The following is a 72,089-nucleotide window of genomic DNA, read 5'->3' on the forward strand; positions in this document are numbered from 1 at the left end:
GGTTTTTCCATTGTTTCTCAACAATAAATAGGCCTTCGAGCCTCATTGTAACACAGTTCAGAGGCATGTAGCCATCACATCTCTTCTCAGAGATAAGCTACCATCGCCCTAGCTGGTTTATGTCCATTTCTGGTTGTAAGCATATTTCAGTATTTTCCATTAATGAAATGAAGTATTATTTCCGCTGCATCTTTGTGTATATGGTTATCTATGTAATTTGTTGCGTTCCTGTTTAAATCCGGATCATTACTGGTTGAGCAGGTAGTTGGGGTGGTCGAAAGGGTGCTAGTAAAGGTAATGATGGCATTGATAGACTTTGTTGAGGTAAGGAGGGTAAATATAGTTGTGACATGGGATAAGGTGTATATGTAGTAGGATATGATTTCATAGGTGTAGGATAGAAATAGTGAGAGTGATTTGACCCCCTCAATCCTTGTTTCCAAGGTTGAGGAGGTTGTCCATATGAAAGTGAATCCCATGCTGCCAAGGTTGAGAGTGATTTGCTTTATGATAGGAATATGGTGATGCATTATAACCATAAAAATGTGGTGGAGGTTTAGGAACCATACTTTTACCTACCTAAGGCCAATTTCTTTGTGCTCCCATGGCATGTAATGGCTTAGGTTCATATTTCTCTCCTTCGAATGTTGCTTTCAATCTTGGTATAAAAGTGCATTCCTCGATAGTATGTTTTCCTACACAAATCACACATTTATTAGTATCTTTAACATCAATAGGACATTCTCTTAAAATATGATTTTTCCTGCACTTTTTGGACAATAAATAAACAATGACTCTTGTTCTTCCACCAATTTCTGTTGAAATTTCAAAGATTCTATTTGTTTGCTAACAATATTCATAATTTCAATTTTCATGTTGTCCATTTTATTTTCCAAACCAATGATCATAGCATTTGCAGATCCAATTTTATTATTTCTACTTTTGCCTCCTCTATCGGATCTAGATTGATTTCATGAGAACTTCCTACACAAGTCACAAATTTGATCAAAATCCTCTTGAGCAATATCCTCTTGTCCTAACAAATTCAAATTATGTCTAGAATCTTCAATAAGCCCATGTAAGAACAAGGTTCTAATAGTACTTATGTCAAATTTATGTTTTGACCTTTGGAGGATATATAGAAAACTCTCTAAATAGTCTTCCAAGGTCTCATCATCACCTTGCACAATAGTGAAGATCTCATCATGCATTTCTCTAGTTTTACAATATTCTGATCTTTGGCCAAAAAGACTCTCTCCATTTGATCCCAAGAAATTATAGTATTTCCTCCTAATTCCATGAACCAGCGTAAGGCCGAATCCTTGAGAGTTGCAGGAAATAGTTTTAATTTTTGGGCATCTGAAGAGTAATTATAGCTTCTGCATAATATATCAAATTCAAACATAAAATAATATGGATACTCATGTATCTTACCATGGAAATGAGGGAGAGATGATGGCGGAATATTATTCATTTATGCATCTATTTCTAAATTCATGATTGGAAACCCAAAGGTGGATTGTTCCTAATTTACTTGATTCTCACTAGTCCCTTTAGTGTGGTCATTGTTTTATACCATTTTCATACCTCCAATCGAACCATTCCCAATAAAATCAGAAGGTTGAATATGGTTTAAATTATTCTTTTGATCATCACTAGTTTCCTTCTTCCCCTTTTTGGGTTGTGTCACACCCGAACTACTGTTTCCAGAATCCAAGTGGATAGTTCCTGCATGGTGACTCTGTGTCTGTTTGGATTTTTTGCTTGCAAAAGAAGGCCCAAAATGAGAAAAATATTTGAATTTATTAGTGTTTCTTCGGTCGTTATTGGGCTTTGGACCCCTACCCTTTTTAGACATTCATCTTAAAATAATAAACCAAAAGAATGACAACTTTTTTAAAGTTATAGGAAAGAAAATATAAAATCAAATGATGCGAAACAAAAATATCACCACTAATAAATCCTTCAAGTAATAGAAGCACATTGCAGAAAAAATAATAACAGACTTACCCCTACTGCATAAAAAATCATAAAGTTCTTACTAGATCTTAAATGCCTCCCCGGAAACAACTCCAAAATGTTGGGTGTCGGAGTTGTAATTCAACAAACTCCTTCAACACTTAATTGCCAACCTGGGGCTACATAAGCTTAGAGGCATAACACAAGAAATGGTAAGAATAATTGTATGAATTTTTGCCAAATCCACTTCTATCTCTCCTAACTACGCTTGTAGAATAAAAAAGAATGAAAAGAAAATAACACCACAAGGGTTTTTTTTCGGGAATCATTCAAAAGGAAATACTTGCAAAATCTTGATGAAGTCAACACAAACAATCTTGGTCAATGAAAGAAATGAAAGGAAAAATTTGAGACTGAGTACCAGTGCACTTATGAGATAGAAAAAATAATCAAACTTTTAGGTACATTTGTCTCTATTAAAAATTTCCTTCCTAGATTGAATCTACATTCCTGCACTGCAACAACGTTCTTGCACTGGAACAGAGTTATTGTACTGGAACGATATTCTTACACTAAAATGAAGTTCCAGTACCAGAAGTATATTTGGTTCTTGCACTAAGTAACCTTACTTAATACTAGGATTATAGGTTCCTATACCAGGGTGCAATGTTCCTGTACCAGGGTATCGATTCTTGTACCAGGACAGATATTCATGTACTAGAGAACCCGTATTCCTATACCAAGCTTCCAAACCGCTTGCATGAAATGTAAAGGGTGCCAAATATGAATTGATTGCAAAGTAAATCAGATTAGAGAATAAATCACACATAATCACAAGACTCCTCTATTATTCATTCAAAAGAAAAACCACTTCAGGAATCAAAGGAAATCTCTATTGCAACAAAAAGCTTCTCCATGTAAGCATGAACATCTAATGTAAGAATCATAGCATCCCTTCTCTTTTAGATGACTATCACCATATAAACCATATATGTGCCTTTCTCAAATGGAGGTTTTATTTCAAAGGGTCCCACAAGGGATTCTAGTCCTTAACTAGGCTATTCTTGTGGGGAAGTAGACATAGTTATATATCCTCACAAGGTGAATAGGGTTTCATTCAGATGTCGAGAAATACAACTATTGAATCAATCCTAATTAAAACTTGATGGCTGAGAATACTTGCAAACTTGTACTCAGAAATGAAACACGCTTGCATAAAGGAAATAAATCGCCTTGCAAGAATAAACACTCTTGCTGAAACAACTCACACTTGTAGGATTAAAACCAACTTGAAACACACCTTTGTAGAAAGGAGTTCACGAAATGCATCAAAGGAAAGAAATACTACAATAATCTTAAATAGATGAACACACCCACACTATTAAGCCTCGGATCCAAGTAGCATGTAATTTATGAAGACAACATAGATTTGTTATCTTAATAAAACAAAATACCTCTTTCTCTAAACCTGCATAAAAATATATATATAGCCTACCTTATAGGAAGAGGGATAATGAGTCGGGTTGGTTGCGCCCCAGCCAACCAACTCATTTCCCTTTTTACGAGAGCTGGAAAATCAAATACCCAGATAACTCATCACATAAAATATTGAGACGGGAATAAATCAACTGGCATAGACCCTTGTATTAATTTAGTAGTTGCAAATTTACATCGTGGATTACTGGATCTAGCCCATAATTATGGCGACACAAAATTACAGTGCAAGCAAAAATTCTACACAGTATCACCCCTGTTCTAACCTAGAAACCCTATTAAATATACACCACTCAACTCATGGCCATTAAAAGAAATTAACATGACTACAACTTTAGGCTTTTGACTATTAGCAGAGGCTAAAAATGTGTTGTAGGGAAAAGTATCCGATTCGGATGATCCTATCCCACTCTAAGGGTGATAGTACCTCAGCAACAACTGTAAACAAAACTACTTAAGGTTTACCTCTTTATGAAAGCAAGAGAGAATGAAGAAATGCACTAACCGTTGCCTTGCGCTTAATATTTGCTCCAATCTCTTCTCTTTGCTGCTTGCTCCTAGCTCTTTGCCCTTTTGCTGGCCCAGCTACAATGAGATCCTGCAAAATAACAAAGAAGGAAACTACAAGAAGCATGCATTCATAACTGATTCAAGGATTAGCATAAATCAAATATACAATCATCACAATACATCATTGAAACAAATGCATATAGAAGAACCTCAATATATTTTATTAATAGAAGAAGTAAAGTTCTGAGAAGGTTACTGTTATGAAACCAGCTCACAAAAAGATAGAAAAGAGAGATCCACGCCTTAGAATTCAGCCTCTTCGAGGGGGCAACCTCCTTTACATTACATAAATGAACAATTCTTTGATGATACAAATGAAAATACCTCCTTTCTATATATAGGAGGCTAAGTGGTCCCAATACAATCAAAGCCTACATAACAATAATATTGTAGGGCACAACAGTAACAATAGTGGGCTTCTACGTGGCACAATAGTAACAATATGGGCACTACATGGGTACATCAATATAAGAAGTGGGTTGTACTAATAACAATAAGGGGTTACACTAGTAGTATAGGGGCCTAACATGCCCCTCTCCTTCAAAAAGCATTGTCCTCAACGCTTGAGTAGTTCTTGATGCTTCTATATAAAATTCTTGTCCTCCCATGTGGAATATTCAGCGGGTAAGTTCTTCCACTTGATGAGATACTCTGAAATTGATCGATTTCGTAGCTGTCGAGTTCTTGTTTCTGTGACTGCTCCAGGTTCCAATATGATTTTTCCTTCCTCTTCAATTTCTGGCAATATTGCTTGAATTGGGATCTTTTGCAACTTTTGAATAAGTGGCCATACTTCTTCGTTCTTCTTCCATTCATCCGTTGCTTCGTTTATCCAATTTGGTTGGATAATATAAATAGCACAAAACAATGCTTCCACATCCTCATCCTTGAAGCGTCTTCCCATTCGGTAATGTCGCCATTTTTTAAGTGCATGTAGTATTGCCAACATTTCCTTCTCATAAATAGCTTGCTTGAGATGTAGCAGTAAAAATACCCAATCACGCACATCAAAACATTTTTCACTACGATGTTGATCTACCTGTTGTTTCATTTGATTTTGCACCGAAGTGGCGTTATCCTTTAAAAGTTGGAGAACTTGTTGTTGATGGTCGATATGATCTTTCTCTACTTGAACCTTTTTCTTCTTGATATGTCCTTCTATCTTTTGAGGAGTGGTAATTTCTTCCAGTCCTTTACAAGATATGGTCAGATTCATTTCTTGATGCTCGATGTGATCTTTCACTTCTTGCACCTTTTTCTTCTTGATATGTCCTTCTATCTTGAGAGTTTGAGGAGTGGTAATTCTCGCCAATGCTTTACAAGATATGGTCTGATTCATTTCTTCTTTCTCTGGGGTGGTGTCCTGACGTATATCCTCTTCTTTTGATGTTTCTTGATCCTTTTCTTCCTCCTCTTCATATTCTATGTAAAATAATTTCTTCTCAGCACACCTATGACCTTTAGTGCATTTGCTATCACAATTGTAACAAAGCCCTTTTTCTCTTTTTTCTTCCAATTGTTGTGGTGTAACCCTTGTAGGTTGTGGAAGGCTGGGAGAAACAACACTTCCATCTTTATAGTTGTGAGGGGTATGATTCCTGGTTTCCATAATTTTGCTTTCCATTATGTCACAAAGCCCTTTTACTCTTTCCAATTGTTGTGGTGTTGCTCTAAAGAAGGTGTTGCTATTTATATCCTCATAATGTGCTATCATTTCCTCCGTGAAAATTGACCATGTAACAAGTTTTTTACGAGAACAAAGCCCTTTGTACCATAAAAATTGATCTGGTTCTAAATATGAAGATGCAATACATTCCTTTTGTAACAGTTGTACACCATGTATATCAAAATATTGCTCCATCTGAAGTATCCAATTTACCGGATCCTTGCCATCAAACTTCCTCATCTTGCTTTTTCTTGATTTTAGGAGCTCTACCTTTAAACGACTGTAACTCTGTACTTTCGAATCTTTAAGTTCTGAACTTGTGACCTGTAGTAGCCCTCTGTGTTCTATTTCCAATACCACAAGTCTGATCCAAATTGGATTCGCCAAGAAAAAGTTATGCACAATCTCCGGCAGTGACCTGATTATAGACTAGTTCTGTAGAGCGAAATTGTATGAAGTGCCACATGTCACTATTTCAACCTTTGACTCTGAAAAATATATAATAAAAAAATACAGTCCGTCCTCTTTCTGCAACTTCTTACGAAATTTCAATGCGATGCTCAGAAAGAAAGTTATGACGATTTTCCCCAGGTCACCTGTTTTGAGTGTAATTCAGGAGTCTGCAAAAAGACCAAATTCCGCAGATCATATCTCTGAAATTATCGCGCACAAAGATCGGAAATTCGGACCCAAGGTTCAGCGCCAATTCTTCTCAAATGGGTTTTTTTTGTGACTTCTGAAACGTCACAGAAAAAACGTTATAGCGAAAATTCCACGATGACCTGTTTGGAGCAGCGAAACCCTAGAATCCAAAGCTCTGATACCAAATGTTATGAAACCAGCTCACAAAAAGATAGAAAAGAGAGATCCACGCCTTAGAATTCAGCCTCTTCGAGGGGGCAACCTCCTTTACATTACATAAATGAACAATTCTTTGATGATACAAATGAAAATACCTCCTTTCTATATATAGGAGGCTAAGTGGTCCCAATACAATCAAAGCCTACATAACAATAATATTGTAGGGCACAACAGTAACAATAGTGGGCTTCTACGTGGCACAATAGTAACAATATGGGCACTACATGGGTACATCAATATAAGAAGTGGGTTGTACTAATAACAATAAGGGGTTACACTAGTAGTATAGGGGCCTAACAGTTACAACCATTGAAGGCCCCAATCCAGCAACACCTCCCAGCAGAAAGAATTTCTCCTCTTCACCTCCTTCAAGCAATCACCCAATAGTTCTATAGTGAAACCAACAGCATATCATTACTTTGCACAAAATTCCAGCCTCCTGAGCTCATAGGAGAGAGCTCAATATATAGATGAATTGAGAAAGGATGAGTCAGCTTGCAACTGATGTGTAGCTGCCTTGTGTCCTCTCTCTCTTCAGTTGATCTTCAGTTCTTGAGTCCACTTGGAGAACCTTGCTTCCACTTGGAGAAACAGAGCCTCTGACTCATCACAAGGCGAAATCCCTGATCCAAGTGTAATTTTTGGAAGATTCCAGAGCAATGACTCAGTGTGCCACTTGTCCCATCTCGCTCAGCGCAGGTGGCCTTTGTTCTACCTGCTTTGCAACGCAGGTACACCATGGAGGAGTTGAGTTTCAGCGCAGAAGCCTAGTGGAGCACCTGCTTTGATTTCAGGATTGCTTGTTTTTGAGTGTTTTCAGGTGTAGAACTGATCTGAGAGCTGTTGGTTTGCTGACCTTGTTCCTCTAGGGGTAGGAACATCATGTTTAGGGACTTTGGATCCCTTGGATTATTGACAATTCATGCCTGATGCTGCAAGGCACAAAATTGTCTATAACAAACTGGTCAAAAAAACAGCTTCCATATTCTACGTTTTCCTCAACGCTTCAAGCCTAATCTAGAGTGAAACTAATCTTTGACAAGGAATGCATGCAGATTACAGACTGGAATAATATTTGGCGGTGAACTATGATAACGCTGTCAGCTCTCCCATGAGTATATGTTAAAATCGGCAACCAGGTAAAAACTTCATGTGGGTCATCTTATTCATGGCTAATAATATTTTTATTAGATTCCTCTCGTCGAGAGGTGTAGGATTGATATAAAGATCATCCAATTCCGATAAGTATTCATGGAGATATGAATTTATTTTGATTATGGAATTATTATCAAGCTGACCTACAACTCATGTAGGCTCAGAAGCCCAACAGTCGCATCTATTCACCCACCAACGTTGTGTATAAATATAAGAGGAATTTTCCTCATTTAGAGTCATCTCATCACATCTCTCTCTCTCTCTACTGCGCAGATATGAGTCTCTTCTCTACTGCGCTGAAATGGGTCTCTCTCTCTCACACATGTGAAGCCGGAAGCTGTTGAATTTGAAGCTGCAACTGCAGAAGTAAAGATTGACTTGCGTGGCCTAGAATATCTCCTCATCTGAACTGTGCTATAGGTTCATCTAAACCTCCTCTGAAAGCTGCAATGTTTGGTGGTGGAATTAAGTCAATCCGACGAACGGTTTGCAAGATATCGACTGCCCTAGTTTGAAGCTGGAAACTGCTGAATTTGAAGCTGCAACTGCAGAAGTAAATATTGACTTGTGGCCTAGAAGATCTCCTCATCTGAACTGCGTTGTAGGTTCATCTGAACCTCCTCTGAAATCCACAACTTTTGGTGGTGGAATGAAGTCAATCCGACGAACGGTTTGTAAGATATCGACTGCCCTAGTTTGAAGCCGGAAACTGCTGAAGCTGCAACTGCAGAAGCAAAGATTGACTTGCGTGGCCTAGAATATCTCCTCATCTCAACTACGCTGTAGGTTCATCTGAACCTCCTCTGGAAGCCGAAACTTTTGGTGGTGGAATGAATTCAATCCGACTGTCGGTTTGTGAGATATGGTCTGCCCTAGTTTGATAATGAAGCCACTAATGCTGATGCTACTGATCTAGGGTTTGCTACTGCTGATATGAATCAGATTTATTGTACTATTTCTCTCTGCTGAATTATTGAAGATAAAAGAATATTTGATCAAAGGGTTTCCCCACACATTGTGGGGTTTGTCCCTGGCTAGCCGCCACATCTTGTGTCTCTTGTCTTGGCTTGTTTTCTATCGATCGTTTAATGTTCTATCTACACTTTACTTTATGTACATGTGATTGCTAATCGGTGGAATATAATAAGAAAAAGAAGTAAACTGTTATAAGCATAGAACATACCATAACTTAACATGGTATCGGAGCTGAGGTGAAGACAAAGCCCGAGCAAGAGCAAGAGCAATCATTGAAGAGAAGATTGGCAAGGCTATCCTAAAAGAACTATGGGGTCCTCAACACTCTTTCCTACCGAAGACAAGCTCTGTGAGAAAGATGACTATCACGGATGGAAGATGTCTATCGATCTAACCCTTGAAGATCAAGGAGTGCTAGACCATGTAAGAGGCAATATTGTTGAGCCTTCATCAAATGCATCTGCTGCTACCTGGAACAAATGGAAAAATGGAGAAGTCAAATCAAAGAAGATCATCCAGGACTCTATCGACAAGCGCTTGGTGGCCTACATCTCTGATCTAGACACCTCCAAGGAAATCTACGACAGACTGGTGAGTTTATTTAAAGTTAATGATGCAAATCAAGTTTTGTTTCTTAGAAATAAGTTGAGGGAAATCAAGAAGGGTAAAGATGAAAGTATGCAAGCATACTTCTTAAGAACCACTGAGATCAAGAACGATCTCCTATCTATTGGGAAAACTATTATTGACAAAGAAATGGCACTCACAACTCTTGAAGGATTACCATCTGAATGGTATGTGTTCAGGACTACTCTTATGAACTATAATGTAATTCTTGGTTTCGAGGAATTAATGGCTAGATGAATTCAAGAAGAAACAAGGGAAGAAGTGTAAGAAATGCCCATGCCTAAAGGTCCTCCTGCTGCCTTTTCTTTTCATGCAAAGAAAAGAAATAATTCCGGGACTAAATCAAAAGGAAAGGCTCGACCTAAGGCTAGAAGAAAATGACGATGTTACATTTGCGATAAAGCAAGTCACTATGCAAGGGAGTGCCCTGATAGAAAGGACTCACTCTAGGACGATGATCAAAATCCCTCTGATGGCAATCAAAGGAATGACAAATTCAACAGCAAAGGTAAGAGGAGAGCTGGGAATCAAGGAAGAGGACTAGCATTCAAGAAGGCCAAAAATTCCAGGATGTATTAAATGCACCTGACCTCAAAAAGAACCTAGTGTCCATCTCGGGAACAGAAGACAAAGGCTACAAGGTAACCTTCAGCGGTGGCAAGGTATGTATATGGAAAAATAATGTTAAAGATGCCTTTACTCTTGGGTTTAGTGATTCATTATATCAGGTCGATGGAAGTCTGCTAGGTGTCATGTCTTATGACACATCTCTTCAATCCGAACTTTAGCATTAGAGGTTTTCCCCCCTTCATTATAAAGCTATACTCGGTGTAAGACAAATGGTGATAGGGATGCCCGAATTCTGAATAGAGAATGAAGGTGTATGTCCAGGATGTGCTGAAGGAAAGCTCAAAAGGGGACCATTCCCCTCAAGCCAAAGCAAGACCTCTGATATATTACAATTGGTTCACTCAGGCATACCTGAGGTTGGCATTAAGAGGGAGACTACTACACCACATACTCCTGAGCAGAATGGTGTGGTGGGAAGGAAGAACCGCACGATGATGGAAGCTGTCTGGGCCATGCTACATGATCAAGGACTTCTGATGTTTCTATGGGCTGAAACTACAATCACCATCGTATATGTACAAAATTGATGCCCTCATCAAACATTGGGTTCCAAGGCTCCTAAAGAAAATTTCACCGCAAGGTGAACAATCTTTCGACTTTGAGGAGCTCTCAAGAAGCCAACACCAGGGAGCCGAAAGAAAAGGATGATGAATCAATGCCTGATGTAGAAGAACCCATGGATCTGATAGATTCTCATCCACATGAGCCTTCCTCTTCTAGGAAGAGGCTTTCATGACTTAGGGGGATATTTGATGATGCTAAAGGACATGTTGCACCCTGAGGAACCTTCCGTCAAAGTAAGAAACTTAATAGGTATCAAGGATACCTGACCATCATGAGCTCGATCATACAAAATGAACCTTCGTCATTCTCAGATGCCGTCAAGCATCAAGTATGGAAGGATGCTATGACCGTAGAATATGAGTCTATTATGGAGAATGATGTCTGGGAAGTAGTTCCCAGACCCTGGACAAGACAATTGTTACTTCAAAATGGCTTTACAAGATAAAGCATGCAGCAGATGGAAGCACGGAAAAGTATAAGGCTCGTTTTGTTGCTCGAGGTTTCTCCCAAAAGGAAGGTATAGACTATGATGAGATATTTGCACCTGTTGCCAGATATATGACCATCCGCTCGATCATAGCCCTTGCCGCTTCACAAGGATGGAACCTACATCAGATGGATGTCAAGACTACATTCTTGCATGGCTCGATCAAAGAAGAGTTCTACGTGGAGCAACCCGAAGGATTTGAGATTTATGATCGAAAATCTCATGTATGCAGGTTGAAGAAAGCTCTCTATGGGCTGAAGCAAGCACCCCGAGCATGGTATGAGAGGATCGATAGCTACTTGATGAAGCTGGGATTCACTAGGAGTGAAGCCGATCCTAACCTTTACTTTAAGGTTGAAGATGAAAAGCCTCTCATACTGGTATTGTATGTGGATGACCTCTTTCTAACAGGTGCAGACCCTCTCATTCACAAATGTAAGAGGGAGCTGGCCTCTGAATTTGGAATGAAAGACCTAGGACTGATGCACTACTTCCTAGGACTTGAAGTATGGCAGAAGCCAAGGGAAATTTTCCTATCTCAAGGGAAATATGTGGTAAAGATATTGGAAAGATTTGGTATGATGGACTGCAAGCCTGTGACTACCTCGAGGATCTTAAATTTTAGAAGTTATATGGTAGTGATGTCGGACCAGATTTGGGAAATGCCTCTGAGTTTCATAAACTCATTCGCATTGATGTTCTTGGTGAACCTCCATCCGAACATATTTTTTGCAGTTAGCATTGTGAGCTCATATTTGGTTGAGCCTCACTGGATTGATGCCAAGAATCTTTTGAGATGTCTTCAAGACACAATCTCTCATGGATTAAGATACACTGCCGGAGATGTGAGACTACTTGGATATACTGATGTTGATTGGGCAGGCAGTGTGGTGGACCGTAAGATCACTTTCGAGTGTTGTTTCACCTTGGGATCTGCTTCGATATCCTGGATGAGCAGGAAGCAGAAGTCGGTGGCTTTGAGCACCGCCGAAGCAGGATATATTGTTGCTAGCATAACCTCGTGTGAGGTAGTCTAGTTGTGAAAGCTCTTCAATGAGTTGTTTGGATTTACATTGGATACCACTGTGATTCTCTATAACAACCAGAGGTGGGATTTGATTATTGAGGAATCCCGTATTCGTCGATTGCTCCAGCAGATAGACATCATCTTGGATATGGTAAGTTGATGAGCAAGGAGGCTCCATCGCATTAATATGATGTACAGGTTGATACACCTTGTCAAAGCCCCGAGGAAATATCTAATCTGTGATTTTCCCAAACGACTTGGAGTCGGTAAGAAACCCTTGTACAAGGGTCCTGCATGTTGCATACATTGAGCTCTGGGAGCTCTGAGGGCTTGCGGTTATTACTGGAGTAACATATGACCACAGGGTGACTCACCCTCCCCTGGTGGTGCACACTGGAACAAGATGATTCGCTCTCTTGTGGGACAAGATGATTTGCTCTCTTGTGGAACAAGATGATTCGCTCTCCTGTGTAGCAGGATGATTAGTTCTCCTGTGAGGTCTGTATTGATGTGTTCTCCATGGTGATTGTAGCAGGATTGATATGTTCTCCTGTGAGGCCTGGATTGATGTGTTCTCCTGTGAGGCCTGGATTGATGTGTTCTCCATGGCGGTCTGGATTGATGTGTTCTCCATGGCAATTGTAGCAGGATTGATGTGTTCTCCTGTGAGGACAGGATTGATTAGTTCTCCTATCGAGGCATCCTACCCATGCAGTCTGGGACTCATGGGAAGTACCTCTCATCTGATCAATGAGCAGGGAAATGAAGTTAGGGACCATAGTAGTACCGATGGACGCATCGTTGTAACTACCGTAATCCCTACGCTAGGATGACCTCCATTGATTTGGGATCAATGATACTGGTCTGGGACCAGTGGTAGGAGTTGTACCATACTATGACGCTGACTTCGGGTCGGTTGAGACTGGTCTGGGATTAGTGGTACATACTCTGAGACTAACTTTGAGTCAGTGGAGGATGATATTGGTCTGGGACCATTGGAGTTGTACTCACTATGATGCTGACTTTGGGTTGGTTGAGACTAGTCTGGGACCAGTGGCACATACTCTGAGACTGACTTTGAGTCAGTATGATACATCCTCGATCATTTCTTCTTCTTCATAATTCAGACAAAAGCAGAGTAGAACAGAACAATGCAAGAGCAGAGCAGAACAGACCAAAACAGTACAGATCAGTGCAGGGCAGAACAAGACAAAGCAGAACAGGCAAAATAGAGTAGAGCAGGGCAAGGGTCAGGCTGTACAAGGCAGTACATTTGATGGATGAATAGTAACGACCGATAGACAGATTGCAGATGAAGTTCTCCATGGTTGAGAGGGAGTGTTAAAATTGGCAACCAGGGAAAAACTTCATGTGGGTCATCTTATTCATGGCTAATAATATTTTTATTAGATTCCTCTCATCGAGAGGTGTAGGATTGATATAAAGATCATCCAATTCCGATAAGTATTCATGGAGATATGAATTTATTTTGATTATGGAATTATTATCAAGCCGACCTACAACTCATGTAGGCTCAGAAGCCCAACAGTTGCATCTATTCACCCACCAACGTTGTGTATAAATATAAGAGGACTTTTCCTCATTTATACTCATCTCATCACATCTCTCTCTCTCTACTGCGCAGATATGATTCTCTTCTCTACTGCACTGAAATGGGTCTCTCTCTCTCACACATGTGAAGCCGAAAGCTGTTGAATTTGAAGCTGCAACTGCAGAAGTAAAGATTGACTTGCGTGGCCTAGAAGATCTCCTCATCTGAACTGCGTTGTAGGTTCATCTGAACTGCGCTATAGGTTCATCTGAACCTCCTCTGAAAGCTACAACTTTTGGTGGTGGAATGAAGTCAATCCGACGAATGGTTTGCAAGATATCGACTGCCCTAGTTTGAAGCCGGAAACTACTGAATTTGAAGCTGCAACTGCAGAAGTAAAGATTGACTTGCGTGGCCTAGAAGATATCCTCATCTGAACTGCACTGTAGGTTCATATGAACCTCCTCTGAAAGCCGCAACTTTTGCTGGTGGAATGAAGTCAATCTGACGAACGGTTTGCAAGATATCGACTGCCCTAGTTTGAAGCCGGAAATTGCTGAAACTGAAGCTGCAACTACAGAAGCAAAGATTGACTTACGTGGCCTAGAAGATCTCCTCATCTCAACTGCGTTGTAGGTTCATCTGAACCTCCTCTGGAAGCAGAAACTTTTGGTGGTGGAATGAAGTCAATCCGACTGTCGGTTTGTGAGATATGGTCTTCCCTAGTTTGATAATGAAGCCGCTAATGCTGATGCTACTGATCTAGGGTTTGCTACTGCTAATATGAATCAGATTTATTGTACTATTTCTCTCTACTGAATTATTGAAGATAAAAGAAGATTTGATCAAAGGGTTTCCCCACACATTGTGGGGTTTGTCCCTGGCTAGCCGCCACATCTTGTGTCTCTTGTCTTGGCTTGTTTTTTGTCAATCGTTTAATGTTCTATCTGCACTTTACTTTATGTACATGTGATTGTTAATCGGTGGAATATAATAAGAAAAAGAAGTAAACTGTTATAAGCATAGAACATACCATAACTTAACAGTATAGGAATGGTGTTTGGTACAAGAATGTTCTTGCACCCATCATCTTCTATAACGATTAATAATTTCACTATTGTGCCTCCTTAGGAAAGAAAATATATAAGTTTCAAAGACAAAATAAACCATTTTAACATTTCTAGATAATGATTAAGTTCATATAACCCACAATATCAAAATTCATGAAGGAGTATAGGAATAGGTGCAAGGGTTAGGTTCCATGGGTAAAGCAGAGGGCTTGGATGGCTTAATAGGGTGAAATTGAGGTTAAAAGTAGAAAACTTTTGGTGACCAACATAACCTAAAATAGAAGTGCTAACCAACTCTCCTACAACCCATGCTACCAGGTTGACATCAATACCAATCAACAACACATCAGAAACATTGCAACACACATCAATGCCAACAATACCCCCCTTTGGCATTTATGACAACCTCGGCTGATCCAACCATCTGAACTATCCTATGAAAATGGGTCTCCATCCTCACATTCTCCCCATTTGATATCAATGGAAAAGGGATAAAAATGTCAAGTACAAACACTATATGCTCCTACCCATGCATTGGGATCCATAAAAGAAAAATAGAAACTCCACTCAATATCATATTCAAGTGATGGAAAATGAAATGCAGGACTGAAATATGAGAATAACAACAACACTCCTCCACATAACATAAAAAATATGTGCAATAAACTCCCCCTGGAAACAAGCTATGCCTGATTAACAATACACTAGAGTAGCAACATACATATCCTATCAACAACAATAATAAACTCTCTCCCAAGGTAACATTACAATAAGAAGTAACAACAATAATTGAAACACATGCTCTCTCTCCCAAATCAGTAGCAACATAATGTTTTTCATAATAGTAGTAGCAGATCAAATCACCAAGATATAAAATAAAAAACATAATGTGTCCAACTAGTAGTAGCAACTATGATCAAATGTATAGTAGCAACAACATATATCCAACCAACTCTAAAGAAACAATAGAAAATACATCCTCTCCACAATGTACTATCCAACAATAGAAAACTCATATATCAACAACAACAATGACTATATGGAAACAAAACCTCTCACTTCTATGAGAAACTATATCATCCTCTGAGAAACAAGGTCACGATAACATGACCAACCATACTCCATTGAATGCAAACATCTACATGACTGAATGTAAATTGATTTTCCAATGCCTCCTTTCCATATGCAAGAGGCTACTCCACATGGACCAATGGCTATGACTAAATGATATGTAATAGAGTATAGGGATTCACATAATTATTACATGGATAAAAAGATGAGACATGATTGTATGATGAAATTAATAATCCTATACATATGACTGAACCATGACTCACATGACTCATTATACAACACATCTCATTCATGGCTCATGACTCTATGACCAAGACCAAATGATTTACAATAATAGTATATGTATTCATGAGCACAATACAAGGCTTCATCAATAGAATATATCCACTGAATAATGACATCAAAATCTCATACATGGCTGAAATAAACTACAATGCATGCCAACTATCATGACTCACTTCAATGCATTCCTAGTACAATGTCATAACGTAAGTACATAGAGCATATGATCAGAAACATGTCATCTTCATAGCAACAAGATGATGTCAAATATATACCACATAAGAGACATGTGTTAACCTCTCCAAAACAACAACCATAAATCAATATTTCATTAGTAGTATTGCGCAACCCATAAAAATACATAGTGGCCCAACAATAGCATATATTTGTAGCATCATGAATCAACAACATATGGAAACACCATGAATCATAAATATAGCACACCAATCAGCCCAATATGTCAGCTTTCTATATAAAAGCATAGCAACAACAATAACCATCATATGTAGCATGAATTTCTGCAATATAAACTAAACTTGCAGCATAAACAAACATAATGATGTAAAGGCAACAACAATATCACATCAACAACCATACTCATAAATATATCCATCATGATCAACTTCTAGTTTTTCTACATATAAGCTACAAATCTCTAATGCATGAATGCAAGCAACTATAACCATACACCATCATCATACTAATCTCCATGGCATCAACAAATTCATAGCATCGTTAACCCAAAATGCATAATACAATCCATGCATAACTAAGTTTCAAGTTCATGCAACAACCTCATGTCAGATAAGCACATAGCATGGAACATATAGTAAACTCTTCCAAGAAACTATGATGCCATCAAAACAATCAAAATATTGGAAGCATATAAAGTGCTCCCCCTGAACATGTGCCATCACATTTTATCAAACTTCCCTCCTTGATAGATTTGTGCTCAAGCTCACATAACAAATCCTGTATCATAATATCGCCACAACATCTTTGGAAAACACAACATTAGTAGCTAAAATAAAATCCATCATCATGAAATCATAAGCATCATCAACATCACATCCTAACTGTATGCATCAAAACAACTCGTCAACAGATAAATCTGTTTACACACACTTCAATAGATATGGCAACACCATCAATGATTCTACATGCAAAATCAAGATGCACCATAGCTCCCTGTGAGGCCTTGTGAACCTCAATTTTTTCTTGTTGGTCCTTGCTACTCCTTCCTCTAAAATTTGAGTGATTTCTTTCTTGCATGCAAAGATTTTCCTGTTCTCATAGTTGGCCTATTTTGCATATTCTTCATTTTTTGATTAGGTGGCCTTAAGTGTCTTGGAGTCTTGCAATCATTTGCCATATGACCAATATTACCACATATGTAGCATCTAAGATAACCAAGAAATGGAGGAAAATATTCGAATCCCTTGATCTTCTTTTTACTCTTTGTTGCATGCAACTTGAATTCAAAAGCCTTGTGCCAAAATCATTTCATGAGTAGAAATAACCATAAAAATGAGCATTATACCTGATTTTGGTTGAACTCCATGAGGCGGGTTGTCCTCCTTGCTGATTTTATTAATGGGATATTCTATACCATTGTTTCTCTTGATGCAGGTAGTTACAATTTGGCACAATATCTCCTAGCTCCTGGCAATTGAAGCATCTCACAAATGAAAAAGATATCAATTTTTTTTCTTGGTATGACCTTGGGATTATCTTCCTTGAGCTCGATATTTGATTATTGATTGTGTTGATGACTCTCCTTCTTATTATTTTTTCTGTTTTTATCATATTTTATACTTGTGGTTGCAACTAAACTAGTTTCTCCTTTATGCACATTGCAATTTGATTTGCAAGATGAGGAAACTTGGTTATTCTTAAACTGAATGGTTTTCTTCTCCAAATCATTTCTTAGTGAAACCACTTATGCTTCCAATCTCTCACATTCCTACTCCTTTTATATATATTTCTTATTCATTTCATATTCTATCTCATTTGTCTCCTCTAGCTGAATTTTCAATCCATTGATTTCTTCTCTTAGCCCATTTTCCTTCTCATCGGAAATCTGCAAAAGTATTTTCTGATGTTTACATGTAGTGGTTAGTTTTTCTATGTTAGAAAGTAATTATTTTATTAAAAGAATTATTGATTCATATTCATCATTATCAAGACCAATATCCATCGCATCTCAACTATGTATCTCAATAGAATCATTATTATCATAATTAAAAAATTCTTTAAAAATATGACCTCGTGACACAACCATTTTGGCTAAGATTTCTGAATTTACTACTTCATTTGCAATGGAATGAATATTTTATTTCATCAAACCCTTTGTCTTTTGAGACATCCTCTTCTTCCTTCGGGCCATGATCCACAATATACTCTCCAAGCGGTCAAGCTACACTTAGTATCACTGGCTGTGATACTAATTGTTGGAAACTAGATCACTACTAAGATGGGTGGGTGAATCAATAGTGATGACCTTCGTATCAATTTTAAATATTTTTTCCGGACTATCAATTTGAAACACTCATACACAATATTAATTTATCAAAACATGAAAGCACTAATAGACTCAAATCATAATAACCATGAGAAACATCAGCACAAGCATGCACACATAAGAACACAAGTATTTCTAGTGGAAACCCTTTCAGGAGAAAACCACACTATTGTTGTTGCACTACTCAATTATTTTATTATTCTGCTGAAAAAATTGTACATGAAATAGATCACTACCCTAATCTGGAAGACTCAAGTTCCTTCAGAGTATGTTGGCACGTATCAGACATGAAATTTGTTTCCCTCATGGATCTACGGAAATATATCCACTAGAAGCTCCCACTACCAATGATCCTCGCCCAACTACCATTGGAATAACCAACTCCTATTGGATGGAGAAAATTTTTCATTCTACTGAATCTATCGAGTCATTATTTATTCGGAAGCATCCACGCCTTCAATTCCTCCTTGCAAACCACATTTCACAATATTTGATATTGGGTTCTTAATATCCTCAACATGAGCAACCCAACAACACCATTGTTTTGCAAAGAAAATATGAACAAAAAAATATCACCTAGAGGAGGGAAATTATTCAGTTCTTCTCACACCAAAACACTACTCTCAAACACGCCACAAGCTATCAATTTTCTTCCACAAATAACACATAAATTTTGAAACTTCTTCTCAACTATATCTCTGATTCATGCATACAATACTATGATAAAACATTGCAAAAATATGTGAGAAACTGATGCAATATCTACTCACACTCTCAATGGAACTAACCAAATAGACTCATAGCCTTCCTCTATTTATCATTTCTCTCTGATGATTAACTCATTAAACTACATGTTATGGACCATTCAAACAATTATTTTCACGCAACTGAATTTGTTTGGATCCAGCTCCTTGACTTGATCAACTTCCACTCTCTCCAATAAATGATGGATATTTTGAAGTTTAACCATCTTCTAGAAGTTCCTCGACATTTTTCGACCTTTACATGGAAAATCCTGAAAAAAACCACCATAAAAACAAATAAAATACTTGATATGCATGAGTAATATGGAGAAAAACACTTCCAAGATGTATATGCAAGTTTCCTTCACAATATCTGTGTATATACTTGAGTTTCCTTCATAAAGTTAGTGTATACCCTCAAAAATCCAAGTTTCCAAATTGTTTTGGCCACCATTCGGAGCATAGTTTCAGGAGGGTGTGAAGGAAACCATGAAAAATCTCTAGCACCTGTAAAACTACTCAAGCATCCTCCAACACTTTTAGATCCTCTCCAAACCCTATGTATCATATCAACAACAATAAGACCTAATCTAGGAGATGGAGACCTAATCAACAAATCTCCTCAACTCTAATCAACATGATCAAGAAGATAATCGCATCTCCAATACAACTCCTCCTCTACACAATTGATCATCATGGGAAGGCCTCCAAACTAGTGTAACGTACCACCATCCAACTCCATGCAAAAATCATGACCATGAGTAACATGACATCCTCTACTCACACTCTGTATGCAACACTTGCAAATCACATCTACATCTCCATGCTAGTAGACATGCCAAAACCAATGCAACACATCAACCATGTACAAGCCACCTGTAATCAAACATACAAGTGCTAATCAACTCTCTTGCAACCCATGCTACTAGTTTGACATTAATTCCAACCAACAGCACATCTCAAACATTGCAACACAAATCAATGCCAACATTGACTTTCTAACAAGTCCCAAAACTTTCAAGGATTGTAAAATCACATTCTGAAGATTGAATTAGATCATGCATGGTATGAGGATAGTTGCTTTCACTTATTTCAATGAGGCCACTACTAACTGGATGATAACCATCTCTATCACTAATTTGATCGGATTTTACAACTTCAACAACCAGATTACTCAAGTCAAAAGATTCTTCTGATCACAATATAGAGATGTATGAATCGGAGAAATTTCATGAGAAATATTTGAAGAGTTGTCTTCATTCAAAACAAGAGATGATATGGGAGGTAAAGGATACTCAATGATCTAATTATTTTCTCTTTCATCATGGAAAACCTCACTACCTTGTGGCAATTGAGAAGTGAAATCATCAGATGAAGAACTTGAAGAGCATGGAGTATCTTCATCGCATGTAGATGCATTATGGATAGTAGAGAACAAGGGATAGGGAGGTGAAAAGGAATAAGTGTTCATAAGAAAATATTCTTTCATCAAAATAGATTTGAAATCTAAATATTTTGAAACAAAGTATTTTCGAGAAACTGACCATTCATCATCATATATATCTACAGTTTCATACTGATCAGGATGATTGTTTCCCATGACTTTAGATTGATTAGGAGAATTTATTATATCTGATTGACAACCAAGATTACTATATTCATTATCGGCCAAGGATGAGGAAATACTATCTTCATGCAGAGGATTTTGAAAAAGAGAAGAAAATTTGAAAGAATCCTCACCTTCCTACTCCTCCACCTGTGAAGTGTGACTACCTTGTATCTGATCACAATTTTAACCAACAACTTGAAAGTCAAAAGAGTGTGAAGAGCTAGTTGGTGGAGAAAATTGATAAAGTGGATCATGATACAAAGAATCATGGTATTTAGATGATAGAGGATGCCATGAATTTGAATAAGATCCAAGACTAGAGTTATGAGTGTCAATACCATCACGAAGAATGGAAATATTATTCTTCACCATAGGCTTTATGAACCACTCCAATATTTCCTCCATGGGATCTTAATCATGAAAAGAGGAAGGAGGTACCCACATCGAACTTGAAAAAGGAGGAGGACAAGGAACAAAAGGAATAATAGGTCCCTCCTATGAAATTAGGGTTGTGTTAGGAGGTGGGAAGAAAAAAGTCAAGTGGCATGGATTCACTGTGCAAAGATATATGAAACAAACACTCAAGATTTTTCTTGAAGAAATCCCAATCCATGTCTTCTTCAGGAAACTCATAACATAAGTGAAGGAATCTATTAAAAAAATCATCAATTGTTTCATTATTTTCCATTCTAAGTTGATTGATTCTTTTATAAACATCTTGGTAATTATGCCTATAAAAGGCTTGATGAGGTGTTCAAGATAATGAATGGAAGCAGGTGGTAGAGTGTGACACCATCGGCTGAATCAAATTTCAAGGGTGAGGTAGAAGAGAATACAAGCCACATATTCATAATCAATTTCATAATATTCACAAAAATTAAGGAAAAGAGATGCATGCTTGAAAATGGATGTATCACCCTCACCATCAAACTTGAATTGAGACAAGTCATGGAGAGACTCATTGGGGATTGAAATTTCACCAGGGGACAGGTTATAAAAATACCCCAGGAGTATAATTTGAGGATGAGCCATTTCAGATAAGAGGTTCAAAACAAACTCAATGGGAACAACTTGTCTTTTTTCCCTCCTTCTAGCGCCATTTTTTTAACGGTGCTGGAAATACATCAACCAAGGGGGTCTCCCCAATGTGATGTCCCAATTAGACCTCACACCATTTCGAGTAGGAGCCTCATATGGAGTATTGGCCCAGATATCATGTATCCTTGTAGATTTTCCTTGGCTACAAAGTTCAACACAAGAGAGTAATACACAGGTATTCTCAGATCAACAAGTGAGTATGCCTTGTGAAATGTTTAGCTGCAGAAAGTATCAAGGTCCTTCTACCAAAAGGGAAGTGAAAATTGGCCCCTTTAAAGAAAAGTAATAATACTAATCTAGAAAAGGAAGATGAGCATATACATATGAATGAAACCATTGATCAACAAGAAAAATAGTTCACATGGAAGCAACGATTATCAAAGAAAATACAACACGCCTTCAAAAAGGTAAGTACCAAAGCTACTGAAATAGTCCAATTTCCTTAGTGCAAATGAAAAAAACATACATCACAAACATTCAAAGAATAGTTTTACAATATTCACAACATATGCAGGAAAGCGTGTTGGCTCAATGAGCTTCTGAATTAAGTAAAAGTTCCAAGATACATCAAGATAGTGAACACCACTAGCTCCAATAGTGGTGCATTAGAGTAGGTACTCACTCCTCCAAAACAATTATCTTCCTCTCTGATGCCTCGTAGGAGGAGACAAGGTGAAAAAGTCCTCTTGCATGTACATTGAGGGTGTATATAAAAAAACGGGGTGATCATTCACCTCCCTTATGACTCTTGGACTACCCTCATAATTATTTGACTTCTTTAAGACCTTTTGACTTCCCACATGACTTTTCACATTACATGGATGACTCTTGGACTTCCACTGTACATTGCATTTCTCTAATATTGAACTTACATAATCCACAAAATGATGTGGCACATGATGACTCATGACATGGAATGACATGACACTGATGACATGGACTGTATGATGACATGGCAATGTCCAGTCACCTGTTGTTGCTAGTTTTTGTCTTCTTGAAATATGGTGCATTCTCTTCTTCTTCCTCCTCCTCATGACTTGGAGATAAGGAGTCTTCAATGTGATATTGATATTTCATCTTCTTTTGTAATGTTGTGTTCCTTCGTACCTTTTCCCATTATTCTCCTTAGTGCATCACTACCAAAGGTGAAATTTCAATATATTTTTTTTCATTTAGAGATGAGATCTTGTTCTTATCTCCGGTCATATGCCTAGAGAAACCACTCTCAACATAACAATGGCTATTTTACTTTTGATCATATAGAACAAGGCCACATTACTGATTTTCTTCTCTTCCTTTTTTCTTTTCCATTACATGGATTTCTCTGTCCTATGCTTACCCTGAGATTGTGGTATGAACTTTCTAAATTAATGTTCATAAGACTTATGTCCAAAATTGTGGCAATAGTAGCATTCAGTGACAGCTAAAAGTGAGGAAAATGGATTGTTGTTCTTGCATTCACAAATATGTTGTTGACATAATTTCCTTTATAATTTTTTATTTCATTCCTTTTGATATATGCTCTATAGTTCACTACTTTGTCACCAAAGATTTTGCACAAATAACACTAACAATTGAATAAATCATTTAGGCAAACCCAAGGATGGTGTGAAGATCTACCCATGATTTTTTGCATGGTTTTGGGCATGATGGTTTTTCCCAGGAAATTTTGTAGATATGATCAAAGGAATTACGGTTATGCTCTAATCTACGGTTAATGGATTGGGGTTTATGAATGATTTGCCATGTATATAATGTATAGTAAAATTGAAAGGAATATAATGAAAATTCAATCTAGTTTTCCCAGTTTTGGGTTCTTGGAGAAAATAAGAGTGTATATTTTTTATTTTCTCGTCACTGTATATTTATTTTTAAGAATTCATTTGCAAATAATTTTGGTACAGGGTTAAAACCTACAATATTTTTATGACATCTCATACCCAACAACACATATAAGCAATTCCCACATCATAAATTAGTAGATTGAATTGGTGGGATATGTGTTTTAGGTGGAGATATGCTAACGCAACAACCTATAATAAGGATGGGTTTAATAATCTATTAAGTTGTGCTACATTTTTGGATGGTTGTGACATTATTGTGATAAAAAAAATCACTAGCGAGTTTGGCTTGATAATCTAACAAAAACATGAGGTGTCACTATATGCTTTAACGAGCAAGGCTCCCTTTTATCATTAATTTCTAATACCCATTCCAGAAGTGTGGGAAAACATAGGATTTCAACATTTATTTGCATAAATGTTTGGACATCAGGGTTTCTTTTCGTTTATGTGTCAAATCTTCCATAAAATGTTCACTTACAGATGACATTCACTACAACAAAATAGATTCCACTGGAAACTAAGCTACCTCATCAAGGAATTTTGATCTATTTAAGTATTAATTTTTTTACATATAATTGCAAGTCAACTAGTTAGGCATAACTAGAATCTCTACAACATTCACTGATCTTAAAGTTTTGGAATTACCTGTGACGAATTACACCAATAACACCACTAGTACCAAAGCGAGTTATTTGACCTTCAATTTAAATATCCATGTGCCATTTCCAATGTCATAACTGTCATGTCAAAGAGGAATGAAGTTTTATTTCCAATAGATGGGTGTGTGCTACAATATTTAGTACAATAAATGGTCTTATTTTTCCATGAAATGCTCAGTTGAATAGTATTTTTTATCAATTTGAGTTAATAAATGGAACAACATTGTGGAGATTCCACAGGAAATTCTCTTCTTCATTGTCATTTATGGAACAATTAGAAATAAGATCCTATGATGGAGCATTAGTAAAACTCATTTGGATTTCAAATTGATGTATTGTAGGGGAGGACAAAATATTTTATTAAAAAAAACATTGTATAAAAATAGTTTTTTTTTTTTTTTTTGGTGGCTCTTCTCATAAACCTGCCCTGGAATATGAAGAACGGAGTATAAGGACCAATTGTGTGCTCTTGTGTACACTACCACATATTTTATTGAAGGTCATCAAGTCAAGTGAGTCATTCATTGTCATAAAAATTCAAGTCATTGTAAAAAAAAAATTGGGAGCATGATTAGTTGTACCCAGCACCCTAAAGTGACATAAAATCAAAGTGAGAGAGTATAAGCAGGCTTGTCAAATGAAAAATAGCAAAAGGAGGAAAACATCTACTAATTGTATCTCAAGAAAAAAATATTTGCAAGAGGGAAACTATGAATTGCATAGTAAAAATAAAGTACTTGAGCGTAAATTACAACAAAATCAAACCATAATTGATCAAATGGAATACACCCTAGCATCTACAAAAGATATTAAAAAAGAAATAAATATGAATGACTAATTACTTGATGCACTTCAGTTTAAACTAAGAGACTAGGAGGGTCATATTGATGATATTATTGATGTAACATATACAGTGAAGGTCAATGTAATTTTTTATATAGAGGATCTAATATAAAAGGTTTATGCATCTTGTTGTTAGCACCAAATTTTGTATCTTTCCTAAAGGTTCACAGGTTATGATGTTCAGTTAATTGTGCAAGGGGTGTAAGGGCCTATCAAAACAAATTAGTGGAAATTTTAATATAAGATTAGGAACATTTCTAAACAACTTATTCCACCTAATCTTAATCATTCCCTAAGTTATTTCAATGAAAGCATCCTATTGCAATCCTACAGCTGGCACTACAAAAATATTTCGTATCGCTCACAGAAAAAATTAAACATATGTTTTTAAGTTTTTATCCATATCATTTCAAATCCCTAAGTGGGTTTTCATGAATTTTTATCCCTTTTTATCTTTTATATGATATTTTGCAGCATTTGGAGGCCCAAGAAAGAAGTTTAAAATTAAACCCTAAAATGCATAGTTTACCCTAAATGATAATTTCCAGCATTTCTAGAATATCATTTGCAGTGCGCAAGAAGGTTGTAGAACGGTTTACAACATCTGACTAGCAAGATTGAAGGTATTAGCAGTTCAAAGCATTTGCAATATCAAAAAATCAAGCCATGTAAAACAATTTGAGTCGGACAGATTGTGGCTTGAGGTTTATCCATAAATGTTCCAAAATGCAAGCTAGGAATCAATATTTCATCATTTCAATAGATATAACCTGAGTTGGTGTCATGATTTTATGCATTCTTTTGATGGAAACACAACACCAATAAGAACCTTTCAATTTCCAGCCACCGAAGAATCCATTGCATAGGCCACAGGTTTTCCTACTAAGGGAGAAACATGGTTTAGAAAGAAAAATCTACAAAACGTGGACCTAAACATCTTCTTGAAGGAGGACTTTCAACACCAAGACTCGAATGTAGGAGTCCCCAAAACATGTTGAAGCCTAAATGGTCTAGTACTTTAAGGACTTTGCAACACCTCTTTACCTGTGAAGGCAGGTACTCTAAATCTTATTTGTATCATATGAGGTCTTTGTGTCATTTAGTAGGTTTCAATAAAATGAATTTTCCTTATTTCCCTCATCAAATTCTGTTGAAAATGTCTACCAAAGCTAGAAATAGAACTAATTTGTTACCTCATGAAATATGTCATAATGGATTGATGAATAGACTATACAGTCATGAGTTGAACAAGAAGGTGGAACAACTGAGACAAAGAAATGTGAGAAATCCTACACCTAAGAGGAAAAAAAGAGGTCAAACTAAAATTTCTGTCAAAACCCTAGCTCAGGAAACAGAGGGAAAACCTAGTCATATCCCTATTGAAGAAAATACAAAAAACATTGTAAAGGAATTAGAGGTGAGGGTTTATGAGAGGAGCCAAAGCATAAAGTAGCAAAAAAGTGAAAAAGGAAAATATAGTATGGAAGTAGGGGATGAAGACACAAAAATTGAGCCTAGGTTTACTGTAGGAAACCTCACACTCCTCCTACAAATAAATTAAGACTAATATTAAAGGAAAAGCTCAACCCTAAGCTGAAGGAGGTGGTGATTGTTGATGAAGAAGACAAAATTGTCAAGGTTTCAAAAATAAGAAAGAATGCTATCAAATAGAGGAAAGCAGAGTATGTAGACAGAAAAGGGAAAGGAAATCTAAAAGATAGCAAAACCATACAGAAAGGTAACATAAGGGTAAAAAGAATCCAGGAAAAGTTAAACATCCTTGCTCAGGATGTGGAATCTATGAAAGAATGATAATCTTACCTCGTTGGCAGAGAAATATCTAGAACCCTAATTTTGTTGAAAAAACACTAGTTTTACATCAACATTTGGTATGCTTCATTTTATCTTTTCAATAGTCAATTTATATTTAGTTTATCATGGAAACATGTCATAAATTTTTTTGAATGAAGAGGAGCAGAGAATATGAGTCAACACATGAGAAAATGGCCTTAAAAGGTGTAATCAGTTACACTTGAAAGTTACATAGCTTTAGAAAATTTCATAGGTTAATGTATCATTTTTTCTACAAGAGAGGAGTGTGATTTATAGTTCCAGATATGAAGCCTACAAAGGTGTGATCAATTCTAGATCCTACGTTACAGTTATGACTTGTCCTTTTGCTAGAAGAATAGAAAAGAATGTGTATAACAGGGTCACAAGAGATTTTGACCAATGTTATGTGTCAAAAAGAGATCCGAATATCTGAAGGATAGAATTTTAATTACATTTTGCAAAGCAAACTATTTAATATTGTAAATATTTTACAATGATGTTACCATACTTTGTGGATCTTAAATTTTATGTATTTTTCCTATATAATACATGAGGAATAAGGAAAAAATGTTGGACTATAAAACAAAGTAGTCTCCTTTTATTATGTGTGATCAAATTATTTATATTTTCAAGTGCCAAGAGGACTAGGATATTATGTTCATGATACAAAGATTCCTGTAATGGTATGCTTAGTCATTTTTTCTTCTGTGATAGTTTATTTTCTATGTGACATCATTTATCTGTTATATTTTGATGTTTAAATGGGATTATGTGACAAAATTCATCAATTAATTCTCCATTTCATATGGTTTAGACATATTCACTCTTTCTCCTAAAACTTGCAGGACTCATGTTTCAAGCCCTGCTATAGTGGGTTGTTTTCTCCTTCTACTACCATTCATACGATGTTTGATATGCCTACAGTTTTCCATCTATCCCACCTCTATCCCTCTTGATTCATACAGTCATGATATTGGTATCTACATCTAAAAACTCTATTTTTTGACTCCATTTCCCAATGGATTAATTGCTTCATCCCAACCAAACCCTATTTCAGCACAACCCTACTGAAGATATGGCCATTGTTTGAAGACATAGCAAGTTGCTAAGCTTAGTGATTAGATTATCAAAGAGATCCCTCTCTAGATTGAAGGGGCTAGCCTTCAATCTACAAGATTGGTTTGAAAAGGTTACATTAGGAAACTTTATGTTACAACCAATAAACTTTCTGAGTGCTAACACTTGTCATACAAATAAATTCATCTAGAAAACTATTGGAAACTATGAAATTACTAAGGGGGTGAATCAATAACTATGCATTTTAGTAGTGACCAATTTCAAATTATTTTAACAACCTTCCAACCTTTTATTTGATAATTAGAAGAGTTATAGAGGTGTTCAACAATTAATTGTGAATTCAAAAGAAAACACACAAGCAACATATGTAACACATGTATACACTAGATGTAAGTGGAAACCCATAAAGGGGGAAAGCCATGAATTTTACATTAAATTTTTTAGGATTCTACCTATAAGAGGGTTCAACCTCACCTTTATTCTACAAGCTACAATTTGTTTTAAGCACTGACTCCCTCTTTTTACAGGCTCCAACTTGTTATTTTCTAGGCTACTACCTGAAAGGAGGTGCCAATTCCCTGATAAAATACAAAATTAACTTTTTGATTTGCTTGGTATTTGAATTCAAAGTTCTTCCTTTCCTTTTCCCATACAATAACTCCATTTGAAAAACATCAGGTTCCTACGATCATTCCATTTTTACAACAAACATACAAGATGTTTAATCTGTGCAGCAATGGGAACTAACACATCAATGCCTTGCCCACTACCATTTGAAAGTACAGCTCCAGAAACAACTCTCATTGAGGCAATGTCATATGTTCTTATAATTTTCATATAATGCCTCTTATATAAATTCTCTTTAGCTTCACTAGCCAATCCACATGGGGTGGTATCGCCTTGGAAACAATAATTCTTAATTATCTTAGAGAAATTAGCTTCAAAAAAAAAAGTGTAGCAGGAGGTGGAAAATGAGGCCCACTTATTAACAACCTTGTACATTTAGGTTATCCTTATTTGTTGCAATATTTCTAGCACAATCAAAACACTACATGAGTACTTGACCAACCTTTTAGCACATCCTCTTACATAGTGGTTTCCATCACTCTGAAATGGTATGAGGAATGTTAACTATGATATGTGACTTATGCATATCATCTACACAACTCAATTCTAAAAATATGGTCATACTATAGCAAATATTTTGTTGAATTGCTCCTCAGCAAAAACTTACATTATTATAGAATTTGTCAACCTCTGAGCTTAGTTAAAATCAAATATCCCCAGTTTGATGTTCTCAGTGCTCATCAATTGCCTTGTAGTTGAGGAAGCTTCTTCTTGAATTGATTTGATAAAAGTTGTAACACTTTCCAACCAAGGGAAATTGTCTTATGAGATCATTCTTATAAAATTGCACAATCCCCTATTTGGTTACCTATTATTTTCACTACATAACTATGCCTTCTTCCACTGTTGTGCCATAATGAAGAAAAATTCTACATAAAATGATGTGATGGAATCCTCTTCATATTCATCAAGCATGGATGGATTATAGATATTCAAGAAAAGGTATAGACTGTTTTGAAATATAAAATATGAAAGATTCAAAATAATTGAATCATTCAGCATTTGCGGGAACTCAAATTGGTTTATTTTTCCACCGAATGACCCATTAAGGAATGGATCATACATTTCAGTAAAATAACCCCCATTAGAATTGGATAATTTTACTCTCCTTTCTATAACATTTTCACCGAGAGATCCATGGATTAGAGCTTTCATTTTTTTTGTTGAAAGGATGATGGATGAAAATTTGTCCCTGATTTAGGTCGTGTGCTAGCAGATGATGTATATATAAATAAGAGATGCATTGCCATGTGCAATCAAGATATTGGAGTTGGACTTGCCAATTGATTAATAAACCTTTGAACACAACCAATATATATACGAACCCCCTTTAATTGCATAAAATATATGATAATATATCATGGAAATTGACCTTGAAATTTCAATTGGTAGATTCCATTATTATTTCAATGTTTTTGTCGAGAGAATGGATTGATTCAATTTGAAATATATTTCCATTCGTCCATATTTCCAGGAAAATGACTTCTCGTATTTAATTTCCGCTCCCATAGGAATGAATACTATAATTTTCATCGCAAACAGGCATATACAGGCTTCATACAACATTCACCAGCTTCCAAAACACTTTCTTGAGAAATGTGGGGATAGCACTATTGATCTTTTCGAGGGGTCTATAGATGAATTCTAATGCATGATTGCAAATCTGACTTGAATGCCTTTCCTCAAATCTGTTGGATTATTCTCTATGGAATATGGACCATATCAAAAAGCTTTATGCTTTCTCTCCTTCTTCTTTAAGATCTGCTTCTGAAGATACATTAATGATTTGTCTCCTACATGTGATGAATGGTCTCATGCCACCAAAGTGCTTGAGTGTAATAATGAAGATTCCACATAGCTTTGAATTGTCTATTTCTAAAGAATTGTAATTGGAAATAAAAGTTGATAAATGAAATATTCAACCCAAATATTTCAAATTTATTGAAGACAATAAGGTTTTTTGTAAAGGTGTTTATAGAGTTGTTACACTTGGTACATAGAAGGAAAAATCAATTGAGCCATAGATTTTACAACAAGTGTGGTCCCCCATGTGCTAGTGCTCAAAGCAGAGCATGATAGCAATAAAAAGGAATTGTTACCCACAATTGTGCCTTCAGAAAAATTGGGGTACATAGGAGGGCTATCCTAGTAAATAAAAAATAATGATTCTAGTTAGGATTTTGCAAACAAGGGGTACCAGTGATAGTGTTTGCAAAAATGATCAGTTAAAAAAAGAATACAACTCTTTCACACTCCATAACTATGGTGTTGAAGGTATGGGGAATTCCTTGAGGATGTTTGATACTCATTTCCTTGTTTATGTAACTTAGTAACAACTACAAGAAATGATAAACATGTTGTAATCATGAGAGCCATTAAGGGATTGATATTCAGGTCAGAAATTTTTCATTAATATGTTGTTTTAAAACCCATGGAATTGGTTTATATGAGATTTGTATCTACTACCAAAAACACTACCATCAAACTTGACTATCTCATAAATAAATGTTTTCCTCCATTTGATTGTCGCTAAAGTGCCTTGATTTCTTGATCCCTATCAGATGGAGCATTGTCTCAACCAAGAAATTCAATGAAACTATATAGCCTTCTTCAAGAGGAGTTCCACTATACAAAATTAAGTTCCAGTTCAGGACCCATTGTCAAATTCCAAGCTTACTTCTTACATACACCTTTGACATCAATTCTAAAATCACCAACAATCTCCCCCTTCAACGTTGATGGCAACTATCAACAATGTTTGTTTATTACCTCCCCCCTTTGACATCAACGGGAAGGGGTCGATTTCTATTGAAATAGTTTGTTACACATTCAAGGCCACTGTTATACATTTATGTATGTGATTTGGATATTCTTAGACTATGTGAATTCTCTCAGATCTAGCATCCGTAGGTCTAGCATTATTTCTCTCAGGTCCAAGATTCTCTGTTATGGCATTCACATACATCGTTGTGGCTATTATAATTTTGTAAATATTATGGTATCCATGTAATTCATACCACAGGTCACACATACCATAGGTCAAGATATGTAACAAATACCACAAGTGACTTGGCTAACTATGTAATCATATATCATAGGTCTGTAATCTATCGCAAGTCCACAGTATACTGATAGGTAACGCATACCTCAATTTTACTTCAGGCTATGTAACAAAAAACATTGTAAGATTGTAAGAGTATGTAACATATATCATAAATATGTTGATCTAAGATATTGTGTTATTGGAGCAAGGGACATACTAGGTGTCATTAATTATATTACAGAGGTTATGAGGAACAGAACATTGTTGAAGATATTGATAAATGTTTTGCTACAGTTGGCCATATCATTGTTGAGCATAATACAATGAGGATATTTTTCCTAAGGTTTGTTGAATTGTTGAGTGTCCTACGATTAGGGTTTAGATTGATATGTTGCTACTACATTAGAGTAGTAGGTAATTTTTGAATAAGCATGTATGTTTCTCCTAGGGTATAAATAATTGAGCTCTTATGAGGAAAGACTCCACAAAGGTATAAATTGATTGGTATGTTGCAACATGTGTTGAGGCAGTAGTGGCAGTGACAATAGTATTGTGAGACTATTATGACATTTGAACATAAGCGAAGATAGTACAGTGGTAGTACGTGGTAGTGACAACAATGACACTAGGGTTTAACAACTTGAGGTGCATGTTGAGCATAGAAACCAATGTGATCTACGTTATTTATTTCATATTCTATCTTCAAGATGGCAGGTCAGTGCTAAGGAAGGTTGGAGCATCCTTTCAGTCAAAGTTGATAAAACCATGGCATTGGAGCATCCTTCCAGCTGGAGCTAGTAAATTGGGGCATTGGAGCATCCTTCTAGTTGGAGTTGGTAAATCAAGGTGTTGGAACGTTCCAGATGCATCTGGTAAATCAAGGTGTTGGAGCATCCTTCCAGTTAAAGTTGGTAAATTAGAGCGTTGGATCATCCTTTTAGTTGGAGTTGATAAATCAATGGGTTGGATCCTTCTTCCAATAGTGTTACTGGAGAACCTTGGAAGTTTGAGGTTCCCGTTGATGTAATATTTAAAGACTTATATTAGAATTCATTCTATGGTTTTTCTCCTGGAAGGGTTTCCACCTAAAAATATCTTCTGCATTGTCTTTGATGTTGTGAATTATTGAATGGTGTTATTAATTGTTCATGTGATGTGATGATAATTTATGTTTTGATCTGATCCTAATGTAATTTAATGCTCTGAAGATTAAAATTATCTAATTGAAGTGAAATATTGATTCACCCCCCTCTCAGTATTTCCAACAATAAATTCCTAGAAATGGAATGAAGAAGTGAAGAAACTACATCAGTCATACCGCCTAATCAAAAGAAAGGTAAAGACACAAGAGTCAAAGACGATACTCTCCACACCTAGAAGTTTGGGAACATGATAAAAGAAACTTCCATTCATCTAACATGGGGAGAGTAAATTAATGAATTGAAGATGTTTAGTGATCATCCAAAAACCACCACATTATTCTAAACAGGCAGGTTAGTGGTAAACCATAAACCACCATTTTTCATGGAATATGGATAGTGGCCAACCTAAAAAGAATCCAAAGCCATATCTTGGATCTTTTTCATAATGAACTATTGAAAATATCCTCACCTTTCACATGATAGGGGGGATGATTCAATGGAAAATTTTAGACATAAAAGTTGTTCACATCCATATATTCAGATATTCACTGTTTTTTCTAGAAAATCTTCATCAAATCTCAGTTCAGTGATTTCATATTGAAGATGACAAAATTTATTGGTATAGGTGTAAATAAATATTCAAACTTGTGATTGAGGGGGGAGGGGGGGGGGGTGTTAGATTGTCAATCCCTATACAATCACAAATTCCAAGACTGAGAATTCTAATCCTTATAATTATGAGGTGTTATCATGATCCACTAATGAATTTTCAGTGAGATTTAGAAGATTTAGAAGGTCAAATGATGTATTATAGATTCATATTCTCGGATCAATACAAAGAAATACAAGGGTTGAATTTTTTTCCTCCACTTTTCTTGTCTTATCTCACTCATGCCAATTATTAACACTAGTTTTCTAATCTAATCATTGGCCATGCCTTTTTAAGGGCTCTTAGGAAAGTATTCAAAAAAAAAATTAGAGTTTCTCCATTTTGGATCATTGACCACAACAAGCCATAGGCCATGTACAACACATAAAATTATGTGAAGAAAAGAGCATTCCATTACAAATATTGAAGAGCAGAAATATTACAATTTTAAATCACCAAACATCAACAAATAAACCATAGTGTTATCACTATTATTGTTATGAGCACACATAAAAGACAACAAAATTTGTTAAGGGTCATCATATCATTGTTAATTACTACCACTAATGCTTCCAGTAATTTCAAAATCATGTCAACAGTCAACGAAATCTTATCCATACAACTCATTAATTTCAATACGATTAATTAAATTCCACACTTGTCCAATTATCATGTCCATCTGACCACGAATGCTAAATTGTATGACATCTACTACCACCACTACCCTTCTACCCCACAATCCTTTGCTACTTATTTGTCAAAATTTTGATCTTATGTGTAGATGCACGCACCATATAAAGATTGTATGACAACATAAACACTATACACCCACCCTACACCTTAATCAATTTAGAGTATGAAATCACTAGTTTAAGATAAATTATTAGCCACCATATGGTTTGCTTCAACCACCATAAAATTGTCAATTTTCTCTACAACCACCTTCTCACAACCATATGCACACATCATATGGAATTCATAACAAAATATTCACCCTCCACCACCCTTCACTATTACAACTTGTACAATTATTTTTGCTAGAACATACCATACCATATATACCTGTTGGTGTATTGATTTTCTATTTTTTCAATCAATACAATTCAATATGATTATCGGCATGTTGTTGCACACATACTTTTTTATATACCATAAATAAATAAATTTGATGCGTATAGTAATCAATATTTTAGTCCATAGAACAATGAATTTTGTTTTCATTCAATTGGATCAGATCCATCTATACAATCACAACTACATCAATCACTTTTGGGTCAAGTATACGAAAGTAGGAAAAAAATTATAAAATTATATGTAAAACAGATTATATAGATATTTATGGAAAATAAAGTATTATTTTATAAAGATAATTATATAAAGTATTAAATGGATTAATTTAAGGTTAAAAAAAAACTTAATCTCAACTCATAAGTGAAAGTGAAAATGGATATAATTATATTATAGTGATGCTATTGTGTTATGTATGCTTAAGTGAAGTGAGTTTGAGAATAAGTGAAATTGTGAATTATAAATTCCAGTTATAAGTCAAGATTTGAATTAAATATCCTTTCTATGAAACAAAATTTAAGTGTCCTTCACTTCTTGAAAATTACAAACATTGTTGTCTGATAAAGTATTATTATATAAAGATAATTATATAAAGTATAAAAAGGATTAATTTAAGGTTAAAAAAAATACTTAATCTCAATTTAGAAGCAAAAAATGGATATAATTATATTATATTGATACTCTTTTGTTCTGTATGCTTAAGTGAAGTGAGTTTGAGAATAAGTGAAATTGTGAATTATAAATTCCAGTTATAACCCAACATTTGGATTAAATATCCTTTCTATGAAACAAACTTTAAGTCTCCTTTACTTCTTGAAAACTACAAACATTGTTGCCCAATATGTGGGGAATTGTTTATTATAAAAGAATATCAAGGTAATACATAGATGTAAATAAACAAGATTGGAGAATGAACTCATATAACTTAAACAAAAAAAGTATTGAAAAAGAATATAAGCATCTTGAAGACATGTTCTACAAAGAAAACATAAATGGATGGGGATTTTTTTCACCTAAGGGACCACAACCAAAAATTACTTGCACAAGTCAAGAAAGCAAAGGATATGAAATAATATAACAAAAAATTAGAACAAGAAAGAAATATTTCGAGAAATTTTTCAAGAAGAGTATTAAAGAAAGAAGAAGAAAATTTGTGCTTAAAAAACCTTAATCAAAGGTTACTTAAACAAATCATAAATTTAAAATATGATAATACAGAAACTAGGAATAAAATCAACTTAAGAAAAAGGAATTCAAACGTCTTGATAATGTTGAGGGACTAAAATATTTTTGAGGGTTTTCACTAATCTAAGGTTCAATTCACTAATAAATACCCCAAATAACATGATTGGAATCAGTTAGATTTCACTTTAAATACTGAAATTATTCTCTAAAAGTTATTGTGGTTAAACCACAATTGATTTAACCATTATGACATATACTCAACAAAATCCTAATTGTTAAAGTTGTATACAAGTGGCACAAAGTCATCTAAAATATTTGAATGTGCATAGAAAGCACACTTTACATTTATATAGCTTGGATTACATCTTGGCTAGAGCTATTATATTGAGATCCTCTAGCATTAGCCTTGAATAATTTGTTCCTTGTGGTTTTTTTTTTACTCACATGGATAATCATTGATAACAAGATTCTTTGTGGTATAGTTTGACATCCACACTCTAAATTGATCAAATAATCTTTCTTAAAACTCGTCATATCACACTTTTGTAGTATCTTTAAAGTAAGAGATTGACATATTTTGTAGTGGTATTAATTGATTTCAGCTAATTTGAACTCCCACTCCTTTCATAACACTTTCACTTGTATTGAGTATAGGAAACCTCCCTGAGACAATATTTTCTATAGCCTAAAGAGTGGAGTAAGGCCATTTAGGTTATAGTGGGTGGTTTGCTTGAACTATTTTTAGAATCTTTCATTAGCATTCGAATTATTCCTTTTAAGTAACAGTTTGAGCAATAACACGTCACTAATTATGCTCATTCTTTTTCTATCTTCCTTAAAACTTGTTCTTCACCAAGGTCCATGTGATTCAATTGCTTTAAAAAAATTTCATTGAGCCAATGTGGACAAACATGTTTTCTAATGTTTTCTTTAGGTGATTTGAGGGGTCTCCAAATTGATTTGGTATATGTTATGAATTTTTGGAAGGATCTTATGTTGGTGGAAAGAAATTTGAAATTTGAACTTTGAATTTTTAGTAAATTGAGTTAAAAGAGTAGTTGTTATTTTAGCTCTCTATGGAGGGTTTCACCTATCCATGAATAGAGGGATTTGAAACTCCATTTTTATGTCCCACTCTTCTTCCGCAGGCCCTCCTCGCTTTACTTCTTTGTATTATTATTGGCTTCACCATTTAGTGGTATTATGAGCTTCATTCGCACAAGTCATCTCCTTCTACCTATTCATGGCTTAGAAGTTGTGTTCGTGTACATGAGCATCAACTAAATTGTTTTTTTTTTCTTAAGGGATAACCTTTTTCTTTCCATCAACAATATTACCAAGTAATTTTAGGATTTCTATCAAAATTTTCTTTGTTATGTACATGATGATAAATGTTGTTTTTGTCTATACACTTGAGTAGATTCTCTCAAGTTAGCCTTGGTATATCCATAATATTTTCCTATGTAATAAATGGCCTCTAGTGGTAATGATATAGAATATATGTAATTTTGGAAGTAATCATGTACTCGTACTTGGTTATACAAAAAACACAATCTAGAAGGTTATATTGATATTTTACCATGTTTATTATGGAATTCCATAAAAGTTAACTTTGTGGAATCATAAATTTCCACAAATTAGCCCAAGAAAACTCCATTACGAATGTAATGAGCATCAAAGTACTTAGTACACCATGGAGACAAATGTCCAAAATATAATAATATATTAAATAAATAAAAGAGTGATAATATAATTAAAATGAGGATAGCTCCCAATATAAATATACTATAAGGAGTATCTCTATGAAGAGTATACATTTTCATCCATATGCTCTTATTATCATTATGTTATGAATATAATTTATAACAAAATAATAATAATATATAAAAATAAACAATTAATAAATATAAACTAATATGTTATGAAAGGACAAGTTTGTTGGTTGAGACATGTATATTCATTAAGGGCACCTTGCCCTATATATAAGCAGGGTCCTCATTTGTAACAAACACTCCATATCAATTTTTCTATACAATATTCAATACATATGTTTCTTATCCTCAATGGAAGTCTTCATGTTCCAAGTAATATTATTGCATAAGTACGAATGTTGTTCATTACATTGGTATCAAAGCGTAAACAAACTTTGTTTGTAACATTCGTATTAGAGAAGACACCTAAGTCACAATAGAAAACATCTCAATAACTCTTCGTATCTGTATCAGTCAAAACATAAACAACATACTTATGTTCCAAAGAATATTAAAGTCTGCAAAATCCAGTCTTGTGAAAACAATTCATCACAAGTTTCTAGTAGTTGCAAGATTTTACAAAAGATTGATTTAGGATGGTCAAATCTCTTCTCAGTTCAGTGATTTGTTTATCACTCAAAGGATCATATCATCTCATATAATTGAATACACCAACTCGAATAATTTTGAAAGATGTGAATAGATTACAAGACAAATAATAGATGACATGCCTTGTCAATCATAAGCTTTGAGGACAAAGTTTTTTTGAAGAGGAAGGCAATGTTATGAATATGATTTATATCAAAATAATATAAATATATAAAAAAAAACTAATTAATAAATATAAATTAATAACTTATGAAAGGACACATCTGTTGGTTGAGACATGTTTATTCATGAAGGGGCACCTTACCTTGTATATAAGCAGGACCCTCATTTGTAACAAACACCTCATATCAATTATTTTATACATTATTCAATGTATATGTTTCTTATCCTCAATGAATGTCTTCATGTTCCAAGTGTTTTGAATATTATTGCATAAGTATGAACTTTATTCGTTTATTTATTACAATAAAAGTTAGATCATTTGTTTCTATATGGTTTATCTTTAAATAATAAGAAAAGACTTTAATTTAATTTAATATGTTCCATTAAATGTATAATATTAACTAATAGCAATATACAAGTAGCCATATTAATGTGGAGCAAAATTCTCATTCCTAAGAAACATTGATTAATTCAAATGTTAATTCAAATATAATACTTCATTTCAATATTATCAACATATTCAACTATTACAATGACCATTCTTACTTGCAACACCTATAATAAAACAATATGAATCTTGCACACTCAATATTTTCAAAGGTTCTTGTACTATTTATAAATTTAAATTATAAATGAACAAATGAATTCCTAAAAAACATGACTCTCTTTTCTCCTTAAAACATATCATTTGAGGTGTTTTATTAGATATTCTTAAAGTAGAAATTAAGTAGTAGACAAATTAAGATACGAAAAAATCATCAAGAACCAATTTGATGCAGGCGTATTAGACCGAGCTCGAGAGATGAGGAATTTGGGTAGAGCTTAACAATGTGGTGGACTGGCCACATGTTAATGCTAGCAAATGATTTTGTTGTTTTGTTTGAATTTTTTAATATTTAATTTAAGTGTAGGACTGGAGTATTCCTAAAATAAGTTGAAGAGTTTAGAATTTATGAGAATTTTTTCATTCTAATGATTAGCTCACGTAGTTTCCTTTTTGACTTCCCTCATTTAGGAGAGGAGACTCGAACCACTTTTTTAAGTTTGTGAATTTATGAGAATTTTTTCATTCTAATGATTAGCTCACGTAGTTTCCTTTTTGACTTCCCTCATTTAGGAGAGGAGACTCGAACCACTTTTTTAAGTTTGTAAATAAAAGGGACTTCAAATGGGAGGAGTGTTATTTTCCTACTTTCGTGTATGTGTTTTTGAAGTGAATGAAAGAACGATTTCGCACCTGTATAGTATTCACAAATCTGCATATTTTCCTTTCTTTTGTTTCCAATTGGACTGTGTACATTTATTTAATATTTAGTCTTTTTTGTAACAATTTATGAACATGTTATATGTCTATCAAAATTTGATGGATCTGTAGTTGTTTATGTGTATTTTGATTTTATTTAACGTTTCTATTTTTTGAATCTTTAATGATTTAAGACTGGAAACAAAAATTGTGCCAACACTTTGGGCTATTAGAACGAACAGTGGTCTAGGTTATAGTGATTTGGAAGTCAAAGAGACATGAAACATAGCACTTTGTCTAATACCCTTTTATTTTTCTAGACGAAACTAGAGTGAGACCCTGTGTTGAGCCACGCACATGTATCCCCTTTGGAATCATGACATAGGGAGAAAAGGTGGTTAGTGGTTTACCAATTCATTCGTGGAGGAGTTGAAGTGATCACATGCACAACATCTACAATGTAGAAGGAAAAAATAGAGGCATTTTGAAATCATTCTACAATGAAGGCGCTACGAAAAAAATTTACAACGCCTACATCCAACTAGAAAAATAGAGTGCTATGAAATAATTTTCTAGTGCGAGCGAAAAGTACCAACTTGTGAGGTTTCACTATCAATTTGTGCTATCATAGTGGGTTTGACATTTGTTTTGTTGTCTACAACATAGGGAGATAACTATGTGAGCAAGGAGAGAAAGAAGTCAAGGAGGGAGATCCGTAGCTAATGTAGAACTCTAAGAAGAGATGCAGAGGCTAAAAGCTCATTTAAAGGCCATGGAAGCAAGTATGCAGCAAGTCTGATCCTAAGGTTGGAAATGACATCGGATCGGATGAGGAAGCTAGAACAAAAAGAGCAGTGCCTGTGGATGAAGCTTCGGAAGTTAAATTATTGAGGTCAGTGTTAAGCTCAAGTTCAAGACCAAAACCTAAATTGTCTACCTATGATGGCAGCCTGGTAGCCGAGAATTTGATGGATTGGATCAATGAATTAGACAAGTATTTTGAGTATGAGGAGATTGAAGAAGACAAGAGGGTAAAATTTGTTGTAACTAGGTTGAAAGGTCATGCTGCATTGTGGTGGGACAATGTGCAAGCTGAAAGGAGAAAACAGGGGAAACCATTGATAAAGAGTTGGGACAGGATGGTAGAGAAGATGAAGGGAATTTTTTTGCCAAAATACTACCAACTATCACTCTACATGCAAGTGAACAACCTCAAGAAAAGGTTGTTGAAGCTGGAGATTCAAGATGAAATCAACATGATTTCTCCCAAGATGATGGAAGAAGCATATTAGTTTTCCTTGAAGGTAGAAGAGAAGATAACAAGAAAGTGAAATTCAAGTAGATATCGTGGTTTTTCTAGAGGAAAAGGATAGTTAGATGGAAGGTGGGGGGGGGACTCTAGCTCAAAATAATGACGCAAGTAACCTAAGGCAGTAAGAGAAGGAAGGTGACTACAGAGGAGGAAGATTTTACCAGAGAGGTGAGGTAGAGGAATATGTAGAGAGACTCTCTATCAGTGATACAAATGTGGTCAGTTGGTTGATGGATATTTTGAGTGTCCTGATAATGAGAAAGTAGAGTAGAGAGATGCATATGTAGCTCATCCAAAAGAAGCAAAAGCACATGCACCTATGGAAGAAAATGTACTGGAGACAAGAGAAGATTAAATGATGAACAAAGTCTTACTAAAACTGGCTATAGAAATTGTTGAACCAATGCAAAGAATATCCTTTTTTAGGATTATTTTCAAGGCCAAAGGGAAGTGCTACAAAGTGGTGATTGACAGTGGAAGAACTCACAATATAGTTTCCGCAGAAATGGTGGAAAAACTTAGATTCAAAATTCTAGAGCAACCAACACCATAGAAAGTGTCATGGATGCTAAAAGGTCACCAATTGTTGGTGAGTGAGCAGAGAAAAGTGGAGTTCTAGATAGCCAAATATAAGGATAAAGATAGATTGCGACTTCATGCTAATGGATGTTTTCCACCTCCTTTTGGGTCAACCTTGGCAATTTGATAGGAAAGTGGTGCATGATGGAGAGAACAACACTTACAAGTTTGAAAAGGATTGTACCAAACATACTCTTCTACCATTAAAAGAGGAGAGTATAACTAGGACAAGTAACTCAAAAGCAATGTTGTTAGGAGGAAAATAATTTTTGCAACAAATGGAGGAAGAAGAGGTCAACTATGCGTGGTTTGCAAACCAAAGGTAATATTTTTGCACACCGAAATTGCAAATTTACTTGTTGAAGTTCAAGAGATGTTACATGAGTTTAATGATATCATAGTAGATTATTTTCCAAGCGAGCTTCCACCTAAGAGAAGTGTTGTCCTCTAAGATAATTCTATGTGAGGTAATTATGCTAGAGCATCTAAAACATTTTGTTGTTTTGAATATATGGATTACCAATGTTTTAAGCTTATGTAAACAGGTATTGCATCCTAAATTATCTAAATACAATAAAAGGGTTGATTCTTTACCTCTAAACAATAATTTAGATTTCAAGAGATTTGGAAGGAAAAATTCTAAGAAGTTATGAACTTGAATCATTCAAACAGAATATTTCAAAGTTGTCATAAAGAAAGATGCTAGTAAACCATGTTCACTACCCAACAAAATATATTTAAGTTTATGAAGAAGTGACAATTAATTAATGTAGAGGAGTTTAATTTGGACAAACAGTCAAATAAACTAATCTCTATAATATATTATAACTTCACGGGGATTTAAGATGGGTTGAAACTCAGTCCTATCTTACCCAAATTTCTTCAGTGAAAATAAATACATGCAGAAACAACAAGATGTAATGAATAACTTAAGAAGAACTCACAAAGATGACAAGTTGTTTGAAGAAAATCCAAAATCCTTTTATTGATATAAAAAAACTTCATATACTTGGAATTCTGATAAAGAAAAACTTATCCCAAGGGTTCAACCCTTCATAATTCGATTTTGGAAGTATTTATACAAATTCGTTCCAAAATATATATAAAAAAAATCCAAAAAATCCAAAATATTTAAAATATTCTTTTACAATAATAGTGCAAAAAGATAGAGAAATAAAATTGTTGCTTGTTGTTGTCACTATTTTCGAGGATTCTAGTGCTAATGTGAACTAATTAACTTGCTACTTTGCTATTGATATATGTTGATGACCCATGACTCATTTACTCCAATAACTTACACAACTTTTCCCACCTTTATTCATTTAGAATTGTGCATTTAACCAATTTTATAAATGTTTCATCTACATCAATATATTTTTGGAAAGTTGGTTTAACCAAAAATAAATGATTTATCTCATGTTTGATGAGTAAATCATAACTTAGGCCTTCCATAAAATCCTTGCTAGTGATTGTACCTTTAATCTTAGAAAATCTGGATTTATCTTTGGTAATTGAATATAATTTTCTTTGATATGTTCTAGGTCAATCAATATGTCTCCCACTCCATGTAATCCAGGCAGTCCTTTCCAATGTAGTACAAAGATTTTTTTGTGAAACCTCTAGATACTGGATTCGAGGTTATGGAACTTGTTTTCCAATTGCAGCATCTATTTTTTCTTAGTGAGAATATTTCTCACTTTCAATAGAGTCTTTGTCTTGTCCTCTATGTTAATTTCTTCTAGCTCATTTATGGTTTTTGAATTCAAAACCGTTATCAATGTATTTTCTTTTCTTGGTTTTAAACCCAATTTCTTCTTTACATCTACTATTACTCCTTTCGCTCTCTACACTAATTCATCTTGTTCAAAGATGATCTCAATTGAAGGCCATATCTCAATGATGACTTCATGTATCTTTATCCAGATGCTCTCTTTAGCCTGTGAGATGGTGTCAACTATGATAGATTGATTTTCTAGGAATTCAATTCTCTGTGTAAGCTTGTGTGTCTTCTATAACTCAGCTAAATATACATTGTCAATCTTTAGTTTTTTCTCTTGTAAATTATTAAGCTGAGTTTTTAAGTTCTCAATTTCCTGCCCCTTAATTGATAAATCTTCCATTGCTTTTGCAATGTTCGTCGTTGTGTTGTAGCAGCTACAACCACCCTCCAAAAATTTTCCTTATCCTCATTTTGGAGCCTCCCTTCCAACCTTCACAGTAGCTTGCCTTAATTTATCAACTACTCAAGCTTCAAGTGTTTTCCTCTCACAAAACCAACATGTCAATCATAGTTGATCCATTCCCCTTGTTATCACTTAAGAAACAATTTCTAAATTGTTCTCATCAGTTTGATTGTAAAGGTTAGGTGCTAGTCTAGGTTTAATTTTTTGTTTGCTTTAGTGTCTAAGTCCTAGGAGTCTTGATGGTATGGTTAAATAAAGGTCAAGTATCCATTCTCATTCATCACTGGTCTCATAGCTCACATAGTTTCCATGTATCAGCTTTTTTCGAAGGTTCTTATGTGTTACAAAACTGTTTAGGAGTTTTCGTAGCGCATAAACTCTGTTTAGGTGTTTTCGTAGTGCAAAACCCACATTTTGCATGAGCTGCACTACGAAATCGAGGATTCGTTTGGATACGTAGCAAATCTCACCCAGCTTTCATATCTATCAAAATTCGTTATGTTTACATCAACAGTTGTCAGCTTATACATTTCTCCTATCATATCCAACCGCTTATCCTCGTCATTAGAGTCGTTAGGTGTCTTGCTACGCTGGGGTTGCAAGTTTCATAAGGAGCCGAGTATTCACAGTCATGATTTATGTTTGGGTTCATGCATGAGGAGCAAATTGTCAGACGTTCAATTTAAAGTATTTGAGACTACACTATAGAGATTGTGGAGGCAGAGCGGATTTCTGTTGATCATGTTGCACACCTAAAACTCTCAGATGGAGGCTCAGCTACTACTCAATTGGCTGCAAATGCAGCCATTGCAAATACCTTTTTCGTTGGGTCTATAAATCGCGTGGGAACTGAAGTGTTTCCTAATCCATTTACATCAGGTGATGGAAAACCTCAGCATGCAGATTTTGGTCACTTCTATGGTTCGAGTTACTTTTCAGCTCCAGATGCTTCTTGTACTCCTAGTCTTTCTCGCTATCAAGATGGCTTGATTGTTGCAGACATGGATCTCAACCTTTGCAGACAAGTAAACGATAAGTGGGCATTTCGCATGACGGCTCGTTATGATATGTATGCGAATCTACTTACAAATTACCTTGACCCACATTTCAAACCACAAATTATCGCAGATCCATTCTTGCAGCAATAACCTCAATAATGTTTCTTATCCAAGGACAATCTAGCACAACTTGCCGAGAGTTTGGCCATAGAAGAAAAATATAAATATACACTGAATCTAATACTGTCAGGCAAATTCTGCAGAGAGTTTGGCTTCAAATTTTCTTTTTTCTGGGAAACATGGAAGATGCAACAGTATGCAATGCCACCACCAATGGATCCTCTACTGAAGCAGCAGCATCAGAAGCCATTGAATCAAAGGGGTTTTCACCCTCTCCCGAGGGATCCCTTATGGGATATAATTCTCTGCATGATATTCTTCAATCAAATCTCCCGCCGTTACTCTACAAGGAAGTCAGCCAGTTGCTTTTAGGTGTAAATTGTGGCAAAGTAGTGTCACCCTTGTCTCTGCCAGAGACAGTACTTGCTATATCCAAAGAATCATCTTTTGATTTGCAGGCATATCGTTTCAATGCTGAGCCAGAGATGATGCGAGCTCCACGCATTGTTCGTGTTGGTCTTATTCAAAATTCCATTGTTCTTCCCACAACTGCTTCATTTTCAGAGCAGAGAAAAGCCATCATGCAGAAGGTTAAATGTATGATTGAAGCTGTTGGAGTTGCTTGTGTAAACATTGTCTGTCTACAGGAGGCCTGGACCATGCCATTTGCTTTTTGTACACGAGAAAAGAGGTGGTGTGAATTTGCAGAAAGTGTGGATGGAGAATCAACTCAATTTCTGAAGGATCTGGCACAGAAGTATAACATGGTGATTATCAGTCCTATTTTAGAGAGAGATATGAATCACGGTGAAGTTCTCTGGAACACTGCAATAGTCATAGGGAATCATGGCAACATTATTGGTAAACACCGTAAGAACCACATTCCAAGGGTTGGTGATTTTAATGAGAGCACTTACTATATGGAAGGAAACACAGGACATCCCGTGTTTGAGACTTGCTATGGGAAGGTTGGGATCAACATTTGCTATGGAAGACATCACCCTCTAAACTGGTTAGCATTTGGACTTAATGGAGCAGAGATTGTGTTCAACCCATCAGCTACTGTTTGGGGTCTCAGTGAGCCAATGTGGTCTATAGAGGCTCGCCATCTAACCAGAATTCACTTCCATGATTTTATGTTGGATGTACATAGCCTTCTTCAAAAGCAAAAAGGTCTAAGTGATCCTTTGGATGTTGTTGCTAATGATATTTCAAGTGAAGCAATTCTGTTGTGCATTGATGAGTTCATGGTAACAGATGTGGCAGATGCATTGATCCTGAATCGGATGTTTAGACATTTATTTAACAAAGGAATTATCTTGGTTTCCACTTCCAACAGGGCTCCTGATAATTTATATGAAGGTGGTCTTCAGAGGAATCTATTCTTGCCTTTCATCTCACTTTTGAAGGAGTGATGTGTTGTTCATGAGATTGGATCTTCCACTGACTATCGAAAGCTCACTTCAGCTCAGAAAGGATTGTATTTTTGTGGCAAAGATTCTTCTCATTTGCTCAAAGAAAAATTTCAAGAATTGATAAGTGGATATATGGCCACTCCAAAAACTGTTGAAGTTGTCATGGGACGGACATTACAGATTCCTTTTGGAGCCAATGGTTGTGCTTATTTCCAGTTTGAAGATCTCTGTGAGAAACCTTTGGGTGCAGCAGATTATTTTGGGCTTTTCAAGCATTTCCATACTCTTGTACTGGAAGGCGTACCTATTTTTGGAGCATACAACAGGACATCAGCATATCGTTTTGTCACATTAGTTGATGTAATGTATGAGAACAAGGCGAAGCTACTTTGTTCAGCAGAGGCATCACCAGTGGAGCTGCTTACAGGGGCAGTCTCCTACTTTTCAGGAGCAGTAAAGGAGATGAGAAGTTAAGGGCCAGCAAGGAGTTTTAAACATCCACCAAGCAAAACTAAAGGAGACCACTTGTCAGAGAATGAGATTTGATTGTAATAAAAGCTATTACCAGCATGATATGGAATTAGACTCCTAATTGTCTTAGGTTTCTAAAACTTCTAGTTGGCAGTTTGTTGCATTTAATAGTTAGTTAAAGTTTGAGTAGGTGTCATAGCAAGCATAATTTGAGTTGCCCTCATGCTGGAGGAGGAATCCCGGCTTTGCAAAGAATTCTATATATAGCAGAAACAACAATGTACTTCGGGTTGGAAAATTTCAGAGAAATTTGAACTATTGTGCTATGTATATGACTCTATTTTAGTAATACAATTTTTGGCTTTGCTTCTCAGAAATCAGAAGGAATTCACTGTTCAGAATGTTGTGTATTGTCCTTAGTATTTGCAGTGGTATAGATGTGTGATTACTTAGAAATCACTGATTTTGCTCTAATTTCCTTCACATATTTATAAACTGTGTTGTCCTATATATTTCTGGTGTGTTCTAAATGTGTTGAATTCTAGATGCCCTAACTTCTATGTAAGGCTAACCTCATTGTTATACTGAAATGATTTTGAATCCATAAGCCCAATGGATATTTTCTAATTGTGTTTCCACCACTTACATTTCTATTTTTGTTCCATAGAGTTAGCCATCTTATTCATTATCCAAATCTTTAATCTTGTGAGAGAGCCCTCTTAGGTTGAGGAGGCTAAGCCTCAGCCAAAAGTTGGTTTGAAATAGTTACTTAAGGTCTTCCTAGTCAGCAGCCTTCCAGGGTCTGATTTTGAGATAACACCCCTCACAAGTTGCTCACCCGCACTTGGTCTAGCTGCAGGTTGAGTAGCTTCCCCTTGAAAATTGCACATTTCTGGAGGGAAACCAACCTTCCCTCCAGGAATTGTGCAGTCCTCTCTGACAGCCTGCTAGGCTCCAAGATTGCACAATCCTACCAGTTAACCCTCCCAGCAAGATTTGTGCAAATTTTCCCAGTAGCAGGCTGTTCAGCCTAGGATTTGCACAAATTTGGGCATGTTACATAGTAATTTGTCACTGTCCTCATCTCAGTCCCTCTACTGTGTCATACATCAAATACACATGTTCATATGTTCCCACTCATGCAATAAGATTAAGCAAGTGCTCTCTAATGTTGAAGATTGACCCTGTTTGCCTAAGTTTCTGAATCGTCGCAAGTAAACCCTTAAAATCCGTGATGATTCCCTGTCATGAACTGTATTGTTGTGATTTTGTCGCAAGTGTACACCTGTTTCCTACGACGATCGAATTTTATGGCTCGGCACAAGTCTTCCAGATTCTTGTTGGGACGATTGGTCTGAATGCATTGCTCCCTTGCGATGTCATCGCTAATACCTATTTTGTGACCTGTGACAATCCAGATTAGGCGAATTAGTTCAAACAGTCGGCCTTCCGGATGTTTCTAGAGCTGGTTGTTGGGTCAGTTTGGGTCGCCTTTCCTCCTCTGTTATGGTGTTTCCACCTCTTGTGCAAACTCCCCTGAGGATAAGCTCCCTCTCCCTCATCTCATGGAGACTCCTCCTATAAAACCACTCACCATTGCTATGATTTGCTGGTTCTTTTAGTTCAACAATGTTGGCTTGTTCTTTTGAGTTTGCTTTGAAACTAAGTAGATAGCTTTGGTGTGAGTGTGACAAGTGTGGAATTGCTAATATTTTGGTAAGAGGTTGTGGGGTGCCTTAACCTTGTATTAGAGCTTGTGAGTGAGAGAGAGATATCATCTATTTTGGAGACCCATTCTTGAGAGTGAATGCTTAAAGAAACATATTGATTGGACCCTCTAAGAAGGCTTGCGACATCAAGACTTGGTTGTAAGCTTTGCTCTTGATTCATTTTAATACAATCAATGATGATTTCCTATATCTTGTGTACAATTTACTTGATAGCTTATGATTTCTTGACTTTATAAGTAAATAGATCATTGTTTTTCTCGGTTACGTGCTCTATTGTTTTCTTGTGGTGTTTCAGGTTGATTTCTCATTGAGGAGAAAGAAACGGAAGCTGAAGCAGCGCAATGGAACTTCATCAACCACCAGTTTGAGGTAGGCCTCCAATGATGACTATTTAAGGGAATTGATTGTTGTTTTGCCTTTGTTGTGACTAGACCCACTCTAGGGCTAGAGGGGTTCCCTCTGTCCACAGAAGGAACACTTTCCTACTTCACAAGTTGGTGACTCCACTGGGGAGTCCTTTGTATGTTTTTTCTCATGTTTGCTTTTGTTTGCTTTTGATTTAGTGTCTCTTGAATTGTGGGGTTAAACCATCAATTTTTGGGTTACCTCGGTCAATCTGGGAATTCCCCTTACTGTCTGGAAGAATAGCATGGTGTTTGTTTGGGAGTTTTCACTTATTTTTCCTTGTTTCCAAACTCATTGTGGGAAAAAGCTTTACAGTCGCGACGACGTCACCCTGTCTTCATTTTCTAAACATGTGCGTCGCTGATACCCTGTCATACAATCATGACTATCCCTGTAATCGGCTCGTCGTGGAATACATGTGTACTCCTATGATGACGTCGCTCTGTTGCTGTGACGATTGGCTCATCGTCTCCAGTTGCTGGTTATATACCCGTGATGATTCCTATGTAAGTTGTTTTTACAACTTCACCTCCTGAATTCACCAGTCTTGTTTATCCCCTGCTGTTTTCCTCCCTCCCATCAGCGTGTTTTAATTGCTGTTGGTTAGGGTACTGTCTCTTCGGTTTCATTGAGTGAATCTTGTCCTTTTAGCCCTATGACCTAGCTCTTTCAAGTTTTCGAACCATCTGTCTGGGTTGCTTGTCTATCCAAGGTTCATTCGCAACCATCTTATTGATTTTCTTGAGGTTTTTTTCATTGCTTGTTTCTTCCTAACTGATTTTTAGTGTCAATTATTGAACTAATTTTTGATATTGATTCAATCACTACCAAACATAGATCACAATTGTTTGGATCGATCAGTTCACACTTTCTTGTTTGTCTCTTTAAATTCGAAACAATCAAAATCAAAAGATTGCATTCATTTAGTATACGAAAGTGAAAGTATATTTGCATTTCAAATTTTCATGTTTGAGAAATTGCAAAGCGAACTTTAAATCTATCACTAGTAGTATTGATGCACTGTAGGATTGGTGTGTTAATGCATTGTGTTTCTTACTACTTGCATTTGCTTGTCTTGGTTTGAGAATGAACTTTCTACCTTTCTGTAAGGTGGTGTTCATCAAAATAAAATATGCTTTACTCATTCTAGTTGCATCCTAGGGTTTTTGATATACATACAGTAGGGCCTAGAAATTGAAACCTAATTCAAGATCAACTCTAAAATTTATTAAATGAACCTAACAACGCATTGGAACTTAACGCACATTATCTAGAGGTCTAGGCAAGAGATGTGCTCCAACATCGTTAAACCTAGTTACTATTTTTTTCGTTTAAGGTTGGGTGATTCCTCCTTCTGTGACTCAATAGCTGCTAGTATGGACTTATGCTCCCCGTATTGTCAAATATATATCGGGAGACCCCACTAGGTTATCATCCTACATTCATAGAAGCCGTTTCTACCGCCTTGTGAACCATAACGCACTGAACACAGCATTCGGGAAGATTGACTACCGTATGGAAAGTCTTTGGTCATTTCCCTTTGATCACTAAGGTGTATATGCAGTTTTGCGGTTTGTCTAGTAAACCTTTTGCCTAGTTCTCCAGAGTATTCACTTTCGTTCCTTTTTGACTCCTTAAAAGAAAAGGATCATCTAAGCACTTGTCCTTTCAAGCTCATTAAACCTCGAAAGAGATAGAGTCACCTTTTTGTCCTTTTCTCGACTATTGAAACATGAAAAGGTCAAGTTTTGTTCCTGTGTCATAAAATTTACTGCCCACGAAATATTCCTGGTAATAGTTTGAGTTCTTGATTACAGTATGAGTGTTTTTTGGGCTCATTCTTGATGGAAACTTTCCCTGAGTCTACTGGCCAAGGTCTTCCCCCAGATGGAAATCCTGGTCCATTTCCGCCTTTTGGAAATGCAGGTGCTCCGTATATGGCAACATTGTCCTTGCCTGGTTTAACCGTTGGTTTGCCCGTTTGCTTTTTTTCAACCACGGTGGTCCCGAGTGTCATGACTCCTGTCCTACCCTCTCCTTCATTTGAATGATGACACGATGATTCCAAGGTTGAGCCTACACCTTCTTCCCCTGTTTCTTCCTCCTCCTCTCCTCCTTTGCCTGGTGAAAGTTCTACATCTAGTAAACAAGAGGCTAAGAAGAAGAAGAAGAAGACGAAGAAGAAGAAGAATTTGGATAAGCATCTGGCCACCCATCCAGCTCATGTTCCAAGTACGTCACCAGTCATGACACCTTCTGCTCCACTGCAGAAGGTTAAGTCTCCTTGTAAGTTGTGCAAGGGCGACCATCTTCTTCATGATTGTCCTGGTATTCCTAGGATCTTAGAAGCATGGTCTAACGATCTGGCTCATCCCTCGTCATCCTTTGAAGCTCGTGATGATGCTACCCTATCAACTGGCAGTGGTAAGAAGAAAGGGAAGATTCGATTCCCTTGTAGACTGTGTGAAGGCAACCATCCCCTTCACCTTTGTCTGCTCATGGATAAAGCTTCCATTATTTTGGAAAGTCTTACAGCTTCTTTGCCTCCACTTCCAGTTGGTTATCAGATGCTCTCCTCAGACCCACTCCCCGTTGACAAAGAGATTGAATTAGATTCTTCTCTTATCCATCCTCCTCTTCCCGAACCTGGCTGTCCTCGGCCTATTCCTGACCAACCATTGGTCGGAAAGAGTGTCAACTTGGATTCACCACTAGTGGTCCACTCTGTTCTTGAAGAACATCATGATTATACTACTCATGTTCTTCTCGTCTTGTCAGATTCTCCTGAGTCCAAGAATAACCCTCCTATCCCAACTGATTCAGAGGGTCCTTCTTCGGTTCTTGTTGAGCATGGGGGCAATCATATGATACCCCCACCAAGTAGTTCAGTCATTTCCTTCAACTGGAGTCATTTGACTGCATTCCACCTTCCATCCTACGTGCCTTTCTAGATTACAGTACATGCCTATGATAAGGCAGTACTTGGCACTGTCTTGGATGAAGGTGCATCGGTTAGCCTCATGCCTTTCACTACTTTGCAAGCTTTGGGCTTCCCACAGCTTGTGCTGGTCACACAGAATCTGTTGGCATTTGACAGAGGAACCAATCAACCTTTAGGGATCATTTCGAAGTTCCATATTATTTTGGGAGGCAAAACCATCTATATAGACGTGATGGTTATCCAAGGTGATTTAGATTTCAGTCTTCTCCTTGGACGTGATTATATTTATGCCATGGGCTCTTGTTTCTTCGCTTTTCCGTGTAGTTTGTTTTCCGCACAATGGAAGAATGGTGACTATAGATCAATTATCATTCTTTAGTCCCCTAGTACCTCCTGTACCACCATCATCCCCTATTGGATCTTGTCCAGAAGCAGCCCCTTCCTTGCCACAGGTCAATTATATGGCTACTCATTTCGTCTCCGCCTCTACTAATGATCATGCAGATGATCTCGTACATCATGTACTGGGGGCATTGGAACCTGATCTGTCATTAGTGTCTAATGACATGTGTTCCTCCCAGAGCGTGATTCTTCCATCCAGTGAAGATCCCTTGGGATTCATGTTTGTGTATGACCCATGAAAAGGAAGCCCAAGTATATTTATTTTCTTGTGTCGACCTTGTTAAAAAATGAAGCAAGGGCCTGAGGATGGTTTGTTCCTATGTCAACCTCATTAACAAATGAAACAAAGGAGTCTTGAGGAAAGATATTGATCTTCTATCAACCTCGTTAAAAAATGAAACAAATATCATGAGGATAGTTATTTTACTGTGTCAACCTCATTACAAAAAAATGAAACAACTCCCTTTCCAAATCGAGTCTTTGATTAAGATCTCGTACCATCCAAGTCGAGTCTTTCCAAGGTCTCGAAAGTGAACCTTCATTCCATCCAATCCGTTGGATGCAATGAAGCTTAATGTACCTCGATTTGCATCATTATGATGGGGGCATGTGAACTTATAACAAGCATATTTTTTCGTTTCAAGCTTGTGTAAACATGAAACCGAATCCAAGCAAAGTTCTCCATGGTTCAAGCTTGTGTAAACATGAACCCATACCCGATTTACATCTCGTGATTGTCATTTTTATCCACTAATTTTTGCTAGATGAGCCTTGGTTGTTTCATTCCATTGCCACCATCTCTTTGGCCAATCGTATGCTTTCACTTAGTTGTTTGTGCTTTCCTGAGGAACCGCGGCGATGAATGGTTTTATTAGCCAGCCTCTTGACCATTACATGTTTTGAGCAGTTCCACCATTGTCGGAACTAGTTGCTACCCTTTATACCACTCATTTCTCCGGTACAAGTCTTCTTTAAGCCCTTTTCCGACTTACAAAAGACGAAATATTTCCGAGTTTTCCCTTTTAACTTGTTAGACAAAATAAAAGGCGGTCCACTTTCAGCACTTTTCTGACTGTATAAATGTGAAAAGATCGCCAGACTTTTGTCGTTTCAAGTTCAATTTTGGTTATGAAATGACGTGTCTTCGATCACTTTTTTACTTTTTCAAATCAGGGCCACTAATTACGAAAGGTACTCCTTGATCGTAATGGTCAAGCAGTTCTCTTGAGTATTATTTTATACTTTTTTGGGCTCGAGGGACACAAATTTATGAAAAAGGACCCTCCTGGAGTTTTCTTTTCCGTGTCTTTTTCAAACTCTCTAAACATGAAAAAGACTTTGATTTTTCCCTATGTCAAACAAGTTAAACCCTGATGACATTGGACTCGTCACCATGATGAGACTCAAGCTTCTCCTCCCTAGGGCTCGTTAAAATATTACTAGGTTGGATTCATTCGAAGGTCGAACTTATATCACAAGCATATGTTATCCCCTTCAAGCTTGTTTTTCAAAAATAACTAGGGTACTCGCCAGCAATAGTGGGGGAAAATTTCGAAGTCATCATTGGTTACCTACGACAGCTAGTCACTCTTGAACATTGACACTTTTGCTTCTTGTCGGGTTGGGATATCCTCACATCGTCATTAGCCTTTCGAGGTTTTGGGTTTCCATTTTGCCTCATTCCATTTGATCCATGTTGTCTCCGTTAGACCTTTGATCCCTTGGTACCAAAATGCTACCACATTCTAGAGTCGTGTCACCGATATGTTCAAGAGTATAATCCTTCTGCATTTCACACCTTTACCTCCTCGTCTGATGCTTTGTTTCACCATCTACCACTTGTTCCTTATCTCACATCATTGATGGAGGAAACATTATGGCCCTCCTGCAACGGATCACTCCTGTCAAAACCAGCTCATTATCAAAAAGGTTGATCTAGAGATCCATTTTAGGTTCCTTGGAGCTTGCATACCTCAATGGAAAGTTCTTCGCGCCTAACGACAAACTTTCATCATTGGTCTTCGATTAGGTGATTCTACGAGTGTTCAGTTTCAGCTCATTTTTCACACTTACTGGATTGTACTGGAAAGTACCTTGAGAACCATTGACATTACTGGTGGTTTCTCTCACACTTGTTAACGGTTTCCATCATTGACTGGTAATCAAGTGACTTTCTATCATGCTCTACTTCAACACATTTGTTCGCATGCTAGAATTTTTACTAAGATTGGTTTGGGTTTCAAGAGCCCGGACTAAGCTTACATATGTTTGGACTGCGTGGATTGGTTCGTGATTACATACATGACTCTCTGATTGGATGGCTACGACCATACCTTTATCATTATATATGGTCTCATTAACTGGGTGGCTACATCCATACCATAGGTCAAGTTTCATATATCATTTGGATGGTTGCGCCCATGCCTAGACTACATGTATTTCACTATCAAAGATATCAGTTGTACTTGCATCTGAAGGTTCTTCAAGGTGGTGTTCCAGTTCGGTCATGGTTTCGTAAAGCATTTCGCCCCTCCCACTCTCTTGGGTTTCATGCTTTAGGGGGAATCTTTTACACAGTAATTTGTCACTATCTTCATCTCAGTCCCTTTGTTGTGTCATACATCAAATACACATGTTCATATCTTCCCACTCATGCAAGAAGATTAAGCAAGTGCTCTCTAACACTGAAGATTGACCCTATTTTCCTAAGTTTTTGCATCGTCGCGAGTAAACCCTTAAAATCCGCAACAATTCCCTATCATGAATTGTATTGTTGTGACATCCTCACAGGTGTACACCTGTTTCATGCGACGATCGAATTTTATGGCTCGGTGCAAGTCTTACAGATTCTTGTTGCAACGATTGGTCCAAATGCATTGCTCCCTTGTGATGTCGTTGCTAATACCTAGTTCGTGACCTACGATGATCCAAATTAGGTGAATTAGTTCAAACAATCGACCTTCTAGATGTTTCTAGAGATGGTTGTTGGGTCAGTTTGGGTTGCATTTCCTCCTCTGGCATGGTGGTTCCACCTCTTGTGCAACATCCCTTGAGGATAATCTCCCTCTCCCTCATCTCATGGAGACTCCTTCTCCTATAAAATCACTCACCATTGTTATGATCTGTTGGTTCTTTTAGTTCAGCAGTGCTGGCTTGTTCTTTTGAGTTTGCTTTGAAACTAAGTAGATAGCTTTGGTGTGAGTGTGACAAGTGTGGAATTGCTAATAGTTTGGTAAGAGGTTGTGGGGTGCCTTAACCTTGTATTAGAGCTTGCGAGTGAGAGAGAGATATCATCTATTTGGGAGACCCATTCTTGAGAGTGAATGCTTGAAGAAACATACTGATTGGACCCTCTGAGAAGGCATGTGACGTCAAGACATGGTTGTAAGCTTTGCTCTTGATTCATTTTAATACAATCAATGATGATTTCCTATATCTTGTGTAAAATTTACTTGATAGCTTATGATTTCTTGACTTTATAAGTAAACAAATCATTGTTGTTCTCAGTTATGTGCTCTGTTGTTTTCCTGTGGTGTTTCAGGTTGATTAGTCATTGAGGAGAAAGAAACGGAAGCTTAAGCAGTGCAACAAAACTTCATCAATCACCGGTTTGAGGTAGGCCTCCAACAATGACTATTTAAGGGAATCAATCGTTGTTTTGCCATTGCTGTGACTAGACCCACTCTAGGGCTAGAGGGGTTGCCTCTGTCCGCAAAGGGAACACTTTCCTACTTGCCTCTGTCCTCAATGGAGTCTCCAACTTGTGAAGTAGGATAGTGTTCCCTCTACGGACAGAGGCAACCCCTCTAGCCCTAGAGTGGGTTTAGTCACAACAAAGGCAAAACGACAATTGATTCCCTTAAATAGTCATCATTGGAGGCCTACCTCAAACTAGTGGTTGATGAAGTTCCATTGCACTGCTCCAATTTCTGTTTCTTTCTCCTCAATGAGCAATCAACTTGAAACACCACAAGAAAACAACAGAGCATGTAATCGAGAACAATAATGATCTATTTACTTATAAATTCAAGAAATCATAAGTTATCAAGTAAATTGTACACAAGATATAGGAAATCATCATTGATTGTATTAAAATGAATCAAGAGCAAAGCTTACAACCAAGTATTGACATCACAAGCCTTCTCAGAGGGTCCAATCAATATGTTTCTTCAAGAATTCACTCTCAAGAATGGGTCTTCCAAATAGATGATATCTCTCTCTCACTCACAAGCTCTAATACAAGGTTAAGGCACCCCACAACCTCTTACCAAACTATTAGTAATTCCACACTTGTCACACTCACACTAAAGCTATCTACGTAGTTTCAAAGCAAACTCAAAAGAATAAGCCAGCACTGCCGAACTAAAAGAACCAACAGATCATAGCAATGGTGAGTGGCTTTATAGGAGAAGGAGTCTCCATGAGATGAGGGAGAGGGAGCTTATCCTTAGGGGAGGTTGCACAAGAGGTGGAACCACCATCCCAGAGGAGGAAAGGTGACCCAAATTGACCAAACAACTAGCTCTAGAAACATCCAGAAGGTCGATTGTTTGAACTAATTCACCTAATCTGGATTGTCGTAGGTCACGAACTAGGTATTAGCGATGACATAGCAAGGGAGCAATGCATTCGAACCAATCGTCGCAACAAGAATCTGGAAGACTTGCACCGAGCCATAAAATTCGACTGTCGCTAGAAATAGGTGTACACTTACAACGACGTCGCAACAATATAGTTCATGAAAAGGAATCATCGCGGATTTTAAGGGTTTACTCGCGATGATGCAAAAACTTAGGCAAACAGGATCAATCTTTAGCATTAGAGAGCACTTTCTTAATCTTCTTGCATGAGTGGGAAGATATGAACATGTGTATTTGATGTATGACACAGCAGAGGGACTGAGATGAGGACAGTCAAAAATTACTGTGTAACAGGGCAGCAGTCAACTGCTCTTCCTAGAAATTGCGTAAACCTCCTGGGCTGTCAACCCAACTCCTCTTGGCATTATGACACAAATTTGGCACTATGACACAGGTGTTGTCCTTGATGGCAACTCACTCAGATAACAGATGACATTTCAGACTCTCAGAATGAAGAAATAGAGGCATACGTAGGTTCCTCATTGACCAAGGCATGTGTAGACATGGATTCGCAGACCAAAAGGCGCGTATGGTGTACACACGCACTTTCACGGAAGGAAATGCTCGTACATGTTGGAAAACTTAGTTTTAGTTCGTGGTATTTGATCCATGGTATTGGTCCAAGGTATCCTGTCTGAAGTGTTGACCCTAGGTATTTGGTCCTTGGTATTGGTTCTAAGTGGTTTTGGTCCATGGTATTAAGTAAGGCCTAAGACTATAAAAGGAGGAGAAGATCATTAGGAAAAAGCACTCATGCATTGAATCTAATGAAGAGCAAGATCTAGAATATAGGTTATTGGGTTATGGTGCACAATTGGATTTGAATCAAGGATGAACCTTAGTGCTTGAGAAAGGATAAGATCTAATGATGGGGTAAGATGTTAAAGCTTGAAGTGAAGTATCTTTGTGTGTTTTGATATTTTATCTGAATAACTGGGGCATGTTGTAGACTATAAATATGATGATCTGGGAATAAATGAAGTCTGGAATTGTTGTAAATATTAAATCATAATTTATAGATCTATACACAGGTTCACCTTAGCAAAGGCACGTATACACGCTAGTTCTGTATATCAAAACAGTGTATACACCTTAAAATTCATTTGCAGATTTGTACACAGGTTTGCCTTGAGAAAAGTGTGTATGCATGTAGGTTCGACACATTGAAGTAGTGTATACCTCATAAAATATTCTTTAGCTACTTCTGAATGTTGTTACAATGTTCTGAGTTTTGGTTACTATAATCTAGTTACATCATTCTAGTTACATCATTCTGAAAAGTGATTGATTGATTTAGTTGTGGTTGGTGCAAAGAAGATTGATTGATGCAGATGTTTTTGATGTTTGAATGATGTTATTGATGGATCCAATCTGAAAATTTATGAAATGTGGTCCCTGGAAGAAAAGAGAAGGTTGTAGCCTTCTGTAGGCCTGCACCTATGTACTAGTAAACATATTAGCTAGTACAAGAGCTAGGGGGTTGTAGCTCCCTTCCAAGAGAAGCTGGAGAACAAGAGAAGGTTGTAGCCTTTTGCAGGTAGAAGCCTGCGTACTAGTATAAGGCTGCACCAGTACAAAAATTGTAAAAAGAAGTTTCTTATTAAAAATAAGATAGAGACGATTGCAGCAAGTGGTTTTCAACCACATTAGGTTTCCACCTTATATCTTGTGTTCATGTGTGTGTGATTGTTTGTTCTATTCTACTGCACCTAGTTACTATTTATATGGTTCTAATGCACTGAGTAAAGGTCAACATATGATAAATTAATTGAATCATAAGTTTGCAGGATATACACTAGTTGCCTTAAATATAGTTGTGTATACATGCACGTTCCATTAACTGAATTAGTGTCTATGAATCTGATTATGGAAATGAAATATTATTGACTTGCTAATACTGATTCACCCCCCCTTCTCAGTATTATTTCCAACAATTGGTATCAGAGCAGGTCCTTCAGAAGAAGCTTGATCACTTGAAGGAAGATCTATCATCATGAGTAACTATGAAAGAGAAGGATCCATTAGACCACCAATCTTTGATGGGAGCAACTTCATTTATTGGAAGTTAGGGACTACAACCTATCTTCAATCTCTTGGAACAGATGACTGGGAAATCGTGGAAGGAGGATATACATTTCCATCAGCAATTCCTACAGATACGGTAGGTAAGAAGCAATATGAAACCAATTCCAAGGATGTCAATACATTATTAGGGAGTCTGTCACAATTATAATTTGTCAAATTTATACAGGTCAAAACCACCAAAGAAATATGGGACAAGATCATTCTAAGCTATGAAGGAGACAATTAGGTAAAATGTGCAAAACTGCAGTCTCTCAGAATTCAATATGAAACTCTCAAAATGCACAATGATGAAAGGATCACTAGCTACTTCTTACATATAGATGAGATTGTTAATTGCATGAATAACTTGGGTGAAGAGATAAAAGAAGTTACTTTAGTTGAAAAGGTTTTAAGATCCTTTTCTACTAAGTTTGGATCAAAAGTATCTGCCATAGAAGAAAAGCGGGATCTTCATACTATTACTATGACACAGCTGCATGGAATATTAACTGCTTTCAAAGTGGGAAAAGGAGGTCCATTAGATATGAGAGAAGCTGCATTTAAAGCTTCAGGAAGAGAAGAATTCCATGAATCAAGACATATTTTAGAAGGAGAAGAAGAAGCAAACTTTGTCAAGAACCTTCAACGGGGTTCTGGGAGATTAAGAGGTAAACTACCTTTCAAATGTTTTAAGTGTGGAAGAGTCAGTCATTATTCTGCTAAATTTCCTCATAAAGATAGGCTTGATAAAGGTTAGGAATCAGCAAAATGGAATAGAAAACAAAGTGTAAGTAAGAAGAGCTACTATACTCATGAAGATAGTGATGGTTTATCAAATAGTGTTGAAGATGAAAATAGTAATGACTATAGACTTCTAATGGCTTTTGAAGATGATGATTTCTTGGATGATTTGGATGAAGATGACCTCTATAAACTCAAAGTCTGTTTAGAAGAAAAGAATATGATTATAGATACTCGAACATTCCAATTTGTTGAAAGAGAAAAACACAATGAAAAACTAGAATGTGAAATTGTGGGTCTAAGAAAGGATATTGAGAAAACAAAAGCTCTCAATTTTAGATTTACTAAAGGATCAAAAACCTGAAATGAAATTATCAAAGTGCAGCATTCTCATATGATAAAAACAGGTCTTGGATATACTAAAGAAGCATCCCAAGCACAGAAGCTGTCAACCTCCACTAAAAGCTATCTTAATGCAGCAAAGAGTAGTGAACAGTTTGACAATTGACAACAAATGCATAAAGAAAATCACCAGGTAAATTGGGCTCAATTTACTTCAAGGATGAATAGAAGCTACAAACCTCAAGTAAATCATACTCAATCTGCTTCAATAATGAATATCAATAGCAACTACAATCATCAGGTCACTAGATTCGATAATCGCAAGAACTTCTTTAATGGCCAATGTTTTTCATGTCATAACGTTGGACACAAAGCTGCTCAATGTGTTGCTTACAAGGCCATCATGACTAGAGAAGCATGAAATCAAAGGAATGTGATGGGGATCATGAAATGGACCTACAATAACTTTTCTCTTCTTGAAAATGAAATAGAATGCCCCATCTGCAACAACTTTGGTCACAAAGAATCTAAATGCAGGAGTAAATTTTGGCAAACATCTTAGAAGGAGAAAACTGCATTAAATCCCAAAATATGGAGAAATAAAGAACCACAAACAGAAAGATGTGGTATAGCCCTGTATGGATAAGGACAAGAAAATCAGTGGTTCATCGATAGTGGATGCTCGAAACACATGATAGGTGATAAAGAAAAACTTCAGTCATATAATGCCTTAGAAAACGAAAAGAAGGTCTCATTTGGAAATGACACTCCTGCTGTCATAAAAGGTAAAGGCTTTGTTCTTTTAAAAGAAAAAGTTAAAGCTGGGAATGTTATGTATGTTGATGGTCTAAAGCATAACATATTGAGTGTCAGTCAAATGTGTGATCAAGGAATGAAGTAATATTTCGATCGAATGGATGTGTTGTTAATGCGCTTGATATAGGAGAAACTGTGATCAAAGGTATAATAACTCTAAACAACTTATATATACTCAAGGGAGTACAACAATGATGCTATCTAAGAAGAAATGATGAACACTATCTATGGCATAGAAGATTGGGGCATCTAAGCTTCTCTCAGATAAGAAAAGCAAGCAAATTCCAGGTTGTTCGTGATCTTCCTTATATCAGCATTCCAGAAAATACAATATGACAATCATGTTAATTTGGTAAGCAAACCAGGTTGCAATTTCTTGAAAAGGAAGGATCAGCTAGTAAGCCTCTTGAACTTGTTCATACTGATTTATGTGGTCCATCAAGAAAAAAGTCACCCCATGGAGAGGAATACTTTATATTGTTCATTGATGATTTTTACAGAATGTGTTGGATAGGGCTTCTAAATCATAAAGATGAAGCATTTGAAAAATTAAAAGGCTTCAAAGCCATGGTTGAAAATGAATCAGATCGCAAAATAAAATGTCTTAGATCTGATCAAGGAGGGGAATTTACCTCAGATGAATTCTTTGACTTTTGTGAAGAACATGGAATAAAAAGGCAATTCTCCACTGCAAGGACTCCTCAACAAAATGGAGTGGTAGAAAGGATGAATAGAATTGTTAAACAAATGGCTCGTGCTATGCTAGATGAATCTGGAACTCCTGCAACCTTCTGGGGTGAAGCTGCATTTGCTGCTGTCACTATTCTCAACAAAGCAAATGTTCGGGTGAATAGCACTCAAACTCCACATGAACTTTGGTATGGTAAGACTCCTACTGTAAAATACTTCAAAGTTTTTGGAAGCAAATGTTACATCAAAAGGACTGATGAAAAACTTGGCAAGTTTGAACCCAGAGAAAATGAAGGCATTCTCCTTGGTTACTCTTCTCAAAGTAAAGGACATAAGTGTTATAATAAAATATTTGGGAAAATTTTTGAAAGTATTGATGTTGTGGTTGATGAAGCATGCAAAAATCCAAATCAGGTAAAAACCGAAGATTGTGGAGAAGATGAGGATTATCCTTCCACATCAAATCAGACTGATTCTGAAGAAGAAACCAATGAAGCACCAAAAGAACAGATAACGGCAGAAGAAAAGGCTCCATCCAGGTATGTTCAGTAAAATCATCCAGAGACTCAAATTTTGGGATAGAAAGAGGCAAGTGTGTAGACAAGAAGAACTATTACAGAAGCTTCAAGCTATCTTGCATTGCTTTCCTCCATCGAACCTCAAAATGTAAATGAAGCATGCAAAGATGAATGTTGGATCAAGGCCATGAATGAAGAGCTTGAGCATATTAAAAAGAATAATACTTGGAATTAGTTCCTAGACCTCATGATAAGAATATCATAGGAACCAAATGGATATTCAAAAACAAGCTGAATGAAAATGGAGAAGTTATTAGAAACAAGGCTAGACTTGTTTGTAAAGGGTATGCTCAACAAGAAGGTATATATTTTGAAGAAACTTTTGCACCAGTTGCAAGACTTGAAACCATAAGAATGTTCCTTGCTCTTTCTAGTTTTCAGAAATTCAAAGTATACCAAATGGATGTAAAATATGCTTTTCTTAATGGGGACTTAGAAGAAGAAGTATATATTGAGCAACCAAACGGGTTCATTCTTGGAAATGATCCAAAACTTGTATGAAAACTCAGAAAGGCTCTCTATGGTCTAAAACAACCTCCAAGGGCCTAGTATTACCATCTTGACAAATATCTCGATCAACAAGGTTTTTCAAAAGGATCACCGATAGCAATCTATATACAAAGATTGAAAATAATAAATTGCTAATACCTGTTGTGTATGTTGATGATATCATTTTTGGTAGCAATGAAGAAGCCATGAGTCAAAACTTTGCTTTGGTAATGCAGCAAGAATTTGAAATGTCCCTGCTTGGTGAGCTCACATATTTTCTTGGTCTGCAAGTTCAACAAAAGAAAGATGGTATTTTTCTGTCACAAACCAAGTATCTCAAGCAGATCTTGAAAAAATATAGCATGGAAGATTCTAAACTAGTATGTACCCCTATGGTAACAGGATGTAGTCTCAGCTCAAATGAGGAATCAGTAGCAGTACATCAACCAACCTACAGATCCATGATTGGCAATTTGCTTTATCTAATAGGTACCCGACTAGACATCATGCATGCAATGGGAATAGTTGGAAGATTCCAAGCCAATCCAAAGGAATCACACCTTCAGGAAGTCAAAAGGATTTTCAAATATCTTCAAGGAACACAAAATTTTGGTTTATGGTATCCTAGAGATACAGATCTTACACTTCATGCATATACAGATGCAGATTGGGCAGGAAGTGTTGGTGACAGAAAAAGCACTAGTGGTGGTGCATTCTATATGGGTTCCAGATTAGTATCTTGGTTTAGCAAGAAGCAAAGTTCAATTTCATTATCGACAGCTGAAGCAGAATATGTGGCCATTGCATCTTGCTGTACACAACTCCTTTGGATGATGCAAGCATTGCAAGACATTCAAATCACATGTAATCCACCCATCTCCATTCTATGTGATAATACAAGTGCAATCAGTATTTCAAAGAATCCAATGATGCATTCCAAGACCAAGCACATACCCATCAAATATCATTTTCTACGTGAACAAGTGCTTGAACAAAAGGTCGAATTGGAGTATGTTCCCTCCAAAGAACAGGTTGCTGATATATTCACCAAACCACTGCCCAGAGAGACATTTGAATATCTCAGACAAAAGCTGGGAATAGTTGATGCATCATCTTATGGTTAAAACTTATCTGTTTCAGAGAAAAGTGGTTATACGCAAGTTCCATGAAGCATATCCATGTACGTACACCGGTTTCTATGGATACAGTCGTGTATATGTTGGTTTGAAGAAAAACAGTGGGCCAAACTCAGGATGAAAGGAGTCTGATATGGGTCTAACAGTGATCATCTGGCACAAGGGGAGCATATACTTCTAGTAATGCATTGTTGGCATTATCTTAGAAGATCTTGGTACAAATTCACAATTGTTTTTTATGCAGGTGGAACATGTTCAGGGGGAGATCATGGCTATTGGTCTAGATGATGATTGACAGATGCTACTAATGATAGTTTTTGATAACTATCATGGTTTTGTTTCAGATATTTGGTCTCTATGTCATGTATATCTTTTAATGTCAAGGTCATGAAACAACCTATTTTGGTTCCCCACTATGCATGGGATGGATGATGTAATGTTCTTATTTTGACATGTATAACATTTGGTATATCCCCACTTGGTTGGATGGATGAGTCAAACTTAGTATATCCCCACTTGGTTGGGAGATGGATGTATGTATGAGTCATTGGTGACAGGAAGGTCATTTATGATGTATAGAGTCATGTTCTTCTTTTAGAACATCTTTTTGCAAACCTTGCTTATTTTCAGGGGGAGCATGGACTCAAGCATGGAGCTCAATCAACACTCTTCAACATATCAGAGCATTTAGCATGTGCTCAGGAGGATCATAACCCTTTGCCATTGATGACAAAGGGGGAGAGTGACTTGGGGTTGCCATCAAGTCCAAAGGGGGAGATTGTTGACATTATGACACAGATTTGGCACTATGACACAGGTGTTGTCCTTGATGGCAACTCACTCAGATGATAGATCACAGTTCAGACTCTCAGAATGAAGAAAGAGAGGTATATGTAGGTTCCTCATTGACCAAGGCACATGTACAGATAGGTTCACAGACCAAAAGGCGTGTATGGTGTACACATGCACTTTCACAGAAGGAAAGGCACGTACATGTTGGAAAACTTAGTTTTGGTCCATGGTATTTTGATCCATGGTATTGGACAAGGTATCCTGTTTGAAGTGTTGACGCCAGGTATTTGGTCCAAGGTATTGGTTCTAAGTGGTTCTGGTCCATGGTATTGAGTAAGGCCTAAAACTATAAAAGGAGGAGAAGATCATTAGGCAAAAGCACTCATGCATTGAATATCTAATGAAGAGCAAGATCTAGAATATAGGTTATTGTGTTATATTGCACAACTGGATCTGAATAAAGGATGAACCTTAGCACTTGAGGAAGGATAAGATCTAATGATGGGTCAAGATCTTAAAGCTTGAAGTGAAGTATCTTTGTGTGTTTTAATCTTTTATCTGAATAACTGGCGCATGTTGTAGACTATAAATATGATGATATGGGTATAACTAAAGTTTTGAATTATTGTAAAGATTAAATCATCATTTAAGATCTGTAAGCAGGTTCACCTTCGCAAAGGCACATATACACATTGTTTCTTCATATCAAAACAACATATACACCTTAAAATTGATTTGCAGATCTGTACGTAGGTTCGCCTTGAGAAAAGTGAGTATGTAGGTTCGACACATTGAAGTAGCATATACCTCATAAAATATGCTTTAGCCACTTCTGAATGTTGTTACAATGTTCTAGGTTCTGGTTACTGTATTCTGGTTACAGCATTCTGAAAAGTGATTGATTGATTCTGTTGTGGTTGGTGCAAAGGAGATGGATTGATACAGATGTATTTGATGTTTGAATGATGTTATTGATGGATCCAGTCTGAAAATTTATGAAACGTGGTCCCTGGAAGAAAAGAGAAGGTTGCAGCCTTCTGTAGGCTGGCACCTATGTACTAGTAAACATATCAACTAGTACAAGAGCTAGGGGTTGTAGCTCCCTTCCAGGTAGAAGCTTGCGTACTGGTATAAGACTACACTAGTACAAAAATTGTAAAAAGAAGTTTCTTATTAAAAAGAAGATAGAGACGATTGCAATAGGTGGTTTTCACCCACATTGGGTTTCCACTTTATATCTTGTGTTCATGTGTGTGTGTGATTATTTGTTCTATTTTACTGCACCCGGTTACTGTTTATATAGTTTTGATGCACTGAGTAAAGATCAACATATGATAAATTAACTGAATCATAAGTTTGCAGGATATATGCAAGTTTCCTTAAATACAATTGCGTATACACGCAAGTTCCATTAACTTAAGTAGCATATATGAATCTGATTATGGAAATGAAATATTACTAACTTGCTAATACTAATTCACCCCCCCCTCAGTATTATTTCCAACAATTCCCAACCAGAAATGCACATTTTTCTCCAGCAATCAAGCAGTCTCTTGCAGGTGCAGCTGAGTTCACGAATTCACTCCAAGACCAAGAAAAATAGAATTGCATGCATGGGTTGTTTCTCCTAAGAAAGAATGCAAAGGTATCCCTTGTTTCAAGGATTTATGTTTAGCAGTTGGAGGTTACATGCAAGGAGAAATTTCGAAAACTCCCAACAAGTGTCGCTTCCCCTAGATTCGTGGCATGTGCATCATAACATCGTCGTTATCAAAACTCATCAACCAAATTTTGTAGAGCTCATTCTTCACATCAACCTTGCATCTCTGACATCCAACATCACATATAGGAGCATTTGGCGCATTCAACTCAATTGTTTTGGGGTAAGCCCGCTTCCCATGCCTTATGCTACATTTCTGTCGCTTTTTGTGTTTTCGCTTGTGGGAGTACTGTTTAACTGATTTATTTGAATTCTTGTTGTCATCTACATATATACTAGCTTGTCCTAGCTCTGTTTCCGTTTTTGTTGCTATCTCACTACCGTCGCATGCATGAAACTATTTTGCACGGACGTTTGCCCAACCGGCGAACTGCCTCACCCACATGCACGTTGATCTATTTGCTAAATATTTCATTCACATTTTGCATGCATTTTTAATCACTTCTACTATCACTTAGTCTCCCCATGTGTTCACTGACTTACTTTCTTTCAGTTGCCCGTTAACAAGTTGGGCCAACCTTGGCCCAGGCTCTGCCTTCACCAAGGTTGCATTGCGCAATATGGGAAAGGAAGGCTCACCTTCCTCTCCAAATTTGTACATTCCTACCCAACACTAGCCTTCAGGACTGTTTTGTGCATTTCTGGAGGATAGTGGCTGCTTGGCCCAAGATATTGCACAAATCTATCCCTAGGCCAACAGTCCTTCCCAGCTGGAATTGCGCATTGCACAATGCCAGTAGTCAGAAGCTATACTAGACTGTGAATTGCATAATTCCAGTAGTTAGTCAGTATCCCAACAACCCAGACTGTGCCTTCTGCAGTATTGGTAGTTGGTCTCCTGACCTCCCGGTCAAAATTGCGCAACCTTTATGATCATGCACCCAGGTATGTTGCAAGTTAGTTCTCATGTTCATTTTGATTTTCGACTGATAGATTGCTTGCCATGAGTGTTTCCATGTCTCCAAGTATCCCAAATGTTCATCTACCTCTCAATAGTATAGGTACAATGGTTTTCATGAGAGCAGAGACGAAGAAACCATTCAGAGCATACTTGGGGATGTAGTCGATCAAGTGTCCATGGACTTTCCTACCCACAAATACATCAAATTGTTTATAGAAAAGGACATCAAGATATGACATCAGCAACATCACAATGAGAAACATCATGAACAACAACTAAAGATATCATACCGAATGCAACGATTGCAATAGGAGTGTTGTTGATAACACAGAGGTGGAACAAGGTTGCAAGCTCAAGCAGGTACATTGATGATAAAAGAAACTTTGGAGACTCATCTATGAAGTGACAATGTGACATGAAGATTATGTGAAGGCAGAATATGGAACAAAGAAGGAGTTGCATGTGCTAAATCAACAACTTAGGAAGAACATGAAGCTACACAGACAGATGAATGAGTTGCGACAGGAACATGAACAACAGTGCGCGCAACAAGAATTCACGGATGAAACTGTGCCCGTACAAGTTAAGGATCCATCCCAACAGCTGACACAGAGCAGACATGGTAAGCATTTTTTTTATCACATGCAAGGGATTCAAAAGCATGCATGTTGTTGAGCACATGCATGCAATCCAACCCATTGAACACACTCACTAAGGCGAAGACAAGAAGCAATTCCAACTATGGTTGAACATGTACTTCGGTAAGTTTATGTGCATGACCACCAACACACACTTGAAGATCAGCATGGACACTATTGCATCAGTGTTTTTTTGTTTCAACTGTACCCAAGAAGACCATGCACATGTTAGCAAATGATTTGGATGAAGGGGCCAAACCAATGCACTGATTGCAACAGAGGCAAGAGTTCGCTTCAGCAATATGTCACCATGAGGTGCATGCACACCATCATGGACGACCGAGCTTGGCATCAACTTACCACCTTCACCATCACAAACATGTCAAAGATTTGATCTCACCACAACGAACCGAGTGTCAGTAATTTCTTGCTTGGCTTGCTCAAGCTATGTTGTCTCACATGAGTATATGTGCATTGCATCATCGAGTCATGTCAATTGTAAGTCAAGTGTCAATAGTTGGATGTAACAGTCATAGAGTAGGTGAAGAGTCATGAGTGTAGTTGAAATGTCACAAAGGGGAATGTCAAGGGTCACCCCACCCTTTGTTATAAATATCCCTCATAACTCATTGTAAGGGCTTTTGGTCAACCAAGCTTCTACTAAGACTATCTTGAAGAAGACTTGGACAGTATTGTAACGTGCCTTGGCTTCTCCACTACATGGAGCTAGTAGATCTCTTTGGAGGAGGAGTGGATGTCATTATAACGTTCCACTATTGGGACTACCAGGTTTTGCATGGATGTATTGTATGATTGTGAATTACACTTCTTTATATAATAAGGGCCAACACATTTTCATGCATATGTTGTTATTGTAGTTGGACTGCTCTGGTTACCTTAATGATATATGTTGTTTAACTTACGTACTTGTGCATGAATTGATTCACATGCAATTATATGAATCTTGTTGTTAATGTTTTGATATGTTGTTAATGCTATCACCGTCCGTGTCGACTACTCTGTCGGGCGTTAGACAAACCTTTCACATGAACCTTGTTGTAACAACTATTGCACTCATCTTGGACTGGTCCATGAGTGTTGTATGCATTATCTTACCTTGTATGCTATGACTACCGCATTCGATTGGACTGATCCATCGAAAGCTATGCATTTCCTTTTGTGTTGTGTGTTCCTAGCTGAGTTGGGACTGATCCCTTTCAACCTGGAACTCACCTTCACCTTCTTCTCCCTTCGAAGTGTTAGAACCTCTCATACACCTTCCTTGACTCACTACATCAGTCACACCCTTTCTACTGACAGAGTTATCTTACTTGCCTCTATGCAACATCACAATCAAGGCATTACCTTACGACCCAATGCTAGGAATCTTACACCAAATGGTATGAGGTCTAATTGGGACTTCTTACCGAGGATATCGACTTGACATGTTGGCGGGGCCAGCACCGTCAACATTTTTGCGCTAGAAGGAGGGCCTGATGACAAGTTGTGTCCTCTCATCTAGTTTTGAACCTTTACATATCTTTCATGGAGTCTTGCACTCTTCTTCCCCTGAGGTGTTTTTCGAATCATGATGATGTCTCCATCTCAGGGATGTAGGTTTTAACCCCGTACAGAAATTACCTGCATATGAATTCTAAAACATAGAAAATAAACAATGCGAGAGCATAACACATAAAACACATATACACAGAGATTTCCCCTAGATCCCAACATTGGGACTACCAGCTTGATTTTTCATTATGTTCCTTTCAATGTTACAATACATATTTATACATGTCAAAGTATCCAATACCATGGATCGAAAACTGTCACATCCAAAACCATGGACCGAAAACCATCACATCCAAAACCATGTGTGAAAACCATGCACAAAACCATAGGTAGGCCTACCCAACCTAATATACGGTCCAAAAAAAATTTCCCCGGAGTGCTGCCTCAAACCTGTAGAGGGGGGCTACCCACCCCCCTCAAACCCCCTAGACAGGGAGGGCTGCAACCCCCCCGCTACATGATTGGCGCAACAAAGGGGGGGCTTCGCCCCCCAGATAACTACGTTGACTAGTCGTGGAAAGAATATAACACAACCCAACATTCTCCCACTTGTTGTTTCTTTCCACATGAGAGCTTAGTCATTTACCCAACCCTACAATGGCCATTGTTTCTCTACACCAAGAGAACTTCTCAAAGCTCATAGATTTTTTCAATGCATCTTTAGTATTCTTCAAAGTGTCCACCTTTACCAGCAACATCTTTTTGTCTTCTATCATATCCCTCACAAAGTGATACTGAACATCAATGTACTCTGTCTTTTAATGATAAGCAGGGTTCTTTGCCAAGAAAATTGCACTTTGGCTATCATAGTCTATCCTTATAGCTCCTTGTACTAACCCCATACTTGAACACAATCTCTGCAACCAAACTGCTTCCTTGCTTGCATGAGTGGCTACCATGTATTCTTCCTCTGTAGTTGATAGTGCCACTACAAATTGTTTCTTACTCATCCAACTAACTACACCTCCAATAGGTTAAACACATACCCACTTGTAGATCTTCTCTGATCTAGATCTCCAGCCCAATCTACATCAACAAAGCCACGAATATCTAAAACTTTGTCCAATCCTAGTCTTCCTTGGTAGAACAAACCATAATCACTAGTGCCACACAAATACCTGAAAAGCCACTTCACTGTTGTCCAATGCTCCTTCCCTGGTTTTGACATAAACCTGCTTAATACTCCCACTGCATGTGCAATGTTTAGTCTAGTATAGACCATCACATACATCAGACTACTGTCTACACTTACATATGGAACACAGGGCATGTCTTCTTCCTCTTCTTGTGTCTTGGGACACTGTTCAGCAGATAACTTTACATCTACAGAAATAAGAACCTTCACTAGTTTACTATCCTGCATATTAAACCTCTACAGTATTGTCTCAACGTACTTCCTCTGGCTTAACCATAGCTTCCTCTTTGCCCAATCTCTTTTAATTTCCATGCCCAAAATATAGTTTGTAGCACCAAGATATTTCATGTCGAATTTGGAGGACAATTGGTTCTCCAAATCCTGGATAATTTCTTTGTCATACATATCATCCATATACAAGACTAGATAAATAACACAGTCGCAAATTAATTTAAAATACACACAATGTTCTGCTTTGCTTCTAGTGAAGCCAAGTCCTCGTATAAATGTATCAAATTTCTGATACCACATCCTTGGTGATTTTTTTAACCCATTCAAAGAATTTTTTAACTTGCATACCAGTTCTTTCTTACCCTTCACCACAAAGCCTTTAGGTTGCTTCATGTAGATCTCCTCTTCCAGATCCCCATGAGGAAACGTTGTCTTCACATCCATCTGTTCTACCTCAAAATCAAAAGTAGCAGCAACAGATAAAAGTAATCTAGTAGAATATACCTTGGAAACAAGAGAAAAGATATCACCAAAATCAATTCCCGGCACCTGGGAATAACCTTTTGCTACCAATCGAGCTTTGTATTTCTCCACCTTTCCTTCGGCATTTGTCTTCTTCTTGAAAACACATTGTCTGCCAATGGGTTTCCTTCTAGTTAGCAACTCCACCAGATCCCATGCCTCATTTTTGTGCAAAGATGCCATTTCATCAACCATGGCCTCTTTCCAGATTTTTCCATCCTCTGAATCTACTGCTTCCTTCATAGTTCTGGGATCATCATCAATAATAGACAAAGAAAAATTTGAATAGAAAGCAGATGGGCTATACCTTTCTGGTTACCTCCTTTCTCGAACTGATCTTTTCACACTTGGAGTTTGTGGCTCTTCATCTTCTGATTCCTCCTCTGTTGTAGAGTATGATTCTTCCTCCTTAAGCATAAACTCTATCTTCTCAGGTTCCTTTGTTGGACTTCATGTTTAATAAAATATTTCACCTCTCTGAACACCACATCCTGGTTGTATACAACCTTCCTTGTTACTAGGTTCCAAAGCTTATGACCCTTTAAACCATCCTTATACCCATTAAAGATGTACTTTTCATATTTACTATCCAATTTGGTTCTTTTCTCCTTTGGAACATGTACATATGCATCACATCCAAATAGCCTCAGATGTGAAAGAGAGGGTTTCTTACCAGTCCATACCTCTTGTGGAGTCTTATCCTCCAACGCTGATGAAGGGGATCTGTTGACTGGGTAACATGTTGTCTCCATCGCCTCTGCCCAGAATTGTTGTCCTATCCCGGTACCACTGAGCATGCTTCTTTCCCTTTCCACAACGTCTTGCTC

At 36.9% G+C, this 72,089-nt stretch overlaps 2 pseudogenes; both read left to right on the forward strand.

Moving 5' to 3' along the window:
• The first annotated feature begins 22,325 nt into the window (after positions 1 to 22,325).
• On the forward strand, positions 22,326 to 44,921 carry LOC149213036 (beta-ureidopropionase pseudogene; annotated as a pseudogene).
• A 108-nt stretch (positions 44,922 to 45,029) lies between these two features.
• Positions 45,030 to 46,780, forward strand: LOC149213037 (uncharacterized; annotated as a pseudogene).
• The last annotated feature ends 25,309 nt before the right edge of the window (positions 46,781 to 72,089 follow it).

This window comes from Pinus tabuliformis, chromosome 1_1 (genome assembly GCF_031772625.1).
Source record: "Pinus tabuliformis cultivar Carrire ecotype Pingquan chromosome 1_1, CPIR1, whole genome shotgun sequence".
Taxonomy (NCBI): Eukaryota; Viridiplantae; Streptophyta; class Pinopsida; order Pinales; family Pinaceae; genus Pinus; species Pinus tabuliformis.